This window comes from Rhinolophus ferrumequinum, chromosome X (assembly GCF_004115265.2).
Source record: "Rhinolophus ferrumequinum isolate MPI-CBG mRhiFer1 chromosome X, mRhiFer1_v1.p, whole genome shotgun sequence".
Lineage (NCBI taxonomy): Eukaryota > Metazoa > Chordata > Mammalia > Chiroptera > Rhinolophidae > Rhinolophus > Rhinolophus ferrumequinum.
In genome coordinates this window covers 92,887,649-92,959,737 of record NC_046284.1, presented here as the reverse complement: position 1 = coordinate 92,959,737, position 72,089 = coordinate 92,887,649, and the positions used below count along the sequence as shown (strand labels likewise).

Sequence of the window (72,089 nt, the reverse complement as noted above, 5' to 3'; positions counted from 1 at the left end):
TGAGAGAGGGCAGAATCTTTTGTGCATCCTGGACAAATCTTGGTGCGGTTGTTACAGTGGGCCATGCCTGAGGCAGTCCCCTTCCTGGAAGAGATTTAGCGACAACCAAGGCACCCTTTGGGCGGCTGTCTTTGAACCTACTTCCTGATGTTCAGCCTGCATCCACCTCTCCAATTCCTCCTCATTCACAGGCAATAAAGTAGAGGACCATAAAGTGCCTGGTTCAGCAGACAATTTGGTCAATTATAGTTTATTCCTAATTCTCACGGACTTCACTCAGATCTCGTTAATTTACTGAACGTTCTCATCCTTCCTCTTCTAGAAAGCTCTGTTTCAGTACCCCATCCTCACCACCCAAACTCAATCTGTGAAAGGGCTGAGATTTTACTCTACTTGCAAGCTTAACAAGTTAGCCTGCCAGTTTCATGGATTCTGCTAGAAAATGTGAAACTCCTGTGTCAGAGAAGGAATGTTTATTACTGTAGCAACAGCAGTAGCCAGATATCAACATTTTTGCACCAGTTTCTTGAGCCCCAGTTCTGTAGGGGAACTTCTCTGTGCCAATTCCCCAACAACCTTGAATTATGTCCCAGAGACCATGTAGGCAGGGCTCAACTGCAGGGGGACCCGTGTCTTGGTGGAAGGCCCTGTGATCCCCACAAAACGTGGGAGGACAGACAGTCTTGGGAGGAGCTGCGGCAGGGCCAGTTCTTATCTGCCTCTCTATCTTGAAGGAGGCTGCAATGACAGTTTCTCATCACCTCCCTGGTTCCAATGAAATATGGTACATTCCACCTTGCCCCCTCCCCTGCAGGCAGAGCTGCAGGCTGGCTATAATGCTGCAGTATAGAAATGGCTCCACCACTTAGGCTGCCTGTAATTTGGCCTCTTTTGTTTTGGTGTCATCCTGTGGGATAAGGGACTAAGGGAGCTGACACCTTGCTGATCTTTCTTCTCCTGCGGATATAAGGAATAAACTGGCTGAATCAATCTGGGCTTGTTGTCCTATTACCAGCCAAATCTGTATGCCTGCTTGATAGTTTCTCACAAAGCAATGTAAAGAGGACCAGGTGACACCAGCACATTCAGTGAATTGCATTTTAATAGAGAAACGCTGAGGTCAGAGAATCTGAATCTTTATAGCAGGCAGTAAGCTTGCCGGCCCTTCACTTCAGAGAGAGACTTTTTAAAAAATATATATATATATACTGCATAGTAAGTATGCCTGCCCTTTCCTTCGGATATAAACATCATCATACTGGACAGTAAGCATGCCTGCCCTTTTCTTTGGAAGGAGACACTATCTCTTCAAGGATGTATTCTGTACAACTCCCTTTAAAAAGGTAGTCCAGAGCCAGGGCAATCAGTGCTGTACTTGTAAGCTGTGCCAAAACAGAGACCTATGGGAATTGTCTCCCAACAAAGAATACATACGGTAAAATACCACTGAGATTAATTTTCTTCATTAAGTCTTTTACAAAAATTTGTCATTAAAAAAAACAAATGAGCCTGGTTCAGGTTTATTAAGCAAATGGTTATCATAAATGTCACCTCTGATTGACATTAGTAGTTGAATTCTAGGAATATGAAATAAGACCAAGCCAATATGATTTAGTGAGGTAAATTTAGTTCTATGACTTGAAATAAATTTTGTAAAAGTAAATAAAGTAGAACCTTAAAAGTGTGTTTAAATGTGCCTGCCCTCTAGAAGAAAAGGGATCATGATGTTAAAACTCAATACTGGACTTATCGGGGGAATCATTTCATAGACTGTGTAGATGTCTGGCCACTGTGTTATACACCTGCAGCTGATGTGCAATAATATTGAATGTCAGCTATAATTATATATATATACACATATGTATATATATGTATATATACACACATATATATATACATATACATATATATATTTATATATAATGGTCACGGGATGTAAAGTACAGCACAGGGAATATAGTCAATGGTATAGTAACAGCTATATACCATGTCAGAGGGGTAGTAGACTAGGAAGGGGATTATCACTTTGTGAGGGGTATAAAAATAAAAGAAGAAAAAACCCCCAGTACTCTACGGTCATTTGCATGTGGATAAAGTGGATCCCAAGACTACAAGGAGGGATGGGTTGCCTGAAGAAGTTTTCAGAATCAAGAATACTGTTGCTAGAAAAGAACAAACCTAAGTAACTTTCAAAAACAGTATTTTGACTGAATACTGTAAAACTAAAGACAAAAATAACTGTATACAAATTCTGTAATCTGGTTAGTAAATATGTTTCTCACAGGAGCATGGGTTAGAAATCCAGAAGTACTTAGTGTATATGCTAGTGTTGAATAAACGAGAACATACATTTACTTATATAATAAATATAATAAATAACACAGTAGATAATAAGCCAGGGTTCTCACTATTGGAGAAAGACATTACAGATAAGGAACGGGGGAGACTGAAACGAAACCTATGGTGTTGGACTGCAATCATAGATATCAGTATAAAGTCGTGGACTTTGGGGAAAAAAACATTTTTTAAAATGTATTTTTCAATTACAGTTGACATACAGTATTACATTAGTTTCAGGGGTATAACATAGTGATTAGACATTTATATACTTTATGAAGTGATCATCCTGATAAGTCTAATACCCATCTTACACTATACACAGTTATTACAATATTATTGACTAATATTCCTTATGCTGTACTTTACATCCTCATGACTATTTTGAAAACACATTTTTTAAAATAGTGGTAAATATATGCAACATAAAAATTTGCATGTTCTTATGACCCAGCAATTCCACTTCTGGGTATTTATTCAAAGAAATCCAAAACACTAATTTGAAAAGATATATGCACCCCTATGTACATTGCAGCATTATTATAGCCAAGATATGAAATCAACCCAAGTGCCCATCAATAGAAGATTAGATAAAGAAATCATGGTACATATATACAATGGAATATTATTCAGCCATAAAACAGAATGAAACCTTACCATTTGCAGCAACATGGATGGACCTAGAGGGTATTATGCTAAATCAAATAAGTCAGAGAAGGACAAACACCATATGATCTCACTTATATGTGGAATCTAAAGAACAAACTAAATGAACAAACAAAACAAAAACAGACTCATGGATACAGAGGACAAACTGATGGTTGCCAGAGGGGAGGGAGGCTGGGGAGCTGGGTGAAAAAAGTGAAGGGATTAAGAAATACAAATTGGTACTTACAAAATACTCACAGGGATGTAAAGTACAGCATAGAGAATATCATCACTAATGTTGCAAGAACTATGTATAGTGCCAGGGTGTACTAGACTAATCGGGGGATCGCTGCATCAGTTACATAGATGTCTAACCACTATGCTGTATATCTGAAACTAATATAAAATAATACTGAATGTCAGCTGTAACTGAAAAAAAAAACACTTAGAAAAAGAATTAAAATGGCCCTTAAACATAAAAAAAAATTTACGTGTTCAATTCAATGGCATCAATTACATTCACAACGTTGTGCAATCATCACTGTTTTTTCCAAAATGTTTTCATCATTCTAAACAGAAATTCTGTAACCATTAAGCTATAACTTCCCATTCTCCCTTTTCCCCATTCCTTGATAACCTCTAATCTACTTTATGCCTCTGTGAATTTGCCTATCTAGATATTTCATATAAGTGGAATCACAATATTTGTCCTTTTGTGTATGGGTTATATCACTCAGCATAATGTGGTCAAGGTTCATACATGTTGTAGTATATGTCAGAACTTCATCACTTTTTAGGACTATGTAATATTCTATTGTATGCATACGAGGTCTGACAATTAAGTTCACAAACCTGTTGCAACGATGTTGCTAACCTTTTTTGATATCAGGGATTATTCATTATGAATTTGTACCAACTGGACAAACAGTTAACCAAGTTTACTATTTGGAAGTGCTGAAAGGCTGTGTGAAAACGTTAGATGAACTGAACTTTTCACCAACAATTCATGGCTCTTGCATCACGACAATGTACCAGCTCACATGGCACTGTCTGTGAGGGAGTTTTTAGCCAGTAAACAAATAACTGCATTGGAACAGCCTACCTACTCACCTGATCTGGCCTCCAATGACTTCTTTCTTTACCCGAAGATAAAGGAAATATTGAAAGGAAGACATTTTGATGACATTCAGGACATCAAGGATAATACGACGACAGCTGTGGTGGCCATTCCAGAAAAAGAGTTCCAAAATTGCTTTGAAGGGTAGACGGCGCTGGCGTTGGTGCATAGCTTCCCAAGGGGAGTACTTCAAAGGTGACTGTAGTGATATTCAGCAATGAGGTATGTAGCACTTTTTCTAGGATGAGTTTGTGAACTTAATTGTCCGACCTCGTATACCACATTTATTCATCTGTTGGTGGACGCTTCAACTGTTATCATCTTTTGTTGATTATGAATATTGCCGCAATGAACATTAGCATACAAGTGTCTGTTTTCAGTTCTTTTGGGTATATACCTAGGAATAGAATTGCTGGGTCATATGGTAATTCTATGTTTAGCTTTTGAGGGAACTGTCAAACTGTTTTCCACAGTGGCTGCACTGTTATATATTCCCACCAGCAATATATGAAGGTTCCAATTTTACCACATCCTTGCCAACACTTGTTCTTTTCCAGTGTTTTGGTCATAGTCATCCTATTAGATGTGAAGTCTAATTCACATCTCATTGTGGTTTTGATTTGCCTTTCCCTAATGACAATAATGTCGAGCATCTTTTCACATGGTCTGTTTTATATATCTTTTTTTTGAAGTCTCTTTTCAGATCTTTTGCTGATTCATTCATTGGATTCTTTGCCTTATTAATTGGGTTGAATTTGTATACAGTTGACCCTTGAACAACATGGGTTTGAACAGCATGTATCTACTTATATGCTATTTTTTTTCAATAAATACTTATAGTACTGTAAATGTATTTTCTCTTCCTTATAATTTTCTTAATAATATTTTCTTTAGCTTACTATCTTGTAAAGATACGGTATATAATATATATAAACATAAAATATGTGTTAATCTACTATTTCTATTATTGGTTAAACAGTAGGCAATTAGTAAAGTTTTGGGGAAGTCAAAAGTTATATTTGGATTTTTGACTGTGCAGGGAGTTGGCTTCTCTAACCCCCATTTGTTCAAGGGTCAACTGTATATATATTAAGCATACAAGTCCTTTGTTAGATAGATATATGGTAAATATTTTCTCTTAGTCTGTGGCTTGCCTTTTTATTTTCTTAATACTGTCTTTTGAAGAGCAGAGGTTTTCATTTTAAGTCCATTTTCTCAAATGATTTTCTATAGTGACTGGTGTTTTTTTGTTTCCCATCTATGAAATCTCTGTTTACCTTAAAACTGAGAAGTTTTTTCTAATTCTTTTTCTAGAAGTTTTATAGTTTTAGCTCTAATGTTAAGGTCTTTGAGCCCTTTCAAGTTACTTTTTGTGTATGAGATCACCTGAAGGTCAGGGTTCACTTTTGCCCACCTTCTTGTTACCCTCTACCCATCTTAGGTTCGTTGGCTGGGCCCCCAAAGTTAGACTCACAAAAGACAGATGAAGATTAGGAAGAGAAAAACAAGCAGAAGTTTATCAGCATGTGCATCACGCATGCACATGGGAGCACTCAGAGATAAATAACTCAAAGGGGTGGTTAGAACTTGGGCTTGTATAGTGTCTTAACAAAAGAGCAATACATTTTTAGAGACATATCAAAACAAAGGCAAAGGACTTTGAGTTTCTAGGGTGACAGATTGTGAGAAGGTAAATATATGGAGGGAACTAATGGAAGATAAGATCTAGTTATTAAAGTTTACTATGTACAAGTAGATTCCTTTGCTGCTCTGGGCTGTTACGGGTCTAGAGTTGTCTCCGGTGATTAACTTTTGTCCTTGGCAGAGAGGGGAGGGGAAACACAGTTACAAATGTGGGTCTTGATTTTAGGCAAATGGGGGAGGGCAGAGATCTCTTCTTGTATCTGCTTCTTCTTAATTGCCTTTAACTTAAAATTATCCTTATGACACAGTGGCATATTTTGGGGTGGCACAGTGCAATTTGTCAGCACTTAGCATTTATATTATAGTTGCCCTTCACATATTTTATTTGCTGCACTTCGTCCTAAGGTCCTCAAGGATAGGAACTATTTCTTTTTATCTCTAGTACCTAGTTCAGTGCCTGAAACACAGTAGGTGCTGAATTGAACTTTACTTTAAAATTATTGCACTTCACCCTTGCTCAAAAAAATGCCAGAAAATGAGTGTCCAAAGGAAATTATTCTCTGTCAGGATCTAGAGTCCATGGTCCATAATACAGTCTCTTATTCATACGTTTTTCATGTTGTATTATATTTGTGTGAGCAAGAATTCATCTGACAAACAGATTTACATTACAGCAAATTATAGCCCCACTCTGAGATGATTTGCATTCAAAAGTGAAGGCTGAAGAGGAGAATTCCATTTGCCAAAGAGGAATTATAAGCATCTGTTCCTGGCCAATGGGATGATATTTTTTGAAGGGGCCACAAACCGTTTGGGGGAGCAACTACCAAACCATTCCTTAGAAGGAAGTGATTTAATTTTAGTCATAACTAGCAAGAAGAACTATCTCAAAAACTTTACCAAAGTCCTTAAGGAGGCCTGAATTTGGAAAGACAAGGAGAGTGAATGCACTAGCAGTTAAAGAGTTAAAGAGAAATTATGCTTCTGCCAGCAGTTTCTGGGCTTCTGTCCAAACAACATGCTGTCAGAAGCGTCAGCCAGCAGGAACGTATAATCTTCCACCCTTTGGTTTTAGTGGGTAATATTAGCTAAGAAAACACTCCAGATTTTCTCTGTTCATATGGTGTAACTCACTCGCTTCAGACTTGCTTTCTCCAATAGTTACCAATACAGTGTCCAATTTGGGAACCCAATCAGTGCCTCCCAGGACAAAAAGGCAGGTTTTCAGACTGTAAGGTCACTTTTGTTTCATTACTATTATTCTTTGAGTCAAAGGGACACAGTGGCCTCAGGTTTTAACATTTCTGAAATCAAATGCACTACCTAATTCTCCCCTCCTCCCGAAAAGGTCTTAGTAAGCTGATGGTCAACTCAAGACTCGTGGCATCTTAGAATGGAAGAAAGACATGCCACAAAAATGTCATTACCTTTGTCCTGGTTAGAAAAATGCTGCTTGGATCAGGAGCCCTACCCATCTCTGCTGAGAAACAAAGCAAAAAGATATCTCATGCACTACACTATAACTTAGTTCAAATCAACAACATTTATTGAAGATTTACTATATGCAAAACTCCATGGTGTAAATAGAGCTGAATAATTTAATTCAATCCAAGCATATTGAGGCTTAAATGGAGCCGGCACTAAGGCTACCAAGAATAAAACATAGTCCCTACTTTAAGTAGCTTAGTGTGTCAGGGACACAGTCTATAAACAATTATAAAACACTGATAAACACTATAGTGGATGCTCAAAGGAAGAAACAATAAAAATTTTGTGAGGGGAATGGAATTTTGAGTTTTTTTACAGAGCACTGTGGTAGTTTTCAAACCTTTTGGCTTTTCCCACACAGTAAATAATATGTATTTTTACTTGAAGTGTTTATTGAGATAGTTGTGCATTCACAGGCAGTTGTTAGAAGTACCGGACAAAAATAAGGTCTAGCCGGACAATCAGCTCTAATGCGTCTTTTGGAGCAAAAATTAATATAAGACGTGGTCTTATTTTACTATAATATTAATATATTATAATTATAATTATATAGCTGATTGTCCAGCTAGGTCTTATTTTCAAAGAAACGCGGTAGTACAGAGATCTCATGTGCTTTTCCCTAGTTTCCAGTAATGGTAATATTTATGAAAACTCTTATATCACAACTAAGATATTTCTAGTATATTATATATCATAATCTACTTATTCAGAATTCCCTAGTTTTACTTGTACTCGTATGTGTATGTTAAGTTCTGTATAATATTATCACCTGTGTAGGCTTATCTATCCACCACCACAGCCAAGATACTGACGCCTAATCACCGCGAGGACCCCTGCTGTTGCCCGTTTATAACCATATTCACCTCCCTCCCACCCCTGTCCCTGATCTCCTGCAACTATTAATTTGTTCTACATTTCTAAAACATTTCAAAAGTGTTATATAAATGGAGTCATACAGTATGTAACCTTTTTAAGATTGGCTTTTTTCACTCAGCATAATTCTCTAGAGATTCTTCAAGTTATTGTGTGTATCAATAATTTGTTTCTTTTTATTGCTAAGTAGTATTACGTGGTAGGGAATACTACATGGTATGGAATACCACAATCTGTTTAACAATTCATCTGTTGAAGAACAGATGGACTAATTCTGGTTTTAGGCTATTATAAATAAAGCTGCAATTGCTGAGTTTTAAGGTAGTTGTATGTGTAATTTTTAAGAAACTATTTTCCAGAGTGTCTGTACCATTTTACAGTCCTACCAGCAATATGAGTGATCCAATTTTTCCGCATCCTCTTCAGCATTTGGTTTTGTCACTATTTTCAATTTGTAGTCATTCAGATATGTGTGTGGTGATGTCTCATTGTGGTATTAATTTCTGTTTCTCTAATGGCTAATAATGTTCAGCATCTTTTTTTTTTTTAATTTATTGGGCCTATTTGTCATCTGTACATCATTTTCAGGGAAGTGTCTGTTCATGTCTTTTCCCCGTTTCCTAATTGGATTATTTGTTTTCTTACTGTTGGGTTTTGAGACTTTTAAAAAAATATTCTAGATGTTAGTCCTTTGTGAGATATGTGGCTTGCAAATATTTCCTCTCAGGCTGTAGCTTGTCTTTTCGTCCTCTTCACATAGACTTTCACAGAACCAAAGTTTTTAATTTTGATGAGGTCCAATTAATCCTTTTATGGATCATGCTTTTGGTATCAAATCTACCAACTCTTTGCCTAGCCCTAGATCCCAAAGATCTTATCCTATGTTTTTCACAAAAGCCTTTTACTAATTTTAGAGAACACACACTGGAGCTTAATGGAAGACAGGAAGTAAGTTAGAATTTAGTGAGAACGCTATATTCATGTGCTTGGGATGCTATAACAAAGTACCACAGACTAGGTGGCTTAGACAACAGAAAATTATTTTCTGACAGTTCCGAAGGTTAGAAGTCCAAGCTGAAGGTGCTGTCAGGGTTGATTTCTGGTGAGGCCTCTCTTCCTTATTTGTAGATGGCCTCCTCTCTGCCTTATTTTCACGTGGCCTTTCACCTGTGCAAGTGGGGAGAGAGAGAGAGAGAGCTCTCTGATGTCTCTTCCTCTTGTAAGGACACCAGTCCTATTGGAGTAGGGCCCCACCCTAGGACCTCGATTAATCTTACTTACCTTCCTGAAGGCCCTGTCTTCAAATACAGTCACATTCGGGTTGGGGCTTCAACATATGAATTTGTGAAGGGGGGATGACACAGTTCATTCTATAACGAACACAGCCCAGAGTGTTGGGCCACCTGTGCTGGCCTCAATGGGCAGCATTCTGTGCGGGCATAGGTGTTAGCACAGCCTGATTTCAGAAGTCCCATGGAGTGAATGCAAATTAGTTCCTCTTCCTCTTCCTGTCTGCTTAGTGTGTTCCTATTTCCCCCACCTCTCTGGCTTTCTGGGAATCACTCCTGCCCCTCCTACTCTGGTAACGAGGTTCTTCCCCTCAGAACTGCTGACTTAGTAACGTGCCCATGGTGCCCTGGGCACACTTGAGTAGTCCAGGCAAAGGACTAGATGCAAGCTAGGCCAATCACAATCCTTCTCTGGGAATTTTTACTCTTAAGACTGAAACGCACTTTGGCGGTTTTATCTAAATAAAAAAACATCTAAGCTGGGGCCCCGTGGTGGTGGCCATTTTCTGCCATGTGGACTAGGAAACAGGGATGGTGAGTTTGCCATGAGAACGAAAATGGAGCCGATGCAAAGAAAGAGGCAGAAACACGGGATGGGGGGGCCATCCTCGCCCCAAAACCTCTTCCACTCTATCTCGTCCTTGAGTTCTATGAAACACTGAAAAATAAGTTGCCCTTTCTGCTCTGAGGAAGTTGAAGCGGGTAGAGAAGGATGGGAGGAGACACCAGCCCTGCAGAGCTCCTGCGCAGTCTCCTCTCCCTATGTTCAGTCCCTTCAAAGCTGACCTTCTAGGTTGGCATACTTTTTAGAGCAGCTCTTTCCATAAAACTTAATGCAAGCCACATACTCAATTTTCTAGCAGCCACATTTTAAAAAATTTAAAAAATGAAATGAATTTTTAACATATATTTTATTTAACCCAGTCCTGTATATCCGAAATATTATCATTTCAACATGTAATCATTTAACATGCAACTCTGAGTTTCAAAAGTTTCCCCAGGTGATTCTCATTCAAAAGGCTTAGGAAATGTGCTGTTGATTGCCTCAAGAGGCCTAGACATTCCTTTAAGAAATGGGGGCTGAAAGAGGATCTATGGCCAGGCTAACTGCTGGGCTTCTCCATGGTGACTCTGTGCCCTGGGAGCCAGGGCAACCATGTGAGAATTCCGGGTTTCAGTTTGCAACCAACTTGACCACCTCCCTCAGGCCCCTTGTATATAAGTCTGTGATTCTAGTTAGCACCCTAAAAGCTAAGAGTAGGGACTTTCTTCCTCATCAACACCATGTATCTATCTAGCTAGCTAGCTAGCTATCATCTACCATCTATCATCAGATGAGCTCTGGAGTCAGAAATCTCTGTATTTGAGTCTTGACTCTCATTAGCTTTGTGACCTTGGGCAACTTATCTCAACTTCTCTGAGATCCTCTTTTCACACCTATAAAATGGGGATAATGACTGTACCCACGTACCACTCATAGGATGAGTATTAGATGAATGAAATATGAAACATGTGAGGAGGATGAAAAGCACGGTAGCATATATGAAGTGCTCCGTAATTGGTGGCCATTATTATGCACAGACTTCCTCCCTAAAGGACTGACAGCTTTCTGTCAGCTAACAGGAAGAACACAAAAGGTAACATACAAAGAATTAAGAAGCATAGACACTTCAAATTTTGATGTGTAACAATGCTTAAGGCTTAGCACAAAACTTCCAGTCCATATTTGGGTTTCTACATGAAGGCCAAAATAAAATTAAAGCCTTTCCTTGTCTTAGCATCTATTTACAATCTACATCTTGGATATGGGCTATTCAAATGAAATTCTTCTTGTGTAATATCCCTTCTCCTTCCCTCTCCCATAAGTTGACCAAAGTTTGCAGGTCTTTTGGCATCCTCATTGAACACACCCACTTTCTATTCTCCCTACAAATCACAACCCTTTGCTTCTGTGGTTCTAAGTGATTTTCCTCTCAAGCATACATAAATAATTTTAAACAGTGGCCCTGGAAACTACATTTACTGTTAGAAAAAGAACCCCTAAGGTGATCTATATGTGTATTTAGCTGGAGTCCACCCACATCCCCATTGAGTTAAATGCCCCTGTTATGATGGAAGGAGGGGGGGAGGGAGGGAGGGAGGGAGGGAGGGAGGGAGGGAGGGAGAGAGAGAGAGAGAGAGAGAGAGAGAGAGAGAGAAACAGCAGAAAATTCAAGATGGGAGAGAATTTAGGAAACATTCAACACAATCTTTCTTAAATATTGTACCTGAAGAACCTGGAGCCCAGAGAGATTGGCAGTACCTGCTTCCAGTGTGTCCCCAAACACCTGCCCAGCCCCCATGGGCATAGCAGCCCTTACCATGCCGCATTATGGTTGTTAATGTGACTGTCTTGTCTGCTGTTATCTGAAACCATCGAAACAGGGCTCAAGTCTTATTCATCCCAGTCCCCAGCACCACACTTGATATATAGTAGGTGGTGAATAAATGTCTGATAAAGGAATGAAATGCTTTTGGACTTGTAACAGTCCGTCTTGGTCTGGTATCTGGCATTAATAAAAGATCAGAGTGAGGTCTTTAGTTCCTATCATTTTTGTTCCCAGAGCTTATTCGTGTTCTCTGGTATGTATTTTCTTTTCATGGGGCTGAATTTTTCTATAAACTGTGGCCGAGGAGGCCGACTAGGCTCCAAGGCATCATGTGAAAAGCAATTATCTGACGGGGATTTCAAAGTGTTATGAGAATTTAAAAGCTTCAACCTACCATACTTAGAAGGGCTATTTGCACTACCACGTACAGAGAGGCTACCTGAGAATGAAGCCTAAACAGAAGAAATCAGAGTTAAGGGAGGAAGAGAAAGGCATCTTTCTGATGATGCCATCTGAGTACCTGTATCCAACCGTACCTGAATGAAGCCAGTACGCCTGTACCGGTCTCTTAGATGAGCCAATATATTGGCTTTTTACTGAAGCCAGGCTGAGTTAGGCTTCAGTCACTTGCCACCAAAAGATTAACAGAATAAAGACTGAACAATTACAGAGAATAGAGGCCAAAATGCTACATGGTACTGATTGCAAGTGCAATGGAAGTCCAGAGGTTTAAGAGCTAGGGAGAAGTTAACAGAGGTAATGGGATTTGGGCAGGTCATAATCACTGTTATAATTATAAGAAACATCAAGAAGGACTGTGTGGGAAAAAAAGGACTGTGTGTAGCAGGTTGGCTATAGTAGTATAGTATGGTTTGGTATGTATGGTGTGTTATATAGGAGGTCTGACAATTAAGTTTGCAAACTTGTTGCAACGATGTTGCTAACCTTTTTTTGATATTAGATGGTTTATTCATTATGAATTTGTACCAACTGGACAAACAGTTAACAACCAAGTTTACGCTTTGGAAGTGCTGAAAAGGCTGCGTGAAAAAGTTAGACGGTCTGAACTTTTCACCAACAACTCATGGCTCTTGCATCACGACAATGCACCAGCTCACACGGCACTGTCTGTGAGGGAGTTTTTAGCCAGTAAACAAATAACTGTATTGGAACACCTTCCCTACTCACCTGATCTGGCCCCCAATGACTTCTTTCTTTACCCGAAGATAAAGGAAATAATGAAAGGAAGACATTTTGAGGACATTCAGGACATCAAGTGTAATACGACGACAGCTCTGGTGACCATTCCAGAAAGAGTTCCAAAATTGCTTTGAAGGGTGGACTAGGTGCTGGCATCAGTGCATTGCTTCCCAAGGGGAAGGTGACCATATACCATATCATACCATACCATACTATACTACACGAGGTCAGACAATTAAGTTCGTGAACTCATCCTAGAAAAAGTGCTACATACCTCATGCTGAATATCACTGTGGTCACCTTCCAAGTACTCCCCTTGGGAAGCAATGCACTGATGCCAGCACCTAGTCCACCCTTCAAATTACAAATGGGACCTCAGAGGATACTCCTGGGGAAGGAGAAGGGAATTGCTGGGCACATAGGCCTCCTTGAGGTCATGGATAGATACAGGGGCAAGGGAAGGAAAACAAGTGCTCGGGCTTTACCTGGCTCACCGGCACCTATCCAGAAGGGGGGAGGCCTGGAGGTAAAATAGTCTTTTAGTGTAACATGGAGAAACGGGATGCTTCTCAATAATGTAAGGAATTCAAATTATAGTGTACAAGAGAGCACTCATTGTCCAGGGAGCTTATTCAAAATGCAAACTTGGACCCTCCCCTAAGAAATTCAAATTCAAAAGGTCAAAGGCCTTTTACTTAGTATCCTAGGTGATTACAAGTCGCACTGAGAAACACTGAACAAAAGCACCTGTCTGCCAGTAGTTTGGTCTGTCAAAGAAAGCTTTCCTGACCAAGGGATGGGCCAGCCCAAAGAGATTCAGCACTACTGGTAGGTGATGATAAAGTCTCACAGAACAGCAGATCCAGATGGTTTCTGGAGTGAATTCTAGCAAATCTCCAAGAACCAGATAATTCTAATGCTTTTTGAGTTATAGACCATAGATAAAGAAGGAAATACAATCTTATTAAGCCAAGATAAAACATTGAAATCAAACCTACCAAAACTAACACACACAATAAAACTGCAAAAAAATAAAAAAATAAAACTGCAGACCAATCTCATCAATAACTATCAATGTAAAAAACCCGAAATACAATATTAGCCAAAAAAGCATCATATTAAAAGGATAAATCACTGCCACCATATGAGGTTTGTTGTTTTTTTTTAATTTTTTTTTTAATTTATTGGGGTGACAATTGTTAGTAAAATTACATAGATTTCAGGTGTACAATTCTGTATCACATCATCTATAAATCCCATTGTGTGTTCACCACCCAGAGTCAGTTCTCCTTCCATCACCATATATTTGATCCCCCTTTCCCTCAGACCATATGAGGTTTATACTAAGAATGCAAGGATGGTTCAGTGTGCAGGAGTTTATTACTATGACACATGGTATTAATAGAGCAAAAGAGAAAAGAAAAAAAATCCCATGCCTATCTTTGTAGATCATGTAATAGCATTTTAACAAAATTCAACATCTACTCTTAGTGTTTTTTTAAATGCCCATCTGATCTCCCAAACCACAAAGCTGGAATCTGGACATGTGTAGCAGTTTTCCATTATAAAACAGAAGTGGAATATATGAAACCAGGCCCAGGCATGTCAGGAAAGCAAGAGAAAACTGCACAAGCAGGTGGCTCAGATTTCCATGGTACCAACTTTTTACTGCTACTCTGCCTCTCCTTCAGTTATGTCCTCATGGCCTCCATTCCCTATAACCTGTTATCAGAGGAGGAAAGTCTGGGTCCACTTCCCTAATGGGTCTGCATGGTAGGCTAGCACCAGCTGGAAGGAGGTAACTGCTGCCCTACAGCCCCTTTCAGGAGTGCTCCTGAAAATGGTGACGAAGGAAAATCCTCCCAGGAGGCAGAACATTTGTTTGTTTACTTTGCAGGGACTGAGATGGCCAGATAACTGGATCCACACTGCCTTCTAGGCAGTGACTAATGGGTTATTCAATTGGTTGGGGACTTGGCAAGAACAAGATTAGAAAAGGTATGTGGATGGACCTCTGAGACTAAGACCAAAATATGAAAGTGTTCATATCTACGTAAGGGCCCACCAGAGAGCATCTGCTGCGGAAGCGCTGAATAATTAGGTGGACTGGGCAGTCCATCCCTGGATGTCATTCAGCCTCTTCCTCTAGCTACCTTGGTGCTTCCTCAGTGGTCCTGTGAACTCGGTGTCAGAGTAGCCACAGCACAGACATCCCTCACCAAGCCCACTGCTGGGTACCCGACCAGCCAACAGCAGACGCCAACTCTGAATGTTTGATGTGACACCATTCGCTGAGGGGCCCAGGCTTGTGCAGCAGACACGAATGGGACTCAAGTCTCAAATCAGCCTGGCCTGGCTGAGCCCAGCTTAAATCAGCTGAACTCCGACCAACCCACAGACCTGTGAGCTACAAGTAAAGTGTTTATTAAGCCGCTGAGGTTATGGTGCTGTTTGTTATGGGGCAGAAACCTCAGATAGTCCTTTTATTAATGCTCATTGAATTACCCTAATTTGATTGTGCCATCTGTTTTCTTTTGGAACCCTGACTGAATCACTGCCTTTTTGCAGATGATGAAAAGATACGTAGATCTCCAGCTCAGACCTTTCCTCTTAGCCTCAGACCCATAGATAGTAATCTGCTCAATATCTTCTCTTCGATACAAAGTCACCTGAAACTCGACCCTCAACCCTGTATCACAAATCTGGTCCTCTTTCAGTGCTCTCCATCTTGCTCAACAGCACCACCCACTGAGAAAACCTGTGAACTCTCCTTGACACCCACCTCCATCACCCCAGTATTCAAACCATCACCAAGTCATGTTGACTTAACGTCCTAAATAGCTCTTAATCTGTCCCCTTCTCTTTGCCACCACCCCAGCCCAATCCATCAATATTTCTCACCTAAAATAATCTCCCAATCGTCCCCTCTCCACTTGGTTCTCCATACAGCGGTCAAAAAGATCTTTTTGCAAATCCAATTTTGATCATGTCCATGCCCCAGTTGAAGCCCCTCAATGGCTTCCCATTGCTTTTAGGACGAAGACCAGAATATTTAACATAGGCCTCAGGGCTCCACGTGGTATGGCCCCTCTGCCCTGCTTCCTCCCCTCCTCTGCTCTCTTTATTTGCTATAAAAGGCCACATGGCCTTCTTTATTTGCTATGCAACATCTTACCCCCTCCTGTTCCTTCTCCCTGCAAAGCTTTCTCCCCACTTTGCTTTGTTAACACGTACTCACCCTTTCACATCTCCGCCCAAGCATGACCTCTTCAGAGAAGCCCTCTCTGACCTCCTAAGTCTGGCCCGTAGCCTGGTGCATTTTACATTTGTGTGATTGCTTGATTAATACCAGTCACCCCCCCGACCCACTATAATGTGATCTTCCAGAGGGCAGAAGCAATGTCTTGTTTTGGTCATCACTGTATTCCCAGAACAGAGTCTGGCTCATCCTAAGCACTTGGCACCTATCTATTGAATTAATAACAGTAAATCAGGTGTTGAGCTGGAACATCTGTAGCATTCATGTCAGCTCTGATCTTTCGGGCTTCCTTTTCAGGACCTGCCTGCAGGATAGAGGGGTGATGGGGAAAGCAGCCAACTGGGGTGAAATAGCCTCCACGGGTCAAAGCCATTGGTTAGAACTTGAAGAAACCCTTTTCCTACTTCAAAGGTCCTGCTAAAAACAATGTGGCCGGCGCCAGCACTCAACTGGCCAGACAATTCTCAAGGAATGCTTGACACAGGCCAGAAAATGAGTGCCAGAAATCCTGGGACAGAGCCTTGTGCCAGGAGGTTCCCTGCCTTATTAAGGATAGAAAGAGAAAGAGAGAGAGAGAGAGAGAGAGAGAGAGCTCTAAATGCCACTGATTCATCAAGGACAATGCTCAGCCATCCTGGCCCTCAGCTTCTTCTTCTTAGCAAGTCTTCACCACCACCACCACCACCACCACCACCACCACCACCCTGCACCTTCTAGAAAGACCTCAAGTAACTGCTGTCTTGAAACCTTCTCAGTTGGTTGGCTTGGGTGATGCCCAAATATCTCTTGTCCTGTACTGAGGTGTTGGGGAAGGAGAAAGGGACAAGCTACACTCCTGGCTCTTACACCGTATGATTCTGTTGTTTTAAATCCTGAGGATTCCTTTTCCCTTTTAAAGAGTGGATTTGTTACATATTGACAGCATGACTTAGACTCCATCCAGGGGAAAGAGGTAGGGAATTCCAGGTACATGAGTCATCCTGCTGCCAGGGGCAGGGGCAGTTTTGCAGTCCTTATCCCACAGCAAGGACAAACTCTCTCTCAAGGTCAGATGATGTTGTGCATCTGTACTCATCAGGCAGCCCACCATTTCCAACGAAGCTTTTCCCGAGGCCCGGGAGGGAGGGCTTGGGTGAGAGGCCTGGACAATGAGGCCCTTAGAAAGAGTCTTGCTCTGGCTATGAATTAGGAATCCAATATCCCATGTGAGACAGGAAAGAGGAGGGAGGGCATGTCTGGGTCCTAAGTTGGGCTGGTAGAAAAGGTGTGTGTCTATTCATAAGATAGAATACTGTATAGCAGTTAAAATGAATGACCCAGGGCCACACTATCAACGTGGGCTAATTTTTAAAACAATGTTGGAGGGAAAAAACAAGTTGGAGAAGGATACATAGAGTGTGCTACCATTTATAAAATGTTAAAACATACAAGAAGTTATAAACCATTTAGTTGAAATATATATCACTAAGGATTTATAATATGTGTATATGACATATATGTACTAAAAATATAAAAATACACATGAAAATTATAACATCACATTTGGTTGTCTCGGGTAGAGAGAATGAGAGTGAGAAGCGGTACACAGAGGGCTCCAACTATATCTGAAATGTTTATACCTTAAGTGGGGTGTTTGTTAAATTGTTCTGTATACCTTTTGGATATCTGGAATATTCCAGGATGATTTTTTAAAAGCAGAAAGCAAGGTTAGGTTTCAGAGGGCTTGAGTATAAATTGAAACCACTGCCTTGTGTGTTCATTGGGACAGCCCCTCAATTATGACCGCCCAAGTTACCAGTGTCCCATGAGCAAAATCACCCCTGCATCCAGGGACTTTCCTCTCAATTGCAGCTGAAGCTATAAATACTCCCACCTCCACCACTGCGTCACTGCAGGGCCCACCCCCGCTCCTTTCCCCTTCTCTCTGTCACTGCTGGGAAGCCCCTGCCTCCACTAGCAGCCTGCTGGACAACTTCCAGCTCCTTTTCCTGTCCTGCGCGCTCCCATCCCCCAAGCTGCAGGAACACCCACTTCTGACGGCAGAGTGGAGTAGGAAAGAGAGAAAGCCAGCGACATTATTGTTCTCCCAAATTGGAACTTGAAGTGGATTTTCACGGGGAAATAACACTGCCCAATAACTGATTTCCTGCTCATCATTAATACTAGAGTCTCACTTCGTTATGGGTGAGACGGGCTCCAGCGGCCTGCTTGCCAACCAGAGTCATTCAGAACGAACTGAGGAAAATCTGTTCTGAATTCTAAGACAAATTTTCTGGCAAACTTTTGGAATAACACCAATTTTTAAGTTGTCAGTTCCCTATAAAGCCCTAAGGGGCCAAGTTTCCTTGACTACAGGTAATGAATACAAAGAACCACGGTTGCTGATGGGTGAAGTAACACAGGGAACTTCAGGGGAACTCCAAAAGAATTTCCTGAGAAAGAAAATTACATCATGGCTCACCTGCCCAGCTGCCTGAGTTCTTTAGAGTGTCCATGCTTCTATTGAAAAAGACTCTTTCTTGCTGCAGCCTCACATTTTAAATGTGAACAGTATAATAACGAACTCCAGTGAGAAGATCTGGTAATTTGCCACACAATGTGATTTCTAATTGCTAGAATAATACTGCACAATGGAATAATTTCCTACCCACTAAAAATGATTTCTCTGCCTGAGTGATAATATCCTGTTGAAATATAATGCCGTTCCAGACAGTGACTACATAATGTCTGGAGTCTTTTTTTTTTTTTAATATAACCTTTAAATGCTAAGCATTAGGAACAAGGCAGTAGCAAGTGATTAAAACATGTTCCCAGATGAAGAGAAGAATTCTTTGGGTCTATGTCAGAATCTTCTAATTACCCAATGTCCTTGGATAGAATAGCAAGTCAATAAATTTACAATGTACAGATAGTGTTTGCTCTGTTCCTTTAGAGAAGATCAATTGTGTGACAAGTATGGCAATGGATTTTTCCATAAAGTTGGTGTGCAATACAACATCTGTATTTGGACAGGCACATTTGCCATGTTGTTAATTTTAATGCACCAATTTAATCCTCATTATGTGCATCAGCAGACCCATAAAAGCAGTATTTTCTTTAGCAAATGAAATCGCAAGAGTTTTGTTAAGCAGTGACCTATGTGCCCATAGGCGTGTAATGCTTTATGTTCTCTCGAGGAATATGGAAGAAAGAGAAGACATGGTCCCTGTTCTCAAGGGGTTCAGAAGTTCAGCGTGGAAAAGAGCCACATACCAGAAAGATGAGAACAGTGAGGCCCAGAGAGGGAAAATGTCCTTCCTAAGGTTGCACAGCCAATGGAATAGAATTATTCAGGTGAAAAGCAGGTGTCCAGTACCGGAGCTCAGACGCTGGCCTCTTCAGCAGCCCTTCACAACACCCGTGTTGACACAGGACCAATGCTGTGCTAGATTCGAATGTTTCTGTGTGGCCAAGCTGTGTCCCGGGGCACAAGGCTTTCTTCATGGGGCTCGTGGGACGTGCCCTTCCTCGGTCCCTCTGACTGCAGCTCATCAGCTCATCAATTCAGTCTGCTGTGGCCCATACGCTTTCTCCAACTGCCACTCCTCTTTGGCCCCTAGCTCTGGGACTGAGGTGAGAGGGTGGAGATGGGGGTGCGCTAACCGGACTTGCATTGTTCAACACACACACTCTTCAAGAAGTCTTCTTGGGCAAGACTTTAAACTGCTCCAAATTTAACAAATACCACCCCTAATGACCCTGAAACACCACTCCAAGTTATATCTGCAAGATAAATGTGTACATGCTTACACTCAGACGTGCTAGAATGCCCGTAGCTGTTCCTGATAGCCCCAAATTGGAAACTAGTCAAATGCCTAGCAACTGTAGAATGGATTAATAAATTGTGGAATATTCCTATACAGCAATGAGAATAAACTGTCTACACCTACATACAACAATATGATGAATCTCATAAATATAATGTTGAGCAAATGAAGCCAGGCATAAATGGTACGTACTGTCTGATTCCATTTATACAAAGAACAAAAAGAGGCAAAACTCATCTATGCTCTCAGAGGTCAGGATAGTGGTTAGTTCCCCTTGGGATGCAGTAGTGACTGAAAGGGGATGTAGGGGGATATGGGATGTTGGTGATTAATGTTCTGGTTTCATGTGGATGTTCAGTTGATGAAAATTCTTCAAGCTGTAAACCTGCTATTTGTGCACATTTTAATATGTATGTTATGTTTCCAAAAAGGTTAACAAAAAAAGGCTCCAGCCTGACTTTTTACCTCCCATGGCTCCCCACACACAGGAGTGCCGGCCAATTCCAGTGCAGCCCCCCTCTTTAACTGCCACAGACTGTCTGAACTCAGGCTCCAGTCCTGCCTTCCCAACCACAAAGAACAAACAGCAACCTCTTTAAGGGGTCCCCTTAATGCCCCCTCTCATGAGGCTGGAGGTTAGAGGGCAGCTCTCCTTATCCCTCCATCCTGGCCTTGGGGTTGGGGTCCGATGGCTACTCTAGCATGGCAATAGTCTTCTCCAAAGAATCCTCTTCACAAATCCTCCTTCCCTCTCCCTGTTCTTGGTGCCTTTATAATCAAAATTGTTGAGAGCATTTGAGAATCTTCGAGCATGTCTTTTGTAAAGTTTGCCTCTGTGCACCTGTCCACACTCATTGTGGAATATGATATCTCTCGTATTGGTGCAAAACAGCATCGGGAAAGTCCCATTTTAATATCTTGTTCTATAGGTAAAGCATAAATCCATCTACAATAACGACTCATCACATTCACATACCATAGTACTTGGAGTTTACAAAGAGAATTCAGATCTATTATCATTCTTAATTTTCACAGCAACTCTACGAGGTAGATGTTTTCATTACTCTTGTGTTACAAGTGAGAGTCTATATCCTTTTAAAGCCTGTGCTAGGTATTTCACATGGCTATTTTATCTGATTTTCATAAGGACCATCAGAAGTAGATATTATCATCCAAGATCCAGAGAGATGAAATAACCTAATTCTAAGTCAAGTAGTAGATTTGGTGAGATGACCTGCCCTGCCTAAGGTCACACAGGTATGACTACATGAGGACACTGGGACCCCAAGCCAGGTGTTCTGACTCCAGATTTATTTTCCTTCCTTCCATCAAGGGAAGGCCGAGGTGGGAATGTACCAAAGTAAAGAGAGAAGAATCTAGGAAACTTCTACCTGCTGGTCTTGGATGTGAGGTTTGGAAGAGACAGGCTTGGGTTTGAGTCGCAAACCTACTACTTGATTTAGAGTTAGGTTATTCAATCTCTCTGGACCTTGGATGGTAATATCTACTTCTGATGGTCCTTATGAAAATCAAATAAAGTAGTCATGTGAAATACCTAGCACAAGGATTTTTAAAAGATACCTTTCCCCTTTGCACAAAGTCTTCTGGTCTAAAGAAGAGTAGATGGGGAGGTACAGTAAGAACTAACAAAAGAGAGGAAGGTTCTGCATAGCTGACACAGACAATGGTGGCCCATTGGGCAGAGTGACTATAAAACATGGCCCCTCATCAAGTCAGGGCAGAATTTATTTCTCCACAACACTGTTTAGTCTGTTTAGTAGTTGGAGTGAACAATTTAAGGCTATAGTCCAAGTTCTAGTACCCTATAGCCAGGTGTCTAGAGTAAGGGAGGTAGAGAAGTTGAAAGAACTTAAAACTGCAGATAAGACTGTCCATGTCAAAACTTGGAAATTATTCTATGAAGGAATCAGGAAAGCCAGTCAAGGGATTGTCCCCACTGTTACCTCTTTTTAAGCATTTCCAGCACTGTTTTTGTTTTTGCAATAGTTCAGAATTACCAAATATAACAGACACTGTTAGTTACCCACCCAAATCCATTTCTCTTTCTAGAATCACCATCTATGGCCCTGTGCTCAGGGTAAGTGTTCCCCCTTACTCCCAGAAAATTAGGGTGATTTCATTCCTTTTGTCTGGTGGGTTTAGGCATGGGTATATGATCCAAACTTGGCCAGTGAAATCTGAGGGAAAGTCTGCTGGGGGAATTTTGGGCAAGTTTTGCTCACTTTTAGAAAGGAACACAAGACATGAAACATCTCCCCTTTTATGCTCCCCTCCTCAATGCTATTTTGTGAGGATGTGATGGCTGGAGCTGCTGTAGCCATTTTGTGATCATGAGGCACAAATGTGAAAATAAAACCCAACATACTAAAGATAGGGAAACAGTAAGAAAAACAACAACACCTGAGTCCTTGATAATGTTCTGCCACTGAAATAGACAACTCTGGAACCACCTACCTCTAGGCATATTATATGAGATAATAAATATTATTTTCAAGCTAATTTTAGCCAAGTATTCTCTCCTTGCAACCAAAAGCATTATAACCAACACAAGAAACATTTTAGTATCATCGTGTTCTTTATAACATTATTAATACTCATTTATCAGATGATGTAGCCAAACAGATACAAATCAAAGGAAAGAGAACACAGGGTTCTTGTGTAGAAAAAGACAAATAAGGTACTAGAGTGAATAAGGAAATAGAGTGAATAGGTGACCAAAAAAGGATGGAAAGATGGAGGCAATTCCCTTGGCCAGATTGGAGACGGAGCTGAAAGAAAGCTGTAAGTGTGCTATAGCGAAGTAAGCAGCGTGAAAGACATTTCCCCTCACATACCGAGTTGCATGTATACTTTATGGATTAGGCTTTCTCCACAGAAGAAGTTATACTCTGAATGTTCAACTTTAAATTAGGGGGGTAAAAATCCACAACCCTAAGCATTAAAGAACAATCAATAGGGGGTGGCCGGTTAGCTCAGTTGGTTAGAGTGTGGTGCTAATAACACCAAGGTTGCTGGTTCGATCCCCACATGGGCCACTGTGAGCTGCACCCTCCTGAAAAAGCAAAACAAAGCAAACAAAAAAAGCAATAATGTTTCTTATATTTAGCATTACTGAAATTATCTGTTTGGTTTTCTTGTTCATTTTTTATCTCTTTAATGGAGCGGATACCTCGGGATGAATAGTTCTTGAAGAGGTTTACATTTATTGGGTGATCGCTCTGTGCTAAGGGCTCGATAAATATTGTCTATTTTAATCCTTATGACAACTGTGGTAGATGCTGGTAGTCGCCTTGTACTTGCCATTTTGCCCTTCTTCCTCGCCCCACTCACAAAGCTGGGGTCAAACGGCCCCTCCCCTCTGTCCCCCTGAGTGGGGGAGGGGATACTGATAGCGTAGCAATAGCCCTCTCCAAAGAATTGTCTTCACAACTCCTCCTCCTTTGTGTGGCTCTGGTTTTGTTCAGGGCCTCCATGTGCCAGGTGAAAATATCACCTTTCCAGACTTCTTTGTTCGGGGAGGCCTGTGAGTGTCTTAGACAATGAGAAGTGAGCAAAGTTGCTGCTTCAGGCCATTCAGGAAAGCTTTTATTTTTTTTTTAAACATTTCAAAGGAGCATCAAAATATGTATGTAAAGTTTGTATTTGCCTCCTAGAAATGTTCAGAGAGAGGGTATGTACTATATAGACCTGGGTTTGAAAGAAAAAATTGGACTGTTTGGAACTCCATTATCCCATTTTACATGGGCATACGCGGAGGCAGCCTTATATATGCAAATTTTGCAAGTGTTTATGACGTAATTTTAAAAATCTGACACTAAACAGGTAAGATCAAATTCTGCCTCAATATTGTGACTTAATATTGACCAAAACTGCCTTTGCGCTTCTGTATTTATAACACGAAGCCAAGACACACAGGCCAAGCATAGTTCCTGAGACAGTTACACACATCTTATTCTGTAATGTGGACACTTTACAATAAAAACCCTGAGAGCAAGGACATTTTGGAAATAGTGCCAGGGGGCTGGTGTGCCATTTTTGTTATCCATAAATGTAAACTTCTTTAATTAAGCACAACAGGGTCTCATTTTTTTCATATACTTTACCCCGGAATTCAGTTTTTACTTTTTATTTTATCCTAGATTTTAATCATGATTTAAATACATGGAGGCCTGTTTTCACTTTTGTTTTTAACTTCATTATTGATTTACTTTAATCGAGATATACTTGAAATCGAGTAAAAGAAGTTCCCCAACTACTTCCTCCTGGATCCTGCGCCACTCTCCTCCCTAGAGGAGAAAACCACCCTGACTTCCTGTGGCAATATTTTCTTCAAGTTTGTTGTCATTCCCTCTAAAAATGAGTCCCTTGTTCTTATTTTTTAAAAGTAATGAGTCTCTCCCCGAAATTTCATTATGACAATAAACAAGATTATTTTTTGAAAGCAAAACTCTACAGGGACAAAGACTGGGAGAGAAAAGAACAACAAACTTGTAGAAGCAAGAAAGCAGCTAGACAATCAGTGACTGACCCAGCAGACCAGAAGAGGCTGACTCCTAAGTTTCTCAAGGGGGTTAAGGGAGACCAAGAAGAAAGCTCATTTTTGGTGTGAAACTCCAGAAAAACTCAGAATTTGAAGGCAACCCCCATATCTCTGAAAGTGGGGTATAAATGGGGCTGGGGAAAAAAAGGTTTCATTGAAAGTGGGTGTATCAGTCAGGATCTAGTGAGGAGACAGAAACTACACCAATTATTTAAATGGAAGGAATTTAATATGAAGAATTGTTAACTAGGCAGAAAGCTATTAAGTAGGTAACTGAAAGGGTCAAAAGAGAACTCTAAGGAATGACTCCCAGGGCTGAGGGAAAAAAGAAAATGGATGGAATTATTAGAACCTAGAAGCTTGGAGGAGGGGCCCATGGGGCTGGGACCCAGACGGCTGAGAAGGGGGTGCTGCTCAGCTGGTGCTGGGGTCTCTGCTGCTGGAGTGAAGCATTGCTGGATGCTGCTCCTAGCAATAGAAAGAAAACAGGAAGTAGCTTGTCCCTCCTTGTTTCCCCAGCCTTCCAGTTTCCCTCTATTGCCCTCTATGGGCAGAGCCTAACAGGGAACAGCTGGCGAAATTACTGTGGTTTTCAGAGTCCCAACCCCGGTGTTGCAAAGCTGAGTACAGAAGGATTGCACTTAGAGCTGGGAGACAATAATGTAATAACTGGCAATATTGGTATTAGAAGCAAGCTTAAACCCAGATCTCCAACCTCAGCATGGCAACTGCTGTTCCTTCCAGACCACCTGCATACCGAGGTGTGTTCTCTGGCGAGTAGAGGGTCGCCAGTAGAGGGACTGGGAGACATTAAGCACTGTTGAAAGTGGGGTCCTATATTGAAAATAGGGATTAAGCAAAAGCTTACTGAATATCAGGACCCAGTCCTATTCTCCCAAATGACCTCCACTGAAAGTCAGATGTACGTTCTCCAGGTAGGGGATTGGAAGCTTCTTCTCTGAGAAGCTGGCAGCCCAAGACCAAAGACCTAAATATCCTGATATCAGTATAATAGGCTAACTAGACTACAGTGAAATCTCTAATCAGTAACCCCCACCAAGCTCTCTTCTAATCAGGGTTTTGGGTTCTAATATTAAGTGTGAGCAGATAGCCTAGGACTACCAGACATCTCAGGAAACTCTAAGGTGCAAGACAGAGGCCAAAATACTGAGAAAAAAAGAACTTGGAGGAAACATAGACTATGCTGAGAGATATCATCTTTGGTATTTAATATTTTCTGAGAATAAGAGAAGACATTGTAACCAAATAAAAAGAAAAGATTTAAAGAATAGAATTCTTAGAAATTAAAAAAAGGATAGCTAAAATGAAAAACTCAAGAGGAGGATTGGAAGCTGAAGTTGAGGAAATCTCCCAGAATGTGGAGCAAAAAGATAAAGGCATGGAAAACGGGAGATGAAAGATAATAAAACCATTGGGTCAGTCAGGAATGCCAACATGTGAATAATATGAGTTCCAGAGTGAGAACACATGGAAAATGAAAAGGTGAAATCATCAAAGAAATAGTTCAAGAAAATTTCTCTGACTTGAAGGATACATTTCCAGATTGAATGGACTCATTGTGTGTGAGCTGAGGAAAAAACCAACTGTAGCAAGGCACATAATTATGAAATTTTAGAACACAAGGGGCAATGGAAAGATTCTGTGAGCTGCAGGAAAAAAAAAAATTAGTTACACCAGGCCTGGGCCAACCTCAGGAAGCTCTGTTAGAGACCTCAACCTGCTGCCCAATAATTATATGCCACTATAATAAATAGCTATCATTTATTAAGCACCAAAGACTTTACATTTGTCATCTTTTAATTTTATAACCATCCAATGAATCAGATAATCCTATCCCCATTTTAAAGATAAGGAGACTGGAGCTCTAGGAGATATGTGACATGAATAAGTTCGCACAGCTATTAAGAGTTAATGACAACAATAGCTAACATGTATTTAACGCTTACTATATGTCAAATGCCATGCTGTAACAGACACTATTGGTTGCCTAGTCCACATCCATCCCACCCCTTACCTATTAACAGAATCCTAATTTTCTTTAGATATCTATGCCTCAGGAAAAGGGACCTTATCTCCAGCATGATTGTCCAAGCCAATCAGGCTGATCTATTCCCTTTTGTCAGTGACTGAATTAAAGGCAGGCTGTGACCCAGCTCTGGCCAAAGATGTGGGAAAGGAAGTCAGTGAGGAATTTCTGGGAAAGGTTTTCTCACTTTTAAAAAGACGCAAAGCAAAGAGATGACGCTCTTCTGCTGCTGCATATTGCAGTGACTGGATGTGATGCCTGGAACTATGGCAGCCATCTTATGACCATGAGGGGAGACAGCCTAGGAAAGCCAACAAGCTGATGCTGGAAGAGCATAAAGCTGGAAAGAACCTAGGTCTCTGATGAACTAACCAATCCTGAAACTTCCCTACTTTTAGACTTCTTGCTATATGAGATAATATATTTTTCTTATTATTTCAGAAAAAAATTAGTTACATAGGGTCATGTAATTAGAATGGGTCTGAACTTCTCCACCGTAACACTTGAGACCCAGAAGATAATTGAGCCTTCAAAATGCCAATGAAAATGAATTCCAACCCAGAATTCTATACCTGCAAAACAACTAATTCATGTGAGGTAGATTTAAAGACATTTTCAGATATGCAAAGTCTCAAAAACTATACCTCCCATGCACTCAATTCTCAAAAGCTACTAGAATTGTTCCATCAAAACAAGGGATAGAACCAAGAAAGAGAAAGATATGGGAACGAAGAAAACGGGGAATGTAACTCAAGAGAGAAGTGATAGGAGCTCGCAGGGTAACAGGAAAAGGAAACTCCAAGACAGCAGCTGAGCCCGAGGAGTAGAGAGCAACTGATATAGATTGGAACAGGTCAGATAGCTCCAGGAAAGAGTTCTTCAAGAAGATGAAATTGGGGCCGGCCCGGTGGCTCAGGCGGTTAGAGCTCCATGCTCCTAACTCCGAAGGCTGCCGGTTCGATTCCCACATGGGCCAGTGGGCTCTCAACCACAAGGTTGCCTGCTCAACTCCTCGAGTCCCGCAAGGGATGGTGGGCTGCGACTCCGCAACTAGAAAACAGCAACTGGACCTGGATCTGAGCTGCGCCCTCCACAACTAAGACTGAAAGGACAACAACTTGAAGCTGAACGGCACCCTCCACAACTAAGATTGAAAGGACAAAAACTTGACTTGGAAAAAAGGCCTGGAAGTACCCACTGTTCCCCAATAAAGTCCTGTTCCCCTTCCCCAATAAAAATCTTTAAAAAAAAAAAAAAAAAGATAGTCACCATTGACTTAAAAAAAAAAGAAAATGAAATTGATGGAATACTTGATGAATTTGAACATATTGAAAGGAGATTTAGACAATAAAGGGAGATTTGGGGGATGAGTTCATTATAAATATATAGGAAATGACACAAATGAGAAAACTAGGAAGATTTAATTTAAAATTTAATTGAATTCCAGGAAAAAGAAAAAGTTGAGTGAGCAAGGAAAAGTAATCATGGGTTACTACACAGCTTAGCCATCAATTACATTTACATAATCATAATAGTATAAAGAATGAATATTGGTTGAGCCAAATTAGGATATATCTATATCGGGAAGCTTGGGAAATGGAAAGTGGCTGTATGTGGTAAGCAAAGAGGGAGGTAACTAGGGAAGGGGCAAAAATCCTCATTTTTCAAATTGAGACATCAATAGATAATGCCTGCACTTCACAAAGCAAGAGTTGTCACTGTAAGCATGTTATTTAGTAATATGAAGGGAACTTAAGAGAAAAGCAAATGATTGCCTTTGAGGAGTGGGAAATGGAGGCAATGGGGTACAGAGGACTGTTCTGGTCTTTTTCTTCATGATTAGTCTTGTATAACTGATTGACTGTTTAGGAGTTTGGATAACCTTAGTAATAATAATCACTAGATTTAAAGCATAAGAAACCAAAAAAAAATTTTTTAAGAAACAGAACCAATTAACTCCAAGGCAAATAAGGGTTATTCAAGAAAGGAAAGAACACGGAATGTGCTCAGCTGTGATCACATATGAGTTACATAATGTGCCCACTATGTTCTCTTTGCCTTCCAGATCCATCTACCCTTCTCCACCGGCTCTGTACCCAGGAGGCAGAACTATACGGATTCCACCCACAGGTTGCGGTCTCCTCTGGCTTCCAGGTGGGTTCTGCCTGTGATGAGCTCCAGCAGGAGATCAGAGGGAAGTCGGGGGACCGGCTGGGCATGTAGTTTTTGGCTGTCTTCCTTGGTCGTCATGTCAGGCTGTCTGCGTGCCTTCACAAAGGTTACAGGTGCTATCAGGCGGCTCTATCTTCACAGCTCTCGGTCTCCAGGTTCTTTGGGGCTTACGAGTGGTAATAGCACCCCACAGTTTTACCAGCCCTATCTCTAGTGGTTTCCCTATACCTGGCCCACATTTTTACAAATGGTCCTTTATCAAACTCTTCTCAAATTACCCAATTTGAATGTACCATCTCTTTCTTGCTAGGACTCTAACTGATACACACAGCCATGATAATGTAAACAATGAACGTTGACTTAATAAAAAGCTCATGATATATTGGCAGGTAAGGAGGGAAATACGTGTATATTTGAAGGAGGTGCATGGATGGGAGCTAAAGCCTCATTTCCCATGAGAAGAAAATGGATTATATCCATTTCAAAAGCCAAAAACCGAAATGGGAGTGTATTCATATATTTAGAAATGTAGAAGTAAATCTCAGAAGAAATAGCAAATAAGAGTTGAGAAAATAAAGATGTTTCCTATTTATTATTTGACTATCTGAGGAATTAAATTAAAATTGTGGTTTTTTGGACTGTGGTTCGAGACCCATTAGTAGTATTTGAAATCGATTTAGTGAGTATCTGTAAGTTCCTTTATAAATTAGAACAGAGTAGGGAATTATCAGCCTTCATCACAAGTAGTAAGAATAAATATGGCTTTGTTAAGCTAAGTTTTATATTTCTGTGTGTATGTGTGTGATGTGAAATGTATTTCACTTGGGCTCAGAAAAGCTTGAAAGTCTCTATTCTAAAAGATAGAATGGTGGCTGAAGACAGGGCAGAGAAGTAAATACCTTAACCAAATGGGGCTAAAGAGTTATGTTCTTGGTGGATGCAGTTACGTTTCAAATGGCGGACAGGAGTAATAATTCACGGTACTGTGTGAGGCCCTGTCAGATTAACGGTCCCACGTGCAGCTCTTATTATATTCACCCTTTGCGTTATAATGTTCTTGGCTCACCAGCTAATAAAGAAATAAATCCAGAGCCTCTCTGTTGGAATGATACATTGCTTTATCATGGAAGCCACTGCCTACAAGGAAATCTAATTGTTCAGGATGGGGCTGGGGGAACACCACAAGAAGGTCAGCAAGCGAGAATAAAAACGACCTCCAGTATAGTCGGAAATAGGATGGAAATTCAGACCTATTTGCAGTGAACTGATATTTAAACTACCAGCCAGGTGATTCAGGGCTAAAGCTAACCGAGTTCCTAGAATGTAAAAACAAAAATACAATCTCTGGGCCGGCCCGGTGGCTCAGGAGGTTAGAGCTCCATGCTCCTAACTCCGAAGGCTGCCGGTTCGATTCCCACATGGGCCAGTGGGCTCTCAACCACAAGGCTGCCAGTTCCACTCCCGCAGGGGATGGTGGGCTGCGCCCCCTGCAACTAAGATTGAACACGGTACCTTGAGCTGAGCTGCCGCTGAGCTCCCGGATGGCTCAGTTGGTTGGAGCGCGTCCTCTTAACCACAAGTTTGCGGGTTCAACTCCCGCAAGGGATGGTGGGCTGCGCCCCCTGCCACTAGCAACGGGAACTGGACCTGGAGCTGAGCTGCACCCTCCACAACTAAGACTGAAAGGACAACAACTTGACTTGGAAAAAAAGTCTTGGAAGTACACACTGTTCCCCAAAATAAAGTCCTGTTCCCCTTCCCCAATTAAAAAAGAAAAAAAAAAAAAAAAAAAAAAAAAAAAAAAATTTTAAAAAATACAATCTCATAGGAATAAGCATTTAACTGTCCTTTTGTTAGAGAGATGGAAAATGAGGTCCAGATTGGTGAAATAAATTTAAAAAGTGTACTGTCTTCAATCTAGGAAAGAAGTGAGTTGAAATTAAATCTTCCTGAAGGTACCATATTTATCACACATAGTTGAAACTGTATATAATTGTGGAATTCCAACTATATTTATTCTATAATTGTAATTCTATGATTTTTGAATATATACATTGAGTGAAAAAGGAGGAACTAAGCACACCACAATTTTCCCACCAACTTGGGTAAAGTGAGTAACAGGAGGCACTGAAAAAGCAATAATTCCCAGGCACCAGAAAGTCCATCTGTTTGCATTCAACACAAATGACAAGTGCAAAATTTTTGATCATGAGAATAAACCCTGATCAATGCTTTCAAGTATATTTTTTACTGTAACCACTAATTGTGAATGGGTCATCAATTGAAAGTTGGCCCTTACACAACAGTTTTTTAATCCAATGGTATATTCAGGTCTGTGTGACACTGTGCGGGTGAAAGGGCCAACCGTGGAGCCCTGGTTTCAGGAAAATGTCAGCACTCCCCTGAGAATACAGAAGCAGCAAGAAGCTTGTGCTCGCTGACGTCATCACTTCCTCATTCTTCAGAGTGTGCTAACGAACTGAAAGGGTCAGTGAAGTCTGCTTCTCACCCCTCACGCCCTGACGTTCAGCAGCACACATTGCGCGACCCTGAGCCACACACCCCGGAGAGCGAAAACACGGTGGAGATGGGGTTCTGCCCTTGAGGGGGTGTTCGTCTCGTTAGGTCCTCAGGAAACACTAGCACACGGTAAGGACCACATTTAACAAAGAGCTAAATTGTATGGATTGAGAAATAAGTTCAGCTGAAGAGATCCACGTTCCTGATGCCATTCTACGGCTTGTTGGCAGACGTCCTGCCACCTTTGAGTGGGCTGCTGAACAGAGTGAGCTTGACTGGGCCACCAAGTGAATAAGGGCCAATATGCACTTTTGAGCTCACTGCTGAAACCTGCCAACCTTAAACACTGATCTGTGCAGGCTCTCAAAATCCCAGAGACCTGCCCGCCTTAGGCTACCATTTGCCCCCTGAAAGGCTACAGAAAGCTTGATTACAAGAAGTAAGGTATCCAGATAACCATGTCCCACAGACTGCCCGCCAAGCCTGTCTTCTTCCTGAAGCAGCCACGCAGTGAGATGGTCATATAGAACCACACGGCAGGTGCATCAGGCAGGTTCTTTGTTGCAAACAACATCCATTCTGATTGCTTAAACAAAAGGGAATGTACTGAGGGGTAGTAGAGGAGCTCACAGAAACTCTAGGACGGTGAGCGATTCAAGCTTGTAAGTCTGAACTGTGCCCTCAGACGGCTGCCACTGCTGGGCTTGAGTGTCGCAGCTCACGTGGCCAGTGCTGGGCATAGGACACTCCCACTAGGCCCTCCGCCACTGCTCTCCAGAAGGCTGCAAGTCTCTCTTCCAGGCTCTGCCATTCTTGCTAGAATGGATTCTGTGCCAAGCCTCTGCCTGCACTCTCTTCCAAATCAAAGTCTTGCATGGGAGCATCGTTACATACCCATACCCTGGCTGCAAGTAAGTCTGAGAAAGCAAGTTTCTGCCTTCTGCCATGGGAGGCAAATGTACAAAGTTCTTATGTAGGGAGGGTGACCAGCGCAGAGGCATGGAAAAATATGTTCATTTGTAACGTGGACCTAAGACCACAGGTACACAGAGTTCCAGAACCACACTGCTGTTCACCTCTGTCCACACCGCCTCAGGGACATTGGAAATATGTCATGTCCCATCCATTAGAAAGGCATAACGACTCTCTTGATTTTCTAAGGTCATGGGATGCTTGCGCAGGTGGAGTGATCCAGGGCAGCAGCGACAGCAGCAGGCAAGAGCTAAAGAGGGACAAACGGCTTAGGAAGTGCCTCCGGACACACACACCATGCCGGTGATGTTCGCTGCTGATGTTAGTCATGGAGGAAAGTCCGGAATTGTCGTCCAGATGCCCGTTTGCCTGGTCAAACCACACACTGAAAGGGGACTTCGGTTTCCCCTTCAAAGCTGGAACATAAGGTCTCAGCAGGGCTTAGCAGTTATCTTAGTGTCCTGTGGCTGCAGTCACAAATGACCACAAACTGGATGGCTTCAAACAACACACATTTTTTTCTCTCACAGTTCTGGAGGCAGAAGTCTGAAATCGTATCACCGCGCCAAAATCAAGATGTAAGCAGGGCCATACTCATTCTAGAGGAATCCTTTCCTTGTCTCTTCTGTAGCTGCAGGCATTCTTTGGCTTGTGGCCACATCACTACAATTTCTGCCTCCATCTTCACCTCACCTTCTCTGTGTGTGTGTGTCTCTGTGTGTGTGTGTGTGTGTGTGTGAGAGAGAGAGAGAGAGAGAGAGAGAGAGAGAGAGAGAGAGAGAGAGAGAGAGAGAGAGAAAGAGAGAGAGAGATATCTCCCTCCTTTAAGGAGAAATGTGATAGCATTTAGAGCCTACCTGAATAATCTAGGATAACCCTTCATTTCAAGATCCTTAATTAATTACATCTGCAAAGACCCTTTTTCAAAAGAAGGTCACATTCACAAGTTCTAGGGAGTAGGACCTGATACCCTTGGGGGAAATTATTCAGGTTAGTACAGTGCTAGCTAGATGAGGGCTGTAGAAGAAGGTAGGACTAGAAGAATGAGGCAAGACTGGTGCCAATAAATTATTATGTAGCCAGATCCTTTCCTAAATCCCAACTGCCAACCTCTAGCATCCTTGGAATTTGGCAAAACTAAATGACCCCTGCCCCCAGACTTAGTTGTTAGAGTAATTAATTCCTTTGACATAAAGTTGGCTTCAAAGCTGACATGAGTAAAGCCACTTGGAAAGGAAAACAAAGGTTGTTAGTTAAGAATATCTCTTGACAAGTATAGATAGAAATACAAACCTAGGTTTGCTCTCTGTTACATGGTTACTTTAAACAACTGATTTTTGCTGGCTCAACTATGGCTAACTACAAAGTAGCACCAAGGGCTGGTCTAAGACGCTGGGTTTGCATCCTGCTCTTCCACTCCTAGTGGTTTGACCTTGGGCAACTACTTTCGTTCTCCGCGCCTGTTTTCTCATCTCTAAAATAGGGACGATAATGATACTTAACCTCATGGATTTCTTATAAGGCTAAAATGAGATACTGTACATGAAGAATACCTGGCACAAGTAAGCACTGAATAAATATTAGCCCTTGTTGTTGCTTTAGTAATTGTTGTTAGTACCGTTTCCATACTATTTTATCCAATCCTTTTTATGCAAGTATGGTATATATGAGCCAAACCATATTAAAGCGGCCTTTAGAACAACGCAAAATGAGTTTACCAGCGACTCTACAAAAATGGAAATTTAAACATTAAATTTTGGGAGGAAAATAAAAGCCCAAAGTTACATGATCAAATAGGCCTCAAATAAATTAAATGATATTGTTCTTTGTATGCCATAACAATGATTCAAATACAGTGGCAAGAATTTTTCTCCACTTAAAAGGCTTTTACAGACCTCAAGATGTAGAGTCTGTCTTCCAGGCTTAAAATAGCTTCTTTCATAATTTTTTTAAACATACGTGTTTTCATGCAGGACAGCAGGGGCACCTTTATTAGCAACGTTTATCAGTTAAATAGTGAGTTGTCCCAAATATCTTGGCACATTTCACCCTAATCAGGTGGAATCAACAAACAAATATATAACTTATATTTCTGTTTATACATTCTCAAGAGTATTTATTTGTTTAATAAAGCCCACAATGTGGCTGGTAATTGGAACTGTTGACTGAACCAGGTTCCCTTGTACAGAACGCAAGACTTATGAAATGTTATAACTGTGAGTCACAAAAGCCCTTTTAAGCAAATTAATGGCCACTGATGGAAATAATCAAGGAGTACCAACAAAATTTCAATTAAGTCATTTCACTATTTTTTTCTCCTTTTCTTAGCACTTGATCCTTTATCCTGCTATATTGTCATAGTTTTAAAAATTGAAAATAAGGTCTTTTATTTAACATTATTTTTGTCAATTGGTGGTATATTCTGACTGCAACATAGGAAAAGTTTCATTAAACTATTAGCATAATCAACACAAAACATATTGGTAGGATTCCTACTCTCCAGTGTTTAGAAAAGCAGCTTAGCAAGTTGAGAGAGTATATATGAAGAGATCATTTTAATATATTTTTATCTTTATTATGGTCTCTTAAAATATGATTTATAAAATCTCATTTTCTAGTGAGCTCAGATTTGCAAATGGAAAGAGCTAGGATCCCTCTAAAATCAGATAACAGCTGTGTCTAAATTTGAGCACAGAGGATTTAGAAAAGCAACGTTGGGCTCTTTTTAAGGTAATATTTTGTTTTAGGGAGACATTAGGCCGGCTTTTTCTCCCCTCTAGAATAAAAGGGGAAAAGGGCTTTGATGCCCGGTAAAGGCAAGACATCCCTGATTGGTGTTTATGATCCTGGAAGAGGTTAGCCCCTTAAACGATTTAGTATGAGTTTAAACACACGTTCTTGTCAAGCCTAGAGAGTTGGTGATTAAAAACCATTACTCTTAGTGATTGTTTGTTTATATTCCCCTCATTGTTCTCAGATTTTCTGTTATCTTCATTTGTATTTTAGTTTGAATTCCTACAGAAGCTGACTATGAGACAAGGGTTGAAGGGCAAGTAGTTTATTTAAAAGGTGAAAGAAAACATGGGTAGGGGAGTAGGGAAGTGAGTCCATGGAAGGCAGGCATTAAAGGGTGGGTTATCCAGCAAGATCCAACCGTGGGCCCCTGGGGCCTAATCCTACTGGAGAACTCTGGGAGATGGTCTAGAACACGAGCCTGAGTCATCCCATATTGCGAGTGAGGTGGCTGGAGTGTTGACACACTAACAAGCCAAGTTTTTGGTGAAGGGCTGCTCCTGGGGTTGTCAGACTCCTTGGCACTTGCAGCCTGCCATGCTCTGGGCCAAGCCCTCAGGCACACTGAAGTGACAGGACACCAAGAGGGTCTGCTACAGGTGACCACAGGGGATTTCTGTGGGAAATGAATGATTGCAGGGAAAGAATTTAGAATAATGCCTCACCCAGAGTAAGAATTCAGTGTTCAGCTGTTCTGATAACATTTGCTTGCTTTTAAAAAAATGTATCATGAACCGTTGTTGTCCAGGAACTTCTCTTTCTCCGCCTGCACCTACATGCTGGTGTTCCCCTCTCTCCTGACTCTACACCCTCTTCCTGGGCCATCTCTGCCTGTGTCATCCAATGGTCACTTTTCTCAACTAACGCACTTATCTGTGTCCTAGATTCCCTCTCACAACTGCCAAGCTCAGAGCTCCTCTGTGACCACACAGCTCCTCAGACTCACCCTGCCCCATCTGAACCCCCAGCCCCTCCATGTCTATCAGTGGCTCCACCACCAGAGACTACCCATTCTTCATCTTAGGCCATGGCCTTGGGCCTAAGCTCTTTCATGACCCTCAGCTAGCAAACCCACCAGGTGCTTGGATCTACTTACACCCCCAGTGTGGTAGAATGGGCCCCGTTCTAGGGTCAGCCTCATACAATCAGGATGGCAGAGATCTGGATTCTAGAGTGAGGAGGATCAGGAGAGCCAGGCACACTGGAGGGAAGTCTTTCCTTGACATGTCTGGACGAGGAGCAGGTTAGGAGGGGAGACGCACCATCTAATTCTCCCGCCACTCTGGATGCTTGAATGAGCTCTTCTGCTGCAATCATTTGAGGAGAAGATGGCCCCAAGTATCCCAGCTCCCTTAGAGGGAAGCCCAATGGAAGGCCCACAGCTCAATTATTGCAGGAAAAACTGTGAACAGGGTCTTTCTTGTTTTGCCTGGCCTTAAAAAGTAAATGAAATAAAATAAAAGACCCCTTTAATCATCAACAAAACAAACCACAACAACAACAAAAACTTTTCCCAGAACAAGGGGGCCTAGTAGCCCCTACATAGGGAAGGGAGACTAGTCAAGTAATGCTTCAGAAAATAAGGGGGAAAAAACCTACTTTAGGGGATTTTCTATCCCTCTCTAGAGCTTGAAGGGATAAATTTTGATGCAAAAGGAAAGGAAAAAAGTACATATTTAATCACCTGTGGCTGAGCACTCTATCTGGGTGGTATTATCAGGTGCACTGGGATTCTCAGGTAACCTGGCGCAGACAAACATTTGGGAAACAGTGGCCCCAGGGTAAGGGTGGGAGCCTAAGGGTAACATCCAAAGCCCTTCACCGTACAGCCTCTGCTCACCTCTTTGGCCTCCTCTCCTGACACTCTTGGCCTGAAAACATCAGCCCCAGCAGCACAAGAAGCTGGAATGACTTTTTACCCCTCCCTCTGCTCAGCCCCTCTCACCTGCCGACTCTTACTCAATGGTTTTCTCCATTTTAGCTCCAAGTTGAGTTAGATACCACTACTCTGGGACCTGCTCATGCCTTACGCACACGTATACCCCTGTCATTGCCCTTACCTCACCATGTTAGAATTATTTATTTGGCTCTGTCTCCTTTAATAGCCTGTGTGAACCTTGAGAATAGGGACCAGATAGTATTACTCTATGCACCTCCAGTATGGCTGGCCGAGTACAGAAAGAAGGAAGCACGTGAGGGAGGGAGGAAGAAAGAGAGGAACTGTAATAGTTTAGGTCTTCAGAGACGTGCCATTAAGATGGGATAAAACATGCAAGAAGTTTGTTAAAGAAAACAAGATGAGATGGAAAAGAGTGGGAAACCTAGCAGATCTCCGTGCAGGTCTGACCTGTGAAGGAGAGGAAAAAGAAGAAAGGAAGCAGCTTAGACTGTAGTTCAGTCTAAGGAAGGTTTGACAAGGTCAAAGAGGAGTCCTTGAGCCAAAGTTGCCTGTCTCTCAGGAGCGGGCCTGCCTTAGTATCCCTGCCGCATTCAGTCACCAGTGGGGAGCAGCCTGTGGGAAGCACGGCCTTAGCACTAGTGCGGTGATGGTTTTCAGAGGCTGCAGCTTGAGCCCACAGTCAATTACAGTTCCAGCAGTCAGAGATCTGAGAGGTGAATTTTCATGAGGGAGCGAGGGAGGACATGCTGAATCACAATCTCCAGGGAAAGGGCCTGGGAATTTTATTGTTTTAAAGGCCTCACAAGATTCTAAAGTATAATCATGCAGCAGGAAACAATCGCCACTTCTTGAGGGCCGATCTTGCTAACCCGGCCCTAAAATGCACTAACAAACCATTACAGCTGGTCATCACAGGGCTGAACTCTAGTTCCACCCTTGTGATTTACTTGATGGCTGGCTCTGTACAGCTTTCTAATACCTCCCTTCAGTGTCCACATTAGGAAATAAGATTCTCATATGAGAATCAAAAGAGATTCTCAAATAGAAAATTCATCTGACCCCCAACCTCGATCCTTTCATCTGGGTGTTATAAAACTGTGCTTAATTAACTAGAAGAAACTCAACTAACTTCCTTCAAAGCATAGTTTGTACTATTATCATTCTGTTTCTGTATGTACGTTGGCACAGTTCCTAGCTGGCCTCTCAGGACCACCCACGACGCTAGATGACAGTTTCAGAGATCAGTTAGAGCAAATACACAGTAAGAGTCTACAAATGCAGACATTTTCATTGTACCGGTTCTTGCGAATTCCTGAGCTCTCCAAGGATGGAAATCATGGTTTGGGGATATTTGTGTTTCCACTCTTGTTCAGTCCTTGACATACAGGAGGTACTTAATAAGTGTTTGTTAATAAATGAGAATTTAGGACCCCTACCTCAATTTAATGTGGCCTTCTATAATACTGCAACATAATCAACGTGGCTTGTAAGATTTTTCTCTCTCTCTCTTTTGCTTTGGTTCACTTGCAAAGATATTTCATGCACCTTATAGCCAGTTAAAGCACAGGACACTTAGAAAAAACCCCTACCTCCCCACTCTAATCCCACCCCAAGGTCACCAGTGTTAAGCTTAGTTTATATTCTTCTATAACACTCTTTATTCTTATACAAAAATATACAAATGCATATGTATTAGTCGGAGTTCTCCAGAGAAATGGAGCCAATAGGCTATATATATATATATATATCTGCCTAGATATATATGTGTGTATTTACGTGGTCTGACAATTAAGTTCGCGAACTCATCGTAGAAAAAGTGCTACACACCTCATTGCTGAATATCACTACGGTCACCTTCGAAGTACTCCCCTTGGGTAGCTATGCACCAACACCAGCGCCTAGTCCACCCTTCAAAGCAATTTTGGAACTCTTTTTCTGGAATGGCCCTCAGAGCTGTCGTCATATTACCCTTGATGTCTCGAGTATCATCAAAATGTCTTCCTTTCAATATTTCCTTCATCTTCGGGTAAAGGAAGAAGTCATTGGGGGCCACATCAGGTGAGTAGGGCGGGTGTTCCAATCCAGTTATTTGTTTACTGGCTCAAAACTCCCTCACAGACAGTGCTGTGTGAGCTGGTGCATTGTCGTGATGCCAGAGCCATGAATTGTTGGTGAAAAGTTCAGGTTGTCTAACTTTTTCACGCAGCCTTTTCAGCACTTCTAAATAGTAAACTTGGTTAACTGTTTGTTCAGTTGGTACAAATTTGTAATGAATAATCCCTTTGATATCAAAAAAGGTTAGCAACAGCATTGCAACAAAGTTCGCAAACTTAATTGTCAAACCGTGTGTGTGTGTGTGTGTGTGTGTGTGTGTGTGTGTACACTAGGGGTGCCAAAAAATGTATACATATTTTAAGAAAGGAAAAAACTATTAAAATTGTAATAGTAATATTCAATATATACCAATAACAAAAGATGAATCCAAGTCATGTTTGACTTCTGCAATTACAAGAGGTGCTCAAAGGGGTTACCATCAGCGTCCAGACACTTCTGATTATGGCGAACTACTTACTGTTTGAGCAACATTGATTAGTGTCCACTTGTATACATTTTTTTGGCACCCCCCAAAATGGCACCCCTGTTATGTATATATAAATAAAAGCAAACCCTTATTGAGTTGAAATACTGAAATTACCATTCTTTTTGGCCACAAACAGTTGACTATGAACAATTTCATATAGTTCAGCTGAATTTATGGATATTAATCCTTTATCTGCAATCTGTTGCAACTATTTTTCATAATCTATTAATTATCCTTTGACTTTTCCCAGTGTCTTTTACCACTGGAAAATTTTAATTGTCTGTATTATCAAATCTGTTTTTTTTCCTTTATGCCTTCTGAGTTTCTTGAATTATTTAAGGTCTCCCTATCTGAATATTATATAAATACTCTCCTAAATTTACTTCTAGAATGTTGGTTTTACCTTTGCATCTAATACATCTGTAATTAAAGAAATAGGGGTCTAACTTTTTATATTCCATGTAATAGGCAATTATTCTAGTGCCATTTATTAAATAAGCCATCACTGCATTGAAATGTCACCTGTATTTTACACTGTATTAAATTCTCATAAAATCTATTTCCTTCTTCTTGATTCTATTCCACTGATTTATTTGTCTGTTCTTGTGCTAATGCCCTATTCTTCTGATTATACTAGCTTTATAGCAAGTTTTAATGTCCATTAGAGGTCTTGTTTTTCAAAGTTTTATTACAATTATCACAGAGTTGTTGAGGTATTATTCTTCATACAAAGTTACAGGTATCCCTAGTTAACAGTTAAATCCGTTACACATCTTAATATCTCCCTCACCCCATGAAGCTCGTGGGGTTCAAGCTTAACGAACACTCACTGCCAGCCTCTTAGCTTTGTTTCTCTTGGGAGGCCAGTGACCAGAACTTCAGCAAACCGATTAGCTAAGAGGATGGAGAGGAGGGGGAGAAAGAAGCAAGTCTCCCCAGAAACCCTCAGCATAGGCTTATGGTTGTTCACTATTGTCCCCCACTGTCCTCAGAATGGACCTCCCAGGTAGACAGGATAGTAAAGGAAGATGGAAGAGCAGCAGAAACAAACTACATGCTTCAGAGTTTTGGTTAGGAATGGCCTTGTTCTTAATAAATATTTAAATGACTCTGAAGTATAAATAACAACTCTTTTGCCTGTCATTCCACAACGTCACTTATGAAATGAACCATGGAAGATCCAATGTGGCCGTGGAATCTCCCAGCAAGTGGTGAGGACACTTCGAGAGTCAATTAGGAGAATGCTAACCAGAGAGCATCCTGCACCTACCTCTACAGGATGCCAGACCATCATGGAAATAAATCGAACACCCGTACCCCTCAACTCAGGTCTCCACACAAACTCCTGATATAGCTAGGGAAATGTACATGGTCCAACCCCCACCGAAGCGAAGGCTACCTTGAGCAGAAACCCGAAATCTCTCTTTAGTGGCCTTGCCCTAGATACGTCGCTGTCATTTTTGTGCTATGTGTCTATTGTCTTTATCACTCAAAGTCACGATGATTAGCCTCAATTCTTTCTTTTAAATAGTGTTATAAAAATGTTAAAATAATACATGAACTTGGTTTCAAAAAACCTTCCAATAGTAAAAACTGACATAGAGAATAAAAAATTGATGTGTCTAAAGAAAAATGGATAAAGAATATCTCTCATGTACCTTCGCCCCCTTTCCCCGCCAGTCTCACCTTAATTTCTCTCGTGTCTTACATGAAGAGAATGTTCCTATAAAATGAACCAAGAACCCAGTCTTATTAGATTTCTCATTATACATTAACATCCTGGTTTATTAAGTTGCAAACTGGTTAAATTTTGTAGAGAAGAAGAGCAGGTCCCGCATTCAGGCTAGGAATCAAGAAGAACTGAGCTGGCTAGAGGAGAGGGAGCAGAGGTCAGCGGGGCATGGGGATGGAGAAGACACAAGTGGGCACCCAGGGAGGCAGACGGTCTAGATGGAGCCTTCACAGACACAGCACAAGTGCATCCTAATTTCCAGAAGCCATGAGGAACCTGAGGGAAGCAGGTAGGGGTATGATCCTGTGCATTAGCAATGGCGGGGGTGTCTGGCAGCCCACTTGCAGGCAGCTGGTTGTTCAGGGCATGACAGGGGAAAAGAAACAGGGCTGGCAGGATGGGTACAGGAAGCTAGTCCCCTGCCTACAGGCTGGGGCCCACAGGCGGCACCCTCCTTACTGGGTGACACTGCCTTTTGTGGACACTGGAGGATGAACAGAGAAAATGCAAGAGCCCCAGGCAGAAGAGGACCATTTAGGCTGCCCCTCCTCCAGCTGGAACTACTCAGGGAAGGAGACCAGTCCAAGCCCTCTCACCTCCACCCCTACCCTCAGGAGTGCTGGTGGAAGCCACCCCGGGCAAAACTGCAGCAGAGTATTTCCAAACACAGACGCTGTGTCAGATGGCTTCCTTTGCCCCTCCAGATGCACGCCAGGCTTCCGCATCCACTGTGTAGCCCTGCAAGCCAACTTTGATGGACTCTGTCAATGGGCTCCTACGCCTCTGCCTGCCGGTTGTCTTTGGCCACCACTAAGAAATGGGATGCTGAGAGGAAAGACATCAGGGTATTTATTTCCCTCCAATGCCTCTTTACTAGGTCTCTGAGGGATGGCTGGTTGCATCCCTGAACCAAAAGCCATCTCTCCCATCAAGAGGCCCTCTTCACAGAAACCTCTCTTAAGGTTCCAATAATTGCTTCCACCTTCTGCTCCTTCTGGTCTGTGGTTTCCCTACACTCTGACATGCCTTTGTAAATAGTCTATTAAACTCTCCTCAATGTACCCAATCTGAGGGTGCCATCTGTTTCCTGCCAGGACCTGGAAAGATGCAGATGGCTTGTCTGACAGGGCCTATTGATGGAGAGTCCAAGGACCCCTTATTGTTCTAGGCAGAGGTGGGGCAGCCTGCAGATAGCTGGAGGTTACTCCAGGCACCTGGGATGAAGCTGGGAACGTGAACTCTTTGAAGTTGAGGGCTGGGTCTTATTGTCTTTGCAAACCTAGCATTATGGCAGGGCCTGTTTTTTAGTAGGGGGCCCTCTAAAAACAAGTTTCCCTTCTTTCTTTAGTTCAGGAGCCTTTTCTGACTTAGAAGAGTCCCCGACTCAAATGGTGATGTCCTTGAGAGGTTGCACTTTGAATGACTTTCTGCTAAGATCAAAGCCATCAGTGAGCCCTGGAGCAGGAATTAGATGCCAACACTCTGAGGGGAAGAATAGGCTCCAGGAAGAGGCAGTGGCTGAGGAGAGGAGGATGTGGAACAACACTGGAGGAAGACTATGCCCTAACAGGGAGAAATGGAGGGCTCCGAAGGCTTCCCCCCGATTCCACAACTTGGCTCAAGGCCAAAGTTCTGGGCCAGGAGCGGGTATTGATCCAGCTGAAGAGAAGCAGGAGAAAAACAAGCGCTTCCACCCCTGTGCACCCAGTTTTCCACTTCTCACCAGATGGCAGGTATAAGCCAGTTACCTACAAATTTTGCAGTATAGAAATATGCTAATAGTTGTTTAGATGATTGTGTATAGGTGGCCTTCTAACATTTTTTTGAAAGTCAATGTACCCCATGATTACAGCTATGTCTAAATATATATGTATCTTGATGAAGACTGGAATACGCATGAAAATATTTATTATATTGAGTATTGAGGTTATAGAATAATTTTTTAACTTTATTGAGATATAATTGATATATAAAAATTGCATACATTTAGTGCATACATCTCTTTTTTCACAGATTTATTTATTTTGGGGCGGTGGGATTTTTTATATTAGTTTTAGGTATACAAAACAATGTAATAGTTCAACATTTACACCCTTCACAAAGTGATAACTCCCCTCCCCCAATCTATTATACTACAACTCTGAAATCATATATAACTGTTACAATTCCGTTAACTGTATTCCCTATGCTGTACTCCACATCCCATGAGTGTGTGTGTGGAGTTATACTAAATAAATATATTATATACTAAATTAATTAAATATTAATTAAATATACTAAATAAATATATATATTTAGTTATAGTTGACATTTGGTATTATTTTACTTCAGCTTCAGGTGTGTAGCGCAGTGGTCAGGCGTCTACGCAGTCTGTCATGTGATCCCCCTGATAAGTCCAGTGCCCACCTGGCACCTTACGTGATCTTTGCAACATTATTGACTATATTCCTCAAACTGTATTTCATATCCCTGTGGCTATGTTGTGACCGCTAATTGGTGCTTTCTATTCCCTTCACCTTCTCCCCCATCTCCACCCTCTCCTATCTAGCAACCATCAGTTTTTTTCCCTATATCTCTGAGTCTATTTCTTTTTGTTAGTTCATTTATTCTGTTCTTTAGATTCCACATATAAGTGAGATCATGTGGTATTTGTCTTTCTCCATCTGACTTATTTCATTTAGCATAATGTTCTCTGGGTCCATCCATGTTGTTGCAAATGGTGAGATTTCATTCTTCTTTATGGCCGAGTAATACTCCATTGTGTAAATGTACCAGTTTCCTTATCCAGTCTTCTATCGATGGGTATTTCTGTTGTTTCCATGTCTTGGCTATTGTGAATAGTGCTGCAATAAACATAGGGGTACATATATTTTTTTCAAATTAGTGTTTTGGATTTCTTTGGATAGATGCCCAGGAGTGGAATTGCTGGGTCATAATAAGGTAGTTCCATTTTCAATATTTTGAGGTACCCCCATACTCTTTTCCATAGTGGCTGCACCGATCTGCAATCCCACCAACAGTGCATGAGGGTTCCCTTTTCTCCACATCTTCACCAGCACTTTTTTGTTGATTTCTTGATGATAGCCATTCTGACAGGAGTGAGATTGTACCATGTTTCCCTGAAAATAAGGCCTAACCAGAAAATAAGCCCTAGCATGATTTTTCAGGATGACATCCCCTGAACATAAACCCTAATGTGTCTTTTGGAGCGAAAATTAATGTAAGACCCAGTCTCATTTTCAGGGAAACATGGTATCTCATTGTGTTTTTATTTGCATTTCTCTAATGATTAGTGAGGTTGAACATTTTTTTCATGTCTGTTGGCGATCTGTATGTCCTCTTTAGAGATATGTCTCCATGTCCTCTGCCCATTTTTTAATTGGGTTGTTTGTTTTTTTAATGTTGAGTTGTATAAGTTTTTTAAAATAAATTTTGGGTATTAACTCCTTATCAGATGTATCATTGGCAAATATCTTCTCTCATTCAGTAGGATGCCTTTTGCTTTTATTGATGGTGTCCTTTGCTGTGAAAAAACTTTTTAGTTTGATGTAATCCCATATGTTTATTTTTTTCCTTTGCTTCCCTTGCCCAGGGAGAGATATCAGTAAAAATATTACTAAGAGTAATATCTGCAAATTTACTTCCTATATTTTCTTCTAGGAGTTTTATGGTTTCAGGTCTTACATTTAAGTCTTTAATCCATTTTGAATTTATTTTTGTATATGGTGTAAGAAGGTGGTCCAGCTTCATGTTTTTGTAGTGCACACATCTTGATAGGTTTGGACCTACGCATACACCTGCGATGCCGTCACCACACTCAAGGTACTAAACATAGCCATTACCTTCAAAAATTTCCTTGTGTTCTTTTGTGGTAGTTTTTTTTTTTTGTAAGAAAACTTAACATATGATCTAGCCTCTTAACATATTTAACTGTAGGTATTATGTTGTACTATGTGCATTTTGCAAACTTTTTTCATTAAAAAATGTTAATCTCATAATATTATTCTTATAATAAGTAAAAATGGAGTAAAGCAAGTATTTATATAAAATTTGGCAAGATATTTTCTTTTAAGCCTTCTTTTCCACATCTATGAGATAAATGTTCTCTACTGTCCATTCCGGATTTTGTAAAATATGATTCTGAACTGTTAAAATGAGTCATAACAATGTGGATACAGAGAGACTTTGATTATGTTAACATTTCCATAAAAATCAAGGAATAGATAGAATTGATTTTGTCCCTACTGGGGACTATGGTAACTGAAGTTCTGTCTGTCCAGCGTGGTTTCCCATTTCTTCCTACAACTCCACATGACCCGGGGGCGTAGGGTCATCATAGTGCCCTGCCCTCTTCTTGACAGATGTTTGGTCACATGAACAAAGCAGAGCCAATCAGAACCTTCTCTAAAATTGATACATGAACAAGGGGGACAAAGAAGTTCTCTTTCTCCTGGAGCTCTTAAATCTTTCTGCCAATTACCTGGGTGACCATAAACAAATCATTCAACTTCTCTGAGCCTCAATTTTCTCGCTTTAAATGAGGATAATAATATAATCCACTTGATGAGAACATGTGAGGCTCAAATGATATAAAGCATGAGAAAGGCTGTTATAAACTTTAAAGTACTTTGTAATATTAATTATTATCAATAAATGTATTATGATTAAACATAAATAAGATTATATGATGACCTAATCCATTAAAAAGTGTTGGTCAATGATGTCTTAAGGCATTAAATTTCCAAGGGGTATTTCCATTTTTTGAAGGGAATCATTCTATGAAATACAAAAACAGGCTGCAGTAATCTATACTGTTAGAAGTTAGGATACTGTGTTTCCCCGAAAATAAGACCTAGCCAGGCAATCAGCTCTAATGCGTCTTTTGGAGCAAAAATTAATATAAGACCCGGTATTATATTGTATTATATTATATTATATTATATTATATTATACCCAGTCTTAAAGTAAAATAAGACCGGGCCGTATATTAATTTTTGCTCTAAAAGACACATTAGAGCTGATTGTCCCGGTAGGTCTTATTTTCGGAGAAACAGGGTTGTAGTTAACTTTGCAGGTGAAGCTAGCATATATTCTCTTCAGTGAAATGTCAGGATCTAGGGCTAAGCAAAGAGATCTTAGACTTGACCCCAAAAGCATAAGAAATAAAGGGAAAATTGATAGATCAGGCCACAACAAAATAAAAAACTTATGCTCTGGGAAAGACCCTGCTAAGAGGAAAGACAAGCTACAAACTGGGAGAAAACATTTGGAAACCACATACATATCTGATAAAGAACTGGTGTCTAAAACACATAAGAACTCTCGGTTTTCGGCCGGGACCGCCATCTTCCAGTAATTCGTCAAAATGACCAACACAAAGGGAAAGAGGAGAGGCACCCGCTATATGTTCTCTAGGCCTTTTAGAAAACATGGAGTTGTTCCTTTGGCCACATACATGCGAATCTACAAGAAAGGTGATATTGTAGACATCAAGGGAATGGGCACTGTTCAAAAAGGAATGCCCCACAAATGTCACCATGGCAAAACGGGAAGGGTCTACAATGTTACTCAGCATGCAGTTGGCATTGTTGTAAACAAACAAGTCAAGGGCAAGATTCTTGCCAAGAGAATTAATGTTCGTATTGAGCATATTAAGCACTCTAAGAGCCGAGATAGCTTCCTGAAACGGGTGAAGGAAAATGATCAGAAAAAGAAGGAAGCCAAAGAGAAAGGTACCTGGGTTCAACTGAAACGCCAGCCTGCCCCACCCAGAGAAGCACACTTTGTGAGAACCAGTGGAAAGGAGCCTGAGCTGCTGGAGCCCATTCCCTATGAATTCATGGCACAAGTGGAAAAAAAATAAAAGACCTCTGTAAAAATATTTCTCTTAATTGAGGAGTGTGGTGTCCCCTCCCCCAAAGAAATATTTAAAGAAAACTTTTGTGTCCTAAAAAAAAAAAAAGAACTCTCAAAACTCAATAGTTTAAAAAACAATAACAAATGATCCACTTAGAAAATGGATATAGAAACATGAAGAGGCATTTCACTGAAGAGGATATACAGATGACAGATAAGCACACAGGAAGACGTTCAACATCCTTAGCCTTTAGGAAAATGCACACTCATCAGAATGGCTAAAATAAAAAGTAGTGACAACATGAAATGCTGGTGATGATGCAGAGAAACTAGATCGCTCATACCTTGCTGAGGAGTGGGGGTGGTAAAATGATACAGCCACCCTGGAAAACAGTTTGGCAGTTTCCTACAAGACTAAATATACACTCATCAGATGACCCAGCACTTGTACTCCTGGGCATTTATCTGAGAGAAATGAAAATTATGTTCACACAAAAACCTGTACATGAATGTTTAAAACAGCTTTATTGATAATTGGAAACAACCCAGATGTCTTTCAACAGGTGAACAGTTGAACTGTGGTACATCCATACCATGAACAAATAAAAAGGAATAAGCAGTGCTCGCTTCCTCGGCACATATACTAAAAATAGGAATAAGCTATTGATACACATAACAACTTGGATGGATCTCCAGAGAATTGAGTGAGTAAAGCTAATCTCAAAAGGCCGCATACTGTATGATTCCATTTCATAACTTTTTTCGACAAAATCAGAAATGGAGAACAGATTTGTGGTTGCCAGGATTCAAGAAGGGGTGCAATGGGAGGGAAGTGGATGTCGCCATAACAGGGCGATGTGAGGGATTCTTGTGACGATGGAACTGTTCCGTACTTTGACTATCCATGTCAGTATCCTGGTTGGGATATTGTACGATAGTTTTGCAAGATGTTAGCATTGGGAAAACTAGGTCAAGGATACATGGACTCTCTGTATTATTCCACACAACTGCATTTAAATTTACAATTCTCTCAAAATAACATGTTTGATTTAAAAAGAAATAAGGTAGAGGGACTCCTAAAGGGCAGAAAGCCTATAGGACTAAGAGGAAAAGCATCTAACAGTATCATTTCAGACATGCTGGCAAGGCAGTAGAAGAGCGAGATAGATGCACCTTTTGCCACCTTCTTTAAAGTCAACCCTGGCACCTAATATAGAGAGATATTAACATTTACTTATGGATGATTTAAAGATGATTCTTCATATATTACTCTTTGTAGAATTTGGAGTCATCAGTAAAGGCAAGACAGGAGTTTGTGCTAATGTCTATCTGGTGTTCTTAGCCCCAGACATAAAGGACTTAAAAATCTCTTTCGGTGCTCTGCGTGTTTGTGTAATTTAACTGTAGTGATTTACATATAAAAAGATTAACACAGTGTTCATCTGCATCAAAGAGGAATTTGCAGCTGAAAATATTTCAGTCCTATCTAGGTAAATTTTCAAAATATCTAAACTTGCTTAGAGAGAAAACAGCCATGGTCTCAGATGTGGTTACCAGATAATAGTTTCCTAATGACTCATAAAATATTTCTTTTGGGGGAAAAATGCCTCTAGCATTACAAATAGGGTTGCAAAAACTAAAAAGACAAGTTTTGTCAAGTCAAAAGATTTTATTTCTGGGCATGCACAACTCCTGTTGTGGTGCTCTGGTGAGAAAGGGGGGGGCTGGAAGGGTGGGGATGGATAGGGGAGACTCTGAAACAGAGACTGTTGGAATCGGTATTTCTTTTTGGTAAGTCTAAGACATTTAGGAAATATGTGTTAAGATGAGAAGGAATTATACTAATAATTTAGCCATTCAGTTTCTAAAGAGGACTGTGTGAGGACCAAAAGATCCAGGAGAAATCCGTATTAAAGACACGACCATGAAGACAGGCATTGATGAATCAGTGTGGGCCCTCTTCAAGTGTGAGTATTCAGAGGAAGAAGAGGGAGGAAGGGCAAGGAGGTGACTTGCATAGTTGGTAGTCATGGGCTTAGCGTTTGGCCCATGTCACTTGCAGGTTCTGAATCCTACCCCAGACGGACCAACCAGCCTTCATGGCTTGGCTTAGGCAGGAACACCTAATGCTGGAGGCAGGCAGCCAAGAGTCACCTGGTAAAACGATTTGGTCTTTAGAAGTACATGAATATGCAGCCATCAACCAATAAACCCAGGTATGGTCTAGGCAAGGACCAATCAGGGGGTACCCTGGTGCACACAGGATGAAGAGGAGTTTACGTGGAGCCCTGAACCAGGGATAGCAGCCAGGTCAGCAAGAGCTGGAATACAGGCGGAAGCCAACTGCTGGGCAAAGTTGGGCTCAGGAACAAATGAAGATGCGGTAGGCAAAATTCTAAGATGGCCCTCCAATTCCTGCCCCCTGGGTGCATGCTCTGTATCATCCCCTTCCCTTTAATGTGAGCAGGATCTGTGAATATGGGATAATCATTCCATTGATTAGGTTATATCATACAAGATTCTGCCATAGCAGACTGGAGGGAGATTCTCCTGCTGTCTTTGCAGATGTAGCTGCCACGTTAGGAGAGGGTCACATGCCTAGGATCTGAGGGCAGACCGTAGATGCTGAGAGAGATCCTTCACCAACAGCCAGCAAGAAAATGGGGGGGTCCCCATTCTATAACCCTAAGAAAATGAATTCTGCCCGCAACCTAAATGAGCTTAGAAGAGGACCCTGAGCCTCAGATGAGATCACAGCCCTATCTGGCTGACACCTTGATTTTAGCCTGGTAAGACCCTGAGCAGAAGACCCAGCTAACCTGTGCCAGGATTTCTCACCCACAAAACTCTGAGTAATAAATTCATGTTGTTTTAAGCCACTAAGTTTGTGGTAATTTATTACGCAGCCATAGAAAGCTAATATCGTAGTAGGTCTGGCCTGGATTCAGGAATGTCGGGATTAAAGAGGGTTGGTGAGAGTGCCCAGCTGGGTAGATAGATCCCACAGGACACTGTCTTCAATTGAAGCAACTGTAGAGTACATCTTACCCCTGCCACAGCTATCTTTAAGGGGCCTCAGCCACTCTCAGACATTGCCAGGAAGGAGTATAAACTGGCACAACCTCCATGAAAGTCAATTTAGCAGTATCCATGAAATTACAAGAGCATATGATCTTTGACCTCGTAATTTCACTTCTAGGAATTTACCCCACACATATGAGCAGACATGGAAAATGATCCAGGCACAAGTTTATCCATTTGAACATTCACCTGCTCACTCATTCATTCACTCAATACCTGTGTATTGTTACTAATAGCAAAAGACTAGACACAACCTAAACTTCTATCAATAGGGATACTTAAATACAGAGGGTACCAAAAAAATGTATACACATTTTAAGAAAGGAAAAAACTGTATTAAAATTGTAATACTCAATATATACCGATCACAAAAGATGAATACAAGTCACGTTTGACTTCTGCAATCACAAGAGGTGCTCAAAGTGGTTACCATCAGCGTCCAGACACTTCTGATTATGGCGAACTACTAAGTAATACATAGATAACATCTCTTAAAATGTGTATACATATTTTTGGCACCTCCAGTATGTTACTGTACAATGGAATATCACATAGCTAGAACAAAAGAACCAGGAAGCTCAATATCAAGTGTCAATATCAAAAGATCTCTAATACACATGTCCCATTTGGGAGACCATCTCAGGGAAGATGTAGATGCCTGATCATTGCACTGTACACCTGAAGCTGAACAATAATGAATGCCAACTATAATATTATATATATATGTATATATAGGTATGTATACATTTACAAGAGGCAGAGTACAGCATTGGGAGTGGAGATAGTGGAAATGGGATGGCTCAGTGCCATGTCAGAGAGATAGTGGATGGGGGCGGGGGGTCCACAGTGTGAGGGATATAAAGAATAAACGTCTAAGGAAAAAAAAAACCTCATAGACAAGACAGACAATAGTTTAGTGGTTACCAGAGGATAAAGGGGGTGGGGGGTGGGAGATGAGGGTAAGGGGGATCAAATATATGGTGATGGAAGGAGAACTGACTCTGGGTGGTGAACACACAATGTAATTTATAGAGGATGTGATACAGAATTGTACACCTGAAATCTATGTAATTTTACTAACAATTGTCACCCCAATAAATTTAAAAAATCAAAAAAAAAATCTCTAATACGTTTTTAAGGGAAAAAAGAAGAAGAAAGCATGCATTGTGTTAAAAGGAGTAGAGTGAGTGAGGGTGTATATTCACATTTGCTCATACCCACACTAAAAAAATCCCTGGAGGGTTAAGATGGCCGCCTAGTTTGGGAGGATAGGGAACGGGAAGATAGGGGCAGGCATTAGAGGGAGACCTTTCTGGTTACACTTTTTATTTCTGAACCATTTTGGACTATGAGCTATGTAAAATGTTAAATGCATGTATTTTAGAGTTAGAACATTTTAAAATAAGCTTTGGCTCAATAGAATTATGGAACCCCATGATCTTTGTAGCATTACCCGCTGCACGCCCCCTGCCTGGTTTCCTCTGCTGTGTGCGACTAGGATATCACCATGGGAAGGAGACCCTGCCCCCAGTTTGGATTTTGCAGCCCGAGCACTGTCCTTTAACGAAGCCACCACTTAACTTTCCCACCTCAGCTCCCTGGGGAGAATTTACGGGTTGTTTTCCCAGAAGCCACCAAGGCTTTCCAGCTGTACCAGGGCCCCTGCTGGCAGCTGAGATTTCCCTGGGACATGAGAATCTGAGGGTCCCGCTAACCACCAGGCCCCAACCATCTGGGAAAACTTGGGTTCAAATAACCCAACCAATCCTGTCCTACAGATCTGAATCCAACTCATGCAGGGCTGAAATTCAGCTGGGATGTGTCAGTGCTGGTATCAGGACTAGGTGTTTACACCTGGAGTCCATTCTGATTGTTCAGTGCCTGTGGTCTATCCGTTGTTAAATATTTGGCTGTCACCTCTGTCCTCTGCTGCTTCTCCTCTCACTTCAATCCCACTGCTGCCTCCTCCCCACTCCCCTGGGCTTCCTCTCCTGATTCTGCCTGTTGCTGCTAGTTACCTTCCAGTATCAGAAGGGGCCCAGCAAGAAACAGATGGCACACTCAAATTGGGTCATTTGAGAAAAGTTGAATAAGGGTTATTTATAATAGTGTGGGCAGGGTATAGGGAAACCACTAGGGAGAGGGCGGCACCCTGGGGGCAGAGGAGGGACCAGCAGTAGAAAGAGATGGGTGGAGAGGGCTCTGGCAGGAGCTGAGACTTGTGGTCATTAGAGGAGGGAGCCAGCTCACTGTGACTCATCAGGGAGGGAGCCTGGGAAATTAAAAACCCCAACTCTTCTTCCTTCTTCCATCTCCTACAGATATCCCATATCCCATTTTCCAAACCCATTGATTCTGTCCACAGAGGTCAGCTTCCCAGGCACAAAGCATGGTAGGAAAGGGTGGAAAGTAGATCTGGAGAGGGAAATAGAATATATCTAGCACCCCTCCCATAACATTTTAGAAAACTATCGTGGAAAAATTTCAAACATGTTTTTTAAAGTAGAAAGAGTCGTATAATGAACCCCACACACTCAGCATCCAGCTTCAACCGTTTTCCACTTAGAGCCAATCTCACTTTAGCTATAGCTCTACCTACTCTGCTTCCTTATTATTTTGCACCAAATGCCAGGCATTATATCATTTCATCTGTCAATATGTGTTTCTAAAAGATAAGGATTCTTTTTAAACCACAAAAACATTAAGAAAATAAGTAAATAAAATAATTCCTTAACATCACTGAATATCCAATCAATGTCAGATTTCCAGTTGTTCAATAAATGTACATGGCTTTGTAAAAAGAAAAAAACTGTTTGCTTGACTCAAGATCCAAATGGAGTTTGCATTGGTCGATATGTCTTTTGAGTCTCTTTTAAATCTATAACTTCCCCCTCCATTCCATCACTTTTATTTTTCTTGCAGTATATTTGTTGAAGAAAACAAGCGTTTCCCACAGTCTAGATTCTGGTGATTGTATTCCTATGGTCTAGTTTAACATGCCCTTTCCTCTGTATTCCCTGGAAGTTATAGTTGGCTCCAGAGGCTTAAGCAGATGCAGGTCCAATTTTTATTACTACTTGATAGATGGTGGTGTAGTCTTCCTTCAGGAAGTAAAGAGTCTGGTTGACAATTTTTGTGCTGTTAGTAGTTATGGTGATTGACGCCTAGATCCATTAATTCATTAGAGATTGCAAAATGATGATATTCAAATTTATTCCTTTTCTTGTGCTAGCAATTTTGCATCTTGGTTTTTGTTTTTTCAAATCATAATTCCTCATGGAATTCTCTCATGACGCCTGGTATAACACTAATGCATCCTTTTTAATGGCTGCATAATTTTCATGGTGTGGATATACTGTCATTTATTCAACCATTTTCCTATTGACAGGCTTTCACTTGGCGTCCAGTTTTTTTGCAACTACAATAAAATAACCTTTTACACATGTCTTTACTTACTAATACTTTCCTTCTTATGGATAGATTCCCAGGAGCGGAGTTGCTGGGGAAATGCAATACTTTAATATTAACGATGTTACCAGATTACTTTCTGAGATGGTCATAATACTTCAGTGTCCACCGGCAATGTGCACAAGTACTCTTTAATCCATATCCCCACCAGCTATAGGTGTTACAGCTTTTATAATTTTTTGCCAGATTATGGGTATAAAATAATGTCTCATTGCTTCTGTCTCTAGACCCAGACTGCTGAGTTTAAATTCTGACTCAGCCACTAAATTAACCTCAGGACCTGAGTTTCTTTATCTGTCAAATGGAGAGGATAATAGTAATAATAATACCTGCCCTAACATGTTGTAAGGATCAAGTGAGTTAAGAGATGTAAAGTGTGCTTAGAATGGTGTCTGCCTCAGTGCAAGTGCTTAATCATTATTTTTCTATCTGTTATCATGTACTCTCTTTTCCAGCCGAGAGCTTCATGGTATCTCACATCAATTCCCCTACTGCCTGCACCTCAGCGTCTTGAGTCCCCTGTTCTTTTATTCATTGCAAAGCCCACTCTCCTCTCCTTTTACCTGAGCTACCAGATGCAGTCGTGCAAGTAATTGCCATTAGGAATTCAGGCTCTCTTTCCTCAGATAGGTCCCGAGCACTAATCAGAAATCTCTCCATGTGTCTCTGAATCTATTTCCCCTCACTTCCCCAAAGCAGGTATTCACCACACTTCCTGATCCTCTATTCCACTAACCTTTTAGCAGACAACCTTGAATCCCTTGCCTATAACCTTACAGAGGTACGTTTGGCAGACTGACTTGTTCAACATACATTTCAGTGTGTAGAATCTGGAAAGATAAAAGGCTCCTTTGAAGCCAGGGTTTGGGGTATGATTTGGGTTATGCCAGCTAGAGGCATTCATGCATCAATGGTGGCATGTCCTCACAGTGAAAAATAATTTTTTCAAATTGCTTTAAAATATAGTGTTTTGACTACACAAACCTACTGGAATATACCCTAAAGACAAAGCACTTTAAAAAAATCTTCAACTGCTTTCAGTAGTCTTAGGTAGTAACCAGTATGGCTATTTTCATGTGTGCGCGCACACACACACACACACACACACCACACACTCAATAAACCTAATTAATAATTATGTAACGTTGTTAGGAATCAATATTTTCCACAAAAGATAAAAGAGGGATGCTAATATAAAATCAAATAAATTAAGTATAGACCCTTTAATCATAAGTTCAAATTGGAAATATCAGTGTAAATTTATGATTTAAATTTTTTTCCAAGAAAACAAATTGCATCTCTTAGCTTTGTACACTGAAAAGCCTTAGAGACAATGGTGATTCAGGAGCAGTGAGCACACCAGTACCAAAATGGTGGCCTCTCAATACCATTTTCACCTAAAGGAAACAGGGCTCCTTAGAGAAATGGCTGATTCCACACAAAGATTGGAAGTGTACAAAATAAGCAAAGAAACTATCAATGATTTCTCTTCTGTCAAAAACATACAGACATCAACTTGAAAGCACTCTCGCTGGTTTGAGATAATTTGAACATCAAAATGAATAAGTGTTGCAATTGATTAACATCCATTTTTTAAAAAAATTTTTGATACTAAAAAAATGAAACAAAAACCAACAAAGCTCATTTGTATCATTGGAGTTAGCTAGAACCCCAGTCCATTTTTCTGGAAGTTGGTATTTATTTGTTCATTTGTTTGATTTAGAGGTCAGGATTTTTTAAATTTATTTTTCAATTACAGTTGACATAGACTATTATATGAGTTTCAGGCGTACAACATAGTGATTAGACATTTGTATACCTTACCAAGTGATCACCCCAATTAGTACCCATCTGACACCACACATACTTATTACAATATTATTGACTGTATTCCTTATGCTGTACTTTATATCCCCATGACTACTTTTATAATTGGCAATTTGTACTTCTTGGGGGTTGAGGCTATGGGTGAAAAAGATGAACATTGGTTTTAAAAAAAGAAAAAGAATCAAACGTCCTGCCTTTCCTGTATATGAACTGAATTTTTAGGTAATCAAACATTTGGTGAAGAAAGTTCTTTTTAGAATTCCAGATAATATGCCGAATAATTATAAAATAAGAATATCACCATTTTCCAGATCCTGATAGAATAATGGATCTTAGCGAGGCTCATCAATGGCTGCTAAAACCCTTAGGGGAAAGATTGGTAGGAAACTTTATAATGGATGAGTCAGGCTGGTACCACCTGATCCCACTAATCAATTTTAGCATCACTACAAGAGAGAGAACACACGTTATCTACCTCTTGATGTGACATGATGAGAAGTACATGGCATCAACTATTAAATATTTTTGTCTATAAAAAAAAACTCCTTAATCTGATCAAGCCTCTATATCTAACTACCAATTATCGGGAAATACAGGGACTAGAGCGTGAGTTAAATGATACCCTGTAGAAGCATTAACAAATCCAGAATATAATATATCCCACAGGAAAATTATCTAGTTTTTCCAATAAATCAATGGTGTGGGGGAAAAGCAAGTGAGGCTGTTACACAATAAAAGAAACTTAAGAGCTATAATCACCAAATACCACATATGAACCTTGCTTGGATCCTGATGTTAACAAACTAACGGAAAATGATCTTTGTGAGAATTGGGGGACTTTGAATATAGCTTGGGATGAGATAATATTAAGGAATTACTGTTCGTTTTCTAAGGTGTAATAGTGGCATGGTATTTATATTATTTGCAATGTCTTTATTAGGTATACATGTTCACCGAAACATGTATGGATTTTGCTTTAAAATACTCCGACAGCAAAAAATATTGGGGCAGTGAATAAATAGAATAAGATTGGCAAAATAGCGACAATTGTTGAAGCTGAGTGATGAGTACATAGGTGTTCATTATACTATCATTTCTACTTTTGTATGTTTTCAAAGTTCTCCATAATAAAAAGTTTTTAAAAATAAATGTTCCTTAAAGACAAAGGCCAACAAATTGTCACAGATTGGAGGATACTAAGGAGACATAATGACTAATGCAATGTATCCTGGATTAGATCTTGAAAAAGAAAAGGGGAAATCCAAATGATGTCTGTAGTTTACTTTAAAGTATTGTGCCAATTTTAACTTCTTAGTTTTGATACATGTACCAAGGTTGTCTCAGTCCATTCGGGTTACTATAACAAAATACCAAAGATTGGGTAGCTTATAAACAACAGAAATTTATTTCTTGCGGATGGAGACTAGAAATCCAAGATCAAGATGCCAGCATGGCCCAGTGAGGGCCTTCTTCCAGGTTCATAGCGGGTGCCTTCTCTCTGTCCTCACATAGCAAAGGAGCTAGGAATCTCTCTGGAGCCTCCTTTTTTATGGCATTAATCCCATTCATGAGAGCTCCAGTGTCATAACTTAAACCCCACCTCCAAATACCATCTCCTTTGGGGATTAGGATTTCAACATATGAATTTGGAGGGGACATAAACATTCGTACCATAGCAATGGTTATGTAAGGTGCTAACATTAGAGAAAACTTGGGGAAGAATATACAGGAATACTCTGTACTATCCTTGCAACTCTTCTGTAAATCTAAACTCATTTAAGAACAAAATGTTAAAAATAAATAAATGCTCTTTAGTCTCTAGACATAACAAGTTTCTTAAAGTGAATTTATACCTTCAGAGAAAAATACATCTCTATTATTAGCTTTAAATAATTCTTGAAATATGAGGAAATTGGAATACTTACACACCTCCATCTTTTTTTCCCCTCTGGGATCTCCAGAATGTGTTGACTATATTATGATTTCTATCTATATAATCATGGTATATATAACATTTATATGCTTCTCTGTCTGTAGTTGCTTTACCCTTTAATGGACCCATTGATCGCTCCTAGTCATTTTTACTATTATATCTGTTGGTAGAAATCTATCAGACAGTTGTGTCTTCAAGAAAGGCTCTTGGGAACTATAAAAACATCTGTTTGTGCTATTATACTTGGATGGCAGTGTGGCTTGGCACCCATTCTCTTTCCCTGAAGACTTGGTAGGCATTACTCTTCCATCTTCTAAAGTTGGATGTTGTTATAGAGAGGCTGGAAGTCAAATGAATTTTTTTCCCATTCACAAGTGATTTGGTTTATTTGCAAGGATTCTCATAGTATTTTTCTTTATCTCTGAAATCCATCAACTTCATCAGGATATGTGTTGAAGTTACTTGTTCTATGTCAATTTTGCCTGAGACAGGTTTGTTCTTTCAAGCTAAATTTCATCTCTTATTTCTGGAAGAACTCTTGAATTATATATATGAACATTTTTGTTGATGTTGTTGTTCCATTTAATCTATTCTCTTATTCAGAAATAGCAATCATACATCTGGTAGATCTCCTTTGTTCTTTATATGTGTCATTTTCTCTTTAATCCTTTTAAGCTTTTTAAAACTATTTGTTATATTCTCATTCATTTTACTCACTTTTCTCAAGGCTTCCTCCCATGTTTATGGCTTTTTCTTCAGCAATATCTCTTTTTCTTTTTGCTCTTTCTAATATGACTTTCATTTCTCCTTTATTTCTATGTTTTCTCCATTTCTTTTCTGAGCTCTGCAAGCTCATTTTTTTAATCTCCTTTATCTTTTTTTTTTTTAGATTTTATTGGGGAAGGGTCATAGGACTTTATTGGGGAACAGTGTGTACTTCCAGGACTTTTTTTCCAAGTCAAGTTGTTGTCCTTTCAATCTTAGTTGTGGAGGGCACAGCTTAGCTCCAGGTCCAGTTGCTGTTGCTAGTTGCAAGGGGCGCAGCCCACCATCCGTTACGGGAGTCGAACTGGCAACCTTGTGGTTGAGAGCCCATTGGCCCATGTGGGAATCGAACCGGCAGCCTTCGGAGTTAGGAGCATGGAGCTCTAACCGCCTGAGCCACTGGGCCGGCCCTATCTTATTTTTTTATTGGGCTATTTTATCTCTGTTTAAGCTTCTCATTCACAAATTCTGGTTTTTTGTTTAAGTTTTTTTGAATTCCTTTATAAATCTTTGGTCAGGATTTTCATTTTTTCCCATGGCAAACTATTTCTGGTGTGTGCTCTTTGGTCTTTTATGGGCCATACTCTTCTATTTTTAAGGATATTTTTGTATAGTTCCTATATTGGCTCCTTTTTATTATTACTAATAGTTTAATGATTATTGATTTTCCTTTTCAATCTGAACTACTGAGAAAACAAAAATTGAAAAAAAATGAACAGAGCCTCAGGGAACTGTGGGACAATAACAAAAGGGCTAGCATTCATGTCATCTGAGCTCTAAAAAGAGAGGAGAATGAGTATGGTGCTGAAAAGAAAAATTGAAGAAATAGTGACTGAAGACTTCCCCAATTTGGTTAAAGACCTAAACCTCCAGATTCAAAAAACTTGCTGAATCCAAACAAGATAAACGAAAAGAAATCCATACCCAGATACATCATAATCAAACTGCTGAAAACTAAAGACAAAGAAAAATCTTGAAAACAGAGCATAACACAATATATTACCTATAGAAGAAAAACTATATGAATGACTGCAGATTTCTTATCAGAAACCAGGAGATAAGAAGGAAGTGGCACAAAGTTTTTGTGCTGAAATAAAAGTCAACACAGAATTTTATATCCAGTGAAAATATTCTTCAGGAATGACGGTGAAACAATGACATTCTCAGGTAAACTAAGAGAAGTCATTGTCAGCATAACTTCTCTAAATGAATTGCTAAAGGAAGTTCTTCAGACGGGAAATAACAGAAGGAAACTTGGACCATCGGGAATGAAGGAACAGCAATGGAGGTGGCAAATATCTGGGTAAATAAAATACACAGATCTTCTCTCAATTTCTTTAAAATATTTTGATGAGTGAAAACAAAGATTATACCATTTGTTTGATGGATTTTTCAGTGTATGTTGATGTAGTATTTATGATAACTACAACATAAAGGGAGGAAGGTAAAGTGACCTATATGGTGGTAAGGTGTCTACATTCTACTTAAAGTGGTAACATATTGATTCAAAGTAGACTGTATATTATAATCCCAAGAGCAACCACTGAAAACAAAACAAAAAAACTATACAAAAAGATAGTAAAAAAATGCATAAATTTAAATGAAATAAAAAATGTTCAAATTATGCAAAAGAAGGCAGAAAATAGAAACAGAAGAACAAAAACCAGAATGAACAAACAGATAATAAATAAAGTAGTAAGCCTAAATGCAACATATCAATAACTGCATTAAATGCATATGTTGCAACAACTATGTATAGTGCCAGGGGTACTAAACTAATCAGGGGGAGTCACTGCATAAATTCTATAGATGGCTAACCGCTATACTGTACATCTGAAACTAATATAAAATATCGACTGTCAACTGTAAATGAAAAGAATAATAAATGATTTTTTTAATATAAATGATCTGCACATACCAATAAAAAAACCAAAGTTTCAAAATACATTAAGCAAAAACTGAGAGAACTAAAAGGGGGGAGGGGAATCTCCAGTTATATTTGGAGACTTAAACACTCTGTTCTCAATAATCAGTAGAATTAGTACAAAATCAGCAAGGATATAGAACTGAACAACACCATTGATAAACTGTATCTGCTTGATACTTAAGTAACAATCCCTCAAGCAGGAGTAGCAACAATCCCCCAAGCAAGAGTAGTGCATTCTTTTCAATTGCACGTGGAATATTCATTCAGATATACTACATTCTGGGTCATAAAACAAACCTAAATACTATATTTAAAAGAACTGAAATCATAGAGTATGTTCTCTGACTATACTGGAATCAAATTAGAAATCAATAACAGAAAAAGTCTTCAATCAGAAATTAAACAACACATTCCTGAATAATTCATGGATCTCAAATAAAATCAGAAAATATTTTTAATTGAACAAAAATATGACTCTACATTTCAAAATTAGTAGGATGCAGCTAAATAAGTACCCATACTTAGATGGATATTTGTAGTATCAAATGTTGATATCAGAAAAGATGAAAGATCTCAAATCAATAATTTAATCTTTCACCCTAAAAAAACTAGAAAAAAAGCAAAAGAAACCCAAAGCAAACAGAAGGAAGGGAATAAATAAAGAGTAGAAATCAATGAAATTGAAAACAGAAAAACAATAGAAAAAAATAAATGAAACAAAAAGCTGGTCCTTTGAAGAGATCCATAAAATTGATTTGACAAGACTGATAAGGAAAAAAAGAGAAGACACAAATTATCGTTATCAGGAATGAAAGAGAGAATATTGCTACAGACCTTGTATACATTAAAAGGGTAATAAAGGAATATTGTGAATAGTTTTAGGGACAAAATTTGACAAATTAAATACATCAATTCCTCAAAAAGCAGAAACTACCAAAATCACTCAAGGTGAAAAGGTAACCTAAATAGGCCAATGACTATCAAAGAAATTAAATTCTCAGTCAAATACCTTTCAGAAAGGAAAGCTCCGGGTTCAGATAGTTTTACTGGAAAATTTTACCAAACATTTAAAGAATAAATACCACAGTCTCTTTCAGAAAATAGAAGAGACAAAAACGCTTCCCAATTCATTTCCATGAGGGCAGCTTTAAGGTGATACCAACACCAGATAACGACATTACAAGAAAAGAAAACAGCATTTTAATATCCCTCATGACCATATACACAAACAAGCATAAAGAAAACATTAGTAAATCAAATCTAGGAATATATAAAAACAATAATACCCTGTGACCAAGTGAAAGGTTGCAAGGAATACAAGTCTCATTCAATGTGCAAAAATCAATGTAATATATCAACAGGCTATTGAAGAAAAATCACATGATCATATCAAATGATGCAGAAAAAGTACTTGACAAAAGTCAACATCAATTCATGAAAAAAAAGAACTAAGCAAACTTAGAAAGGAACTTTCTCAACCTGATAAAAGGCATCTACAAAAAAGCCTACAGCAAACATCATTGCTAATTATGAAAGGTTGAACACATTACTTCTAAGATTAGGAACAACGCAAAGAAATACACTCTCACCACTCCTATTCAGTTTCATACTGGAAGTCTTCGCCAATACAATAAGGTAAGAAAAAGAAATTAAAGGTATACATTTTGAAAAGGAAGAAATAAAACTGTTCTTATTCATAAGCAATATGATTGTGTATGGAGAAAATCCAAAGGAATCCACACAAGATTTTTTTCTATAACTAATAAGAAAGCACAGCAAGGTCACATGATACAAGGTCAACACACAATATTTTGGTATATTAACAATTTGGCAACCGTGTTTCTATATACTAGTGATTTGGAAACCAGAATAGTTTTAAAATACCATTTATATAGCTCCAAAAAATAAATCTAACAAATCATGTATAGGATCTGTTTACTAAAAACTATAAAAACCTGATGGAAGAAATCAAAGAGAAAAATAAATGGAGAGGCATACTGTCTTCATGAATTGGAAGACTAAACAAGAAGAGATGTCAGGTTCCCCCAAACTGATCTGTAAATGTAACAATTTCAATAAAAATCCCAGCATATTTTTTTAAATATAAACAAGCTGATTCTAAAATTATATGGAAAAGCAAAGGAACTAGAAGAATAAAGTTGGAGGAACCACACTACCTGGTTTTAAGACTTACTATATAGCTACAGTAATCAAAATTATGTGGTATTTTGCAGGGGAATAGACACATTGATTAATAGATCAGTGGAACAAAATAGAGAACCCAGAAATAGGTCCAGAGAAATGTGTCCAACTGAGTTTCAACAAAGGTGCGAAAGCAATCCAATAGAGGGAAAATAGCCTTTTCAACATGGTGCTAGAGCAACTATACACCTTTAGGGGGAAAAAAAGAGTCTCAACCTAAACCTCACATCTTATACGAAACGTAATTCAGAATGGGACACGGATTTAAATGCAAAACATAAAACTATAAAACATATAGGAAAAATTAGGAGAAAACCTTTGAGACCTAGGGCTAGGCAGGGAATTCCTAGACCTGACACCAAAAGCACAATCCATAAAAGGAAATGTTGATAAATTAGACTTCATCAAAATTAAAACTTTTTCTCTCTGAATGACTCTGTTAAGAGGATAAAAAGACAAGGAATAGCCTGGGAGAAAGTATTTGGAAACCACAAGTCTGACAAAGGATTTGTATCTAGAATATATAAAGAACTCTCAAAGCTCAACAGTAACAAAACAATCTGTTAGAAAATGGGCAAAACACATAAACAGATTTTTCACCGAGGAAGATGTATAGACGGCAAATAAGCATATGCAAAGATGCGCAACATCATTAGCTATTAGGGAAATGCAAAACAATCCCAGTGAGATACCACACACCTATTAAAATAGCTAAAACCAAAACAAACAAATACTGACAATACAAAGTGCTACCAAGGATATAGAGTAATTGGAACTCTCATATACTGCTGGTAGGAATGCAAAGTGGCACAGTCACTCTGGCAAAAAATGTAGCCGTTTCTTATCAAGTTGAACATACACTTAACCGTATGTCCCAACAATCCTACTCCTAGGTATTTGCCCTAAAGCAGGGGTCACCAAACTAAGGCAAGCAGGTCAAATCAGACCAAGAATCTGCTTTTATATGGCCCGCAGGCTAAGAATGCTTTTTATGATGTTAAAGAGTTTTTTAGCTTTTTCTTTTTTTTTTTTTAAAGAATATGTTACAGAGACTATACATGACTCACAAAGCCTAAAATATTTACTACCTGGACCTTCACAGAAAATGTTTGCCAACCTCTCCCCTAGAGCAATGAAAACTTATGTTCACAGAAAAACTTATACCTTGACTTTTATATCCCCTCTATTCCTTTTGCCCCAAACAAGAAGCAACCCAAATGTCCTTTCACTGGTGAATGGATTAACAAATTGAATGAGACACATTCTTTTTTTGTTTTGTTTTGTTTTGATGTGGTTTGGTTTATTTATTTATTTATTTTAATTTATTGGGGTGACAATTGTTAGTAAAATTACATAGATTTCAGGTGTACAATTCTGTATTACATCATCTGAATGTGATACATTCCTAATAATAAAATTCTACTCAGCAATAAAAAGGAATAAACTGTTTTACACACAAAAAAAAAACTTGGATGAATCTCAAAGGCATTATGCTGAGTGAAAGAAGTCAGTCTCTACAGACTACAGACTTATATGACATTCTCAGAAATATAAAATTATAGCTACAGAAAACAGAACAATGGTGTTTGGGGTACAAGGGTATGACAATAAAGAGGCAGCATGGGGGGTGATGAAACTATTCAGTATCCTGATTGTGGTGGTGGTTACACAAGTCTATATATGGTTCAAAATTCATGGAATTGTATACCAAAGAAAAAAAGTCTATTTTAATGTATGATAATTTATAAAGGAAAATAATAAAAAAAATTCAAAATGGCCAAACATTTGCCAAAATAAACATAGCTTATTTTAAAGTGGCTCATGAAAGAAAATGAAATTTTAAATTGAGCTACCAGCAGTAATAATAGCAAAACAAAGGTGAGAATGCTGGTGCCATTCCAGGTAAAATTTAGATTAGTTATTAACCTCTCGTGTTGTCAGTCATTACCATAGAGATTATACTATAGAATATTGTGTATGCCAGCATAGTGAGATGCTGCAGTGGTTAGGTGGTAAATGTTATGGATCTGGGGGCAGATGGAGGACCATTAGACAGGCCACAAATAGTGTTCTTCTACAATATCATCTAGAATAACATTAGTCATTACACCATTTAAAGCTTCACTGAGAATTTGGCACAGGTTAAAGTAGTGGGATACAAGTCATTCCCAGAGAGGATAAATAGTATTTTCAATTTTCCTGACCAATGCCTAAAATGTCACTGAAGAAAGATAAGTGGTTCAGCATTCATGGGCAGGCACCACAGGGCATTGGGGTTCTCTGGGGTGAACCTGTCATGGGCATAACAAGTTCAGGTACTTCTGTTAATGGAGCCCTGTGGTAATGAGCACGCTAATACTACCTCCAGATGGTGGTGGTGATGAATAATAACCGCTAATCCCTCTTCATCCAATTCAAGAGTTCCTAGTCAGGTGTTGCAAACCAACATGATATTATCTTTCTTTGCCATCCCAGGGCTTATTTCTCCACCTGTCTCTCAGAGTCCATTTTTTAAAAGTTTGTTGAAATGTGATCCCTTCTAGATGAGAGAACCAAGATAAAGAAACCACTGATCATACATCTCAAAGTCTATCATATGCTCTTTCCAACACACCTGAATCACTACATATGTCAAGAGAAAATACATGTATTTTATTTGATATCCACCTAACTGCAATGGAGGATGGGAAAGGTAGTCTAGTAATAGTCCCAGGAAGAAGAATTAATAGGTTTGGTGAACAGCCAGCCAGTCTTTGTCACAGAAAATTGGTGGTGGTGGAGGATGAATGGGAAAGAGACCACTTGAACAAATTTCCCCAAAGGGTATTCCTTAAGTGATCAATGTCAGCCAAGAATGAAGACTATGAGGCAGAGCAATAAGACTTTGATCTCAGACTTTCTTACTAGTTGAGTTTTCCAGGAAGCAGATGCTAAGACAGTTATTAGTTTGGTGCAAAAGTAATTGCGGTTTTTGCAATTATTAACCTTTTAAACCGCAATTATTTTTGCACCAACCTAATAGAAGTGAATTGATTTATTGGTAATTTGTGCCTGTAAAAGATAGAAGAGGGAGAATGCAGGCTGGGTAGGGCCAGTCTCAGACTGCAATGAAAATCTGACAGTCTTAGCCAATACAATGGAAAGCTCCAAAGCAAAGATTGCCCATTATAGGAGTTTCACATTGCACATTCATGGCAGGGGCCTAGTACCCCCACCGTACTCGGTCATTGTCTGGGCGCTACCATGGAGACATCAATTCAATAACAATCCATGAATGAATTCCCTTTTTGAGAAATTCAGAAACTAGTTAAAAGGCTTCTGTACCCTAAGCAAGCATGAAACCAACTACACTGAAGCTGTTAGGAAATTTTGTGGCACCCTTTCACCATAGTCCCTCCTCCCAGCACAGTGCCACATGATTGTGAGGAAACTCCCAGCTCCTGGTTTCTCCCTGGGGAGGAAAAGAGAAAACTAGACTGTATGTCCAACATTCTGACTTTTCAGGGGGGTTTACCTGAGGGACTGGCTTCTGTCTCATCTGTCTCAGAGAGCTGACAGGACCCAGCATATTTTAAATGCCTGGAGTTGCTGAGAACAAAAAAAGAGCTAGGCAACATGCTGCTGTTCCTGAGGACCTGCAGTACAGCAGACAGAGGCCAATACAGCTTAGCATCCTCTCCCTTAGGGGGAGAAAGAAGAGTGGAGTATATGTCCAACGTTCCAGCTTTTCAGGGGGCTGACCAAGGGACTAGTTTCTGTCTTAGAGCATGGATGGGACCTAGTATGCTCTAGATGCCTGGGGGATGCTGAGAACAAAAAAAGATCAGTGCAGCCTGTTGCTGCTCCAGAGGGCCCATGGTGTAGGAGACAGAAGCCAATACAGGTTGGCAGCTTCTCCCTCAGGAGGGAAAGACAAGAGTAGAAGCATGCATCCAACATTCTGGCTTGTTAGGGGCTGCCCAAGGGATTGGTTTCTGTCTAGCACAACTTGAGGTGCTGACAGGACCTAGTATACTCTGGATGCCTGGGGGCCACTGAAAAAAAAAGCTAGTTGGCATGCTGCTGATTCAGAAGACCCACAGTAAAACAGACAGACACCAGAGTAAGTGAGAGATTATAAGCTCCTGAATGAAAGAAACAAGCAAATCCCTCTAAATAGAAATCAAATGTTTAACTCCAGAGAAAACATATCCATGGAAAAGGTTTGAGAGGCCCCCATAAGCTCTAGCAGGCTGATTGGTGAAGGTCTTTCCCTGTACAAAGCTAGTCAGTAAAGACTGGGAGAGGTGGCTGTTTTTTTCCCCCCAAACATGCATGCATCCAAATCAGAGCACCTAAATATATGAAGCAAACATTGAAAGAACTGAAGAGAGAAATTGATGGCAGCATGACAATAGTAGGAGATTTCAATGCCCCATTTTCAGTAATGGATAGAACATCCAGACAGAAAATTAACAAAGAAACAGGATTTGAACAACAGTGTGCACCAAATTGACCTAACAGACATATACAGAACATTCTACCCAACAGCAGCAAAATACACATTCTTCTCAAGTGCTCATGTATTAGGTCAACAAAATGAGTCTCAAAAAATTTAGAAAGATTGAAATCATACAAAGTATTTTTTCTGACTACAATGGAATGAAACTATAAATCAATAGCAGAGGGAAAAGTGGAAAGTTCACAAATATGTGAAAATTAAATAACACACTGCTGAACAATCAATGGGTCAAAGAAGAAATCAAAAGGGAAATCAGAAATATCTTGAGAAAGATGAAAACTGAAGTACAACATACCAAAACTTATAGGATGTAGCAAAAGCAGTACTAAAAGGGCATATACAAAAAAATAAATAAATAAATATAACTAACTAAATAAAAGGGAATGTACAGCGATAAACACCTACATTTAAAAAGAAGAAAGATCTCAAATAAGCAACCTAACTCTACACCTCAAGGAACCTGAAAAGGAAAAACAAACTAAGCCCAATGTTAGCAGAAAGAAGGAAATAATAAAGATTAGGGTAAAAATAGACGAAGTAGATAACAGAAAAATGATAGAAAAAAAATCAATGAAGCTATGTTTTTTGAAAAGAAAAACATAATTGACAAACCTTTAGCTATACTAAGAAAAAAGGAGAGAAGACCCAAATAAAATAAAAAATTAAAGAGAAAACATTACAACTGATGCCACAGAAATAAAAAGGATCATAAGAGACTTCTATAAACAATTATATGCCAACAAATTAGATAACCTAAAACAAATGGATAATTCCTGGAATATGCAACCTAATGACACCGAGTCATGAATAGAAAATCTGAACAGACCAATAATGAGTAAGGAGATTGAATCAGTAGTCAAAAACTTCCCAGCAAACAAAAGCCCGGGACCAGATGGCTTCAGTGGTGAATTCTAACAAATATTTAAAGAAGAATTAGTGCCAGTCCTTCTTAAACTCTTTCAAAAAATTGAAGAGGAGGGACCACTTCCAAACGCATTTGATGAGGCCAGAATTACCCTGATACCAAAGCCAGATAAGGAAACTACAAGAAAAGAAAATTACAGGCCAATATCCCTGATGAGCAAACATGCAAAAATCCTCAACAAAATACTAGCAAACTGAATTCAACAGCACATTAAAAGGATTGTACATCATAATCAAGTGGGATTTATTCCTGGGATGCAAGCATGGTTCAGCATATGCAAATCAATTAACGTGATACCCCACATTAACAGAATATGATCATATCAATAGAGGCAGAAAAAGCATTTGACAAAATTCAACATCCTTTCATAATAAAAACTCGCAACAAATTAGGTATAGAAGTAATAATATAAAAGTAAAGGCCATATATGACAAGCACATAGCTAACATCATACGCAATGGTGAAAAACTGAAAACTTTTCTTCTAAGATGGGGAACAAGGCAAGGATGCCCACTCTCATCATTTCTATTTAATATAGTACTGGAAGTCCTAGCCAGAGTCAAATTATTTCTGTTTGCAGATAACGTGAGTTTATATGCAGAGAACCCTAAAGATTTCACAAAAAACAAACAAACAAACAAAAATCTGTTAGGACTAATAAGCAAATTCTGTAAATTTGCAGGATACAAAATCAACATACAAAATCCAGTTGCATGTCTATACAGTAAGAACAACCTATCTGAAAAAGAAACTAAGAAAAATATCCCATTTACAATAGCATTAAAATGAATAAAATACATAGGAATAAATTTAATCAAGGGGGTGGAAGATCTGTACACTGAAAACTACAAAACATTGATGAAAGAAATTGAAGAAGACAAATAAATGAAAAGATATCCTGAGTTCATGGATTGAAAGAATCAATATTGTTAAAATGTCTATACTACCCAAAACCATCTATAGAGTCTATGCAATCCCTATCAAAATTCCAATGGCATTTTTTTACAGAAACAAAAGTAAAACAATCCTAAAATTCATACAGAACCACAAAGGACCCCAAATAGCCAAAGCAACTTTGAGAAATAAGAACAAATCTGGAGGCCTCACACTTCCTAATTTCAAAACATATTACAAAGCTATAGTAATCAAAACAGTATGGTATTGACATTAAAAACAGACACATAGATCAATGAAACAGAATCAAGAGCCTAGAAATAAACTCATACATTATGGTCAACTTATCGTTAACAAGGGTGCCAAGAAAATTCAAAGGGAAAATGAAAGTCCCTCCAATAAATGGTGCTGGGAAAACTGGATATCCACATGCAAAAGAATGAAACCGGACCCTTATATCATACACAAAAATCAACTCAAAATGAATTAAAACTTGAACCTAACATCTGAAGCCGTAAAACTGCTAGAAGAAAGCATAGAGGTAAATCTTCATGACATTGATCTTAGCAGTGATTTCTTGGGCGTGATATCAAAAGCACAGGAAACAAAAGCAAAAATAGACTACAAAAATAAAAAAGTGGAACTACATTAAACTAAAAAGCTTCTGCTCAACAAAAGAAACAAGGAACAGAGTGAAAAGTTAGCCTACAGAATGGGAGAAAATATTTGCAAACCATACATCTGATAAGGGGTTAATATCTAAAATATATAAGTAACCCATATAATTCAATGGCAAAAAAAATCTTATTTTAAAATGCGCAGAGGACTTGAATAGGCATTTCTCCAAAGAAGACATACAGTAGCCAACAGGTATATGAAAAGATGCTCAACATCACTAATCGTTAAGGAACTACAACTCAAAACTACAACGAGATATCACCTAACACCTATTAGGATGGCTATTATAAAAAAATAAAATGAAATAAAAATAACAAGAGTTGGCAAGGATGTGCAGTAATTGGAACACTTGTGCACTGTTGGTGGGAATGTAAAATGGTGTAGCTGCTATGAAAAATACAGTATGGTGGTTCCTAAAAAAATTAAAAATAGAATTACATATGATCCAGCAATCCACTCTGGATATTTATCCAAAAGAATTGATATCAGGATCTCAAAGAGATGTCTTCACTCCCGTGTTCATTGCAGCATTATTCACAATATCCGAGAGGTGGAAACAACCTAAATGTCCTCCAACAGATGAATGGATAAAGAAAAAAATGGTATATACATGCAATGGAATATTATTGAACCATAAAAAAGAAGGAAATACCCTCATATGGTACAACATGGATGAACTTTGAAGACATTATGCTGAAGAAATAAGCCACAGGACAAATACTACTTGATATTCCACTTAGATGAGGTATCTAAAGTAATTGAACTCATTGAAGCAGAAAGTAGGTAGGTGATTTCTGTGGGCTGGGAGAGAGAGTTGCTCTTCAATGGGTATAAAGTTTCAGTCATGCAAGATGAAAAAGTTCTAGAGATTTGCTGCACAACATGTGCTTATAGTTAACAATACGCTTAAAAATTTGTTAAGAGGTTAAATCTTATGTTACATGGCTTTTTACCACTAAAAAAAAAAGAAAAAAGAAAAAAAAGCCAAGGCAGAGCCTGAAGGTATTAACAGTGAAGGCTATCAGTTAATTGCATTCCATGAAGATGAATGGTAAGTTCCTTCTTGAACATCAGAGCGGCATACCTCCGTGGTTTCTACACTTTCCTTGTCCTGCTTGACATTTTTAGTAGCACCGACTGAGATAAAGCCATAGAATGATAGATACTGACATACCTGCAGCTGACTCATAATGTGAAGATAGCCCTTATGATAGGCAACTAAATCAAGTTTGAAAACTCGATATCTGAGACAGAACTGGACTGAATCCAACAAGATGAAATGTGACAAGGGTTTAGATTTATGATAACCAGTTATAGAAGTACTAATGATGAAAATATTTCTTCATTCATATGCAAGGACCTGAAAGAGTTTTTTAATTTCTATTTTCTGAACTTGATCATTTTTGCAAAACAAAAGGCGAGCATCAAAAACAGCAAAGAGTTTATAGAATTTCTGCACCAGTTTTCACATGTCAGCGATTATGAAACTGGTGTCCAATGTAAACTCTAAACACAGGCCGATTTCCCTCTTGGTCATATGCATTCAGGTGGTTCATTTTGGAGCTATTGAATAACAGCTTTTTATAAGCACTGGTCATTATGGGGGGGAACTGATTTGGTTTGTCCAACAAAGTAAACCCTGTTTGCTGTGTGGCATTTTCTTTTTTAAGCCACTGAGCTAAAATACAGAATGTGTACGAATTTGGATCTGACCCAAATCTTTTAAGATCCCAATTACCCTGAAGAACACTGAAGACATTTATAGGGATTATTAAATGCTGGTTATATACCTCATCATGTCTAAGGCAGCTACTATAGTTCTATGGAAAGGAGCATTTCATTCAGAGGCTGCCCAGAGTTTGAACTACATCATAGCTTCCATGTCCTTTCTGATTTGGAGTAGTTTCCCCAAATAGGGCCATATGATTGGAACCAAAGCTTTATGCTCAATGCCAAACAGGCTCTGGTAGTTTATAGATATATTTGTGTAGAGCAAGACTCCTTGCTCTGGACCCTGGTGACCACAAAGAAATCGAGAGGCCGTGATTATTGGATGCTGAGAGGAAGAGACATACTTAAACTTACAGAATCTGGAGGCAAGCAGGAACAAAGCTGGAACTTGGTGCTGGTGGCCACCCACCACTTGTTCCAGAAACACATTTTGCTTAAATAAAGGAAGTATGGTCCAGTTTCACAATGTTAATAGCTGCCAGTCTCAAACATATTTTTTATAAGGATCATTTCCTGGCTAGCAATGAGTTAGGAAACTGGCATCAAATTCAGATCAAATTTCTCACTATTAGTCAAAAATAAAATCAGGCCCCCCACCCCAGCCCCGCAAAAAACAAAAAACAGAAAAACAAAAAACACCAGCCAATAGGGGTTAAAAACTGCACAATTAAACTTGAATGTAAATTATACTATATACAGACTGGTATATACATCGTCGAAATAGTTTTGAGAGCATAAAACACTCCTGTTGAAACATTCCCTCTATATTATCCCACTTTTCATTAAGGGAAAAGTGGTATGTAATTTTCTTCTTTACATTTATGAAAGAGGAAGCGAGAAAACAATGCTGAGAGAAATAGATGCTACCCAAAGAGCAGCAGTGGCATTTGGTTGTTTCGGTCTTTGTTTCAATCTAGTTGTGTAGGACTCAGCTCACAGTGGCCCATATGGGGATCGAACTGGCAACCTTGTTGTTAAGAGCACCACGCTCTA

At 39.7% G+C, this 72,089-nt stretch overlaps 1 protein-coding gene across 1 annotated transcript; it reads left to right on the top strand.

Annotated features, from left to right (window-relative positions):
* Positions 1-46,641: 46,641 nt before the first annotated feature.
* On the top strand, positions 46,642-47,147 carry LOC117026717 (60S ribosomal protein L21-like; the record flags this gene model as incomplete). The annotated part of the gene is made up of 1 exon (XM_033113677.1): positions 46,642-47,147. A coding segment is annotated over exon 1 (474 nt), but the record flags the coding sequence as incomplete, so codon positions are not given.
* Positions 47,148-72,089: the final 24,942 nt, after the last annotated feature.